This window comes from Pseudopodoces humilis, chromosome 3 (genome assembly GCF_049639895.1).
Source record: "Pseudopodoces humilis isolate 2021_Gansu_Grassland_sample_001 chromosome 3, ASM4963989v1, whole genome shotgun sequence".
Classification (NCBI taxonomy): Eukaryota; Metazoa; Chordata; class Aves; order Passeriformes; family Paridae; genus Pseudopodoces; species Pseudopodoces humilis.
Genome location: NC_142202.1, coordinates 41,393,982 through 41,466,070, shown reverse-complemented (window position 1 = coordinate 41,466,070; position 72,089 = coordinate 41,393,982). Strand labels below are relative to the sequence as shown.

The 72,089-nt window shown below is 38.2% G+C and overlaps 1 protein-coding gene across 1 annotated transcript; it reads left to right on the top strand.

Moving 5' to 3' along the window:
* Positions 1 to 31,460: 31,460 nt before the first annotated feature.
* On the top strand, positions 31,461 to 64,127 carry THBS2 (thrombospondin 2). The gene is made up of 22 exons (XM_005518572.3): positions 31,461 to 31,547; positions 32,630 to 32,704; positions 33,559 to 34,115; positions 35,576 to 35,660; positions 40,046 to 40,239; positions 41,040 to 41,180; positions 41,408 to 41,504; positions 42,220 to 42,390; positions 43,223 to 43,399; positions 44,127 to 44,300; positions 44,740 to 44,867; positions 44,971 to 45,123; positions 46,169 to 46,387; positions 49,416 to 49,523; positions 51,318 to 51,477; positions 52,930 to 53,048; positions 53,477 to 53,711; positions 56,563 to 56,790; positions 57,235 to 57,506; positions 58,479 to 58,576; positions 60,828 to 60,967; positions 61,644 to 64,127. The coding sequence occupies exons 1-22, from the start codon at positions 31,541 to 31,543 to the stop codon at positions 61,649 to 61,651; spliced, it is 3,546 nt and encodes a 1,181-aa protein (XP_005518629.2). The 5' UTR covers positions 31,461 to 31,540; the 3' UTR covers positions 61,652 to 64,127.
* Positions 64,128 to 72,089: the final 7,962 nt, after the last annotated feature.

Genomic DNA, 72,089 nt, shown 5'->3' with positions numbered 1-72,089 from the left:
AGATTTTAATCTACTAAATTCTGTCTAGTTCTTAGAAGAGTGGATGGGAATAAACTGTTACAGAAGCAGGGAGCCAGTCAGACACTCTAACCTCTCCCTCTGGCTCTATGACAGCCTGTGGACACCATGGGGAAACTGCTGGTTATTGGGGCATGCAGATGGTGTGTTATTGTTATTCAGACTGTTTCTTGCTTCCTTGTAACCATACTGTCTCTTAGCTTTGCAGTTTCTTTCAAACTTTCAAAGATACGGCTCTTTTATAAGCTTTCCTCCCCTCAAATTAAAATTTCATTTCCCACCTAAATTAATACAACATATTTTTCTTGTCCATCTAGACAAATGAGTTTTTTCTTATTAATGCTGCTCCAGGAGAACTATTGCAAATTCACATTTTCTTAAACCACTGAAAGTTCTCTCTCTGTTTGAATCCCGTTACTTTGAATCCCTTTATTACTTTTCTGTATTCTAGCAGCTGTAGCTTAAGCATCTTCCCTTTTCAGGCCCTTCATGGCCAATCTCCATTTTGGATGTCATTTTTGCCACTGTCAAAATAACCTCTTGTCATTTTTGATTAGTTGCTGGAAAGTTCTATTCCTGGTTCTGATGAGCCCTGGCCTTGTCACCTGGACCTTATTAACAGCACTATGTTAATTCTTCCTGTTTTTTCATGTTACTGCTTTTCCTAGGAAGGACGTCCCTAAAAGTCAAATCATTGCTTTCCTGTAAGTGTCTCCTTGGGATTCTCCTCTGTGCTAACACATGCAGAAAACCTGACACCACCTCAGCCAACAGGGTGATTAAAGTAATTTTGTTCTCTTAAGGTCTCTTCTATCTAGTTTACCTTTCTTTGCAGTGTTAAATATTGCTTATCTTTCTTTGGCATATCATTTTTCTTGTTCTCTTCCTGGTCAACTGGTTATGATCAAGACTAAAATTTCAAAAGTAGACAGAAATAAGCAAGAAAATTAAAAACCAAAAGGAATTAAATACTGAAACACACAGTGATAGGAATTATCAGCATTTCTACAGGTCTTGGAAGCTTCATTTTCAACAGGTCATGGAAGAATTTCAGTGCCGAGGATATCACCAGAAATACCTGCTCTTCAGATTTGAAGAGGAAGGTTTGCAAAACTGTGATTTAAATGATTTCCACTTACAAGTGCAAACAGTGCCACATCCTATCAAATGGAAGCAGGAGGAATGCAAAAAACTAATAATCAAAGCAAAAGAATAGTTCTATGCAGGTATGAGAATGCCTTCATTTTAATCATAATGTTTTAATTTTTCAATGTCCTTAGCACGAAAGGAGCCAGATAACTCACCATTGTTTTTATTTACTGCTGGCACTGCTGTCATGCCTCATAACCAAAGAGCAGATGAATGTGTGGGCAGATCAAATAATAAGCCAATGCACCTGAGTGCCCTAATATTCCATTTCATAGGCATAATATAGTCCAACTCCCACCATGATGTAATTGACAGCATCATTTGAGAGCCAAAGAAAATAAATTATACACCAGCTGATACTCTTAGGCCAAAATATATTCAGGAAAAATTCTTCAAAGCCGGATCAGTACTGAAAAATGCATTCATCACTATAACATGTCAAGTAAGTATTTGCTTTGCGTCATCACACATATTAAAAGTAGATCCACACACTATCAGCTTCTTCCCATTATTCACTGGCAGTCATGAGATATTACTTTATGATTACATTAATTTTACTTGTTTGTGCTGTTCCTCTTTAAAAATTATCACCTGGACTAAGAGCAGGCATGTTTTTTTTTTGGTCAAAATGTCCATGGCTACAGCCCTTCCCTCCCAGTCCCCCATCTGTTTCTCCAGATCTCTTTTGATCCTTGCATGCTGGGTGCATAAGGTCACTTTGCCAGTGTGCCATACTCCCTGCCATGGGAGAACTCCTTCCATGCTCAGCCCAGGCAAAGAGGGCATCCCTTTTGCATGGGGAAAGCAGCACTAACTGAGGTACTTAAGGATGATCTGTGAAAAAAAATGTAGGCATTTGTGGCCTTTAGGCACCTCAGGAAGCTAGAGAGGGTGTTTGTTTCTTTATCTTGGAGTTAAGAACATCAATGATAATTTGTATGCTTACATACTTTTTTTGGATCTTATCCTTGAACACATTACAAAGACTCAAGATTTGTTTAATCATCTTTTATTCTCTAGTTTCATAATATTTCCAAACAATTTTCCATTACCCTGTTCTGTGAAGCTCATCCCAAAAATATTTATCTTGGCTGACTGCAAAATGAAGCAGTGTAGCTGACATCTGTCAAAGATTAGTGGATTGAAAGATTACAAGAAACAAATTTGGTTATCTGTGCCTAGGACCATTTGAGATGTCTTTTCAGCTCTTTGTGACACCAGCTCACTTGTGCCTAAGGCTTTCCAGCTAAGTAGCAACTACCAGGAGCCTTCATGTGTCTGTAATGTTTTCTAGAATGACCACAAGTCAAATATGAAAATCAAATATATCAACCAGTTATTGTGGAACAAAATTTCTTTCCCTTCTAACTAAAAAATATTTCTGGATGATACATTCAGTGTCTTAATCGCATGGCAATCCTTGAAGAGGTCAGAACAACTTATGCTTAGCATTAATAAAAACACAGTCAAAAACATCCACTCCACAGTATATTTAAATGCAGGGGCATGAATCATTTATTGACCTCAAGGAGGGTTTGTAGGTTCCTAAAAGCATTCAAACTCACACTGATGTCTGAATAAGAGCAGATGTATGTACAATATTGAAGAACCCTGGTTTGTTCCTTTTCCTGTGCTAATCCTAAGATAAAAAATGCATTTCAATTTGCTATTTTATGTCTTTTTATTTGTGTTTGGCTTCTTTTAATTTCTATTTCATAGTTCCTAGGAAAAAAAAAGAATCTTTAAAGAACCCCTTTCATACTCTCTGTTACAGAAACTCCATGGATTGCTACTGAAAAATTAGTTCTCTACTCCTTCGGTAATCTTTGCCCATGTGGTAAAACATGTATTTTTCAGTAAAGTAAGCAAATATAATATGGGACATACATAGATCTCAGAGCTGTTGGGTTAGAAGCAACTGGACTGACTCTAGGTATGACTTAAGATCCTTGAAGAAAGGAAAAGCTGAATAGAGGGAAAACATTCAAACCTGATTCAACAAGAAAGGGCAGCCCATAATGGAACATATGAAATGAAGGTACTCAGAGAGGGTAAAGAAGTTCGGACAAAAAATTACAAGGGGAAAAATTCAGTACAGCATTAAAAGCTGAGGCAACATTTGAATGAAATTGTTCTGAAATCAACAATTTCAGTCGTGATTTCTCACGACTTGTGTTCTTTGACTTTGTCTTGGTAACAATCACAAGAAAAGAGATGTGATTGGAAATACTTAAATTACTTTGAGAAATATGTCACTTCAGTTTTGATTAAAAAAAAAGATGCGTGTGCTAACTATATTGAAACTTCATATAGATCCTGTTTTTACAGACACACTTGCATGGTCTTAATTTGATGCCAAATACAATTGATTGGGATTGATTTGGGATGGGATTAGTTGAATGTAACTTTAGCCATTTGAAGATAAATATCTACCCCGAGCTACTTGTATAGGATGTCCATACTGTCAGTGCAGCAGACAACTCCAGAGTATGATTCATCTTGTCCTGAGTTTGATGCCTAAGATAAGTGAGATCAGTTACCATTTGGAGGTGCCACTCTTTATTTCCTGAATATAAGCAGTGTAAGCATTCACTTTTACAGTTAAATCAGGAGGTAAATGTCACTTTCTCAGTCTACATTAACTGACATTAAAATGCTCATCTTTTCCTAGGAGAAAGGTTCGTGTGGTACCTGTTCAGAATTTGTTATGGTCATAGAGAAAATACAATGTATTTTAACTTTTATTTTGTGAATATTTCATTAGCAGCAACAAAAAGGAATGTTGGGAAATTACTCAGCTTTCCAATGAAGTCACGAGCTTCATTAGAAAGAACTTCCACAGTATCTTCAGACCAATTGATTGAGTAGGATAAGAATTCAATTTTATATTTTTTTTAGTCACATACATTCTATGTATGCAAGAATCTTATACAAAAAAGCCCCATTTTTTCTTGAACTCTAAAATACAACTCCCTGTTATGTGCTTCATGAGACATTACACCTGTTTTTGTGACATGCTCTGTGAGACAGGACATAAAGTTCCCTTGCTTTTTTCTCTCTGCTTTCTGTTATTTAATATTATTTTCAAGCTATTATTTTTTTTTCACAGAAAATAACAGTGCCAAACATTGTTGAAGATGTTGAGTACATAACCTGTGGTAAGAGCATGGATGTGAGCTTTATTCCATTTAGCATTTATAACTGCTCCATTAACATTAGTTGCTCACTCTGTGGAATTTTAATAGTTTCAGCAACAAAAATGGATGAAATGGGCTCACTTTTATCCCAGAATTTCATTACTCACTATCATCCCAATAAAAGTTAGCATGGTGTCCTTTCAGCTCCTAGTGTGTCAATGCTACTCTACCGGAAGATGGTTGAGGTCCCTGGCATTTGTTACATTTATAGAAACTTTGATATTTCTTTGTCTGGAACATTCTGGTAGCTCTTACTTAAAGGGTAGATCTATAAATAGCCTTAAAGAAGGACTCTCACTCAGAATTTAAGTGACCAAATGACACACTGTTCCACAGCGTGACAGATCCACAGCCTCCTTTTATACCCTGACATGCTTTGTCCTGCTCTGCTGAGAGACATTTATTTGTTCATGCCATCTGAGAATTATCTTCTCAAGTGCCTAATAAACAGTTACTGCAGTTAATAACCACACCACAAGACCTTTTTTCACAGACCAGTTCAACACTAACTGAGGTTCAGAACTATCTCTTTTATAAGCTTTGGTTTTCACACGAATATGATTCAGATCCAAATTTTGATTTTTGGGAGAAAGGTTCTGAGTGAAAGAAGAGGGAGGTTATTGGTAGTAGGGGATTCTTCTTCCCTCCACAGCCAGCATATTCCACCTCTTGCACACCTACTGTCCTATAGCAGTGGTTAAGATCCCTGCTGTAGGATTTCCATCCTCATATATACCGGAAGAGAGTAAAACCACACCTTCTACATATTATGTTTGGCTTTTTAATTGTTTTTCATTTGTTTGCCTTTTTTTTTTTTTTTTTTTAATACCCATGGCATTATATGAAAGAGATTTGTTTTAAAAGAAAGTAACAGCTACAGTTGTGGCTATTTCAGGCAGCTTCCAGGTATTTGTGATGTGTGCAATGGAGTTGAGCCTTATGGTTCTTAAGGTTGTTAATAATTTTAGACAAAGACACATCTATTACTTTAATTCTGGTCACAGTGATTTAGGCACTGATGTACCTTGACAATCTTCCACACTTCCTCAGGGGAATGTGACATACCTAGGGAGTTTTAGAGAGTCAGCCCCTGTAGTTTGACTGCCCACAAGTTTGTGTAGCTGCAGGAGCAAAGACTTTCAGGGATACAATCTTGGATTTATATCCCATGTTAGGCCTGCAAAGTCCTTGAACAACATTGAAACTCATGGTACTGATGGTGTTTGCAGAGACCTGGGACATCAATTATGCTTTTCTAAGTCCTTCTTCCGCATTGTTATAGAATTCCAAGACAGCTGACCTGAATCTGTAGCTGCCTTTATATCTAACAATAAATTATAAACACAAACATTGCCTGGAATGTTTTTGAAGAATCATGGGAGGACCACAAGTTTCTCAAAAGCCTGAAATTCAAGTAATCTGCAGATGATGAAAAAATTTTAGTGTAGTTAGTATTCATCATTATGTGCATTTTTTCCAACATGACTAAAAGCTTTTAGGCCAGTCTTGCATTCCTTCTCACCTAATTTAAACGATGAACGAGTGCATCGGTCACAGTGAGCAAAGTGTGCTTTGTAAGCAGCAAACACTCTTTCTGAGCCCAGTCAATATCCACTTGTCATTTATCTGCTGAGAAACATGACATTCCCCTTCCTGATTTCTGCTGTCTGCCTCTGTTTTGCAAATCACATCTCAAAAGTACTCTCTGGCAAGTACTGTGTTATCTGTGGCACTACAAATGTGATCTGTGATCATTTCTGCATTTGTATATCTTTCCTTACAGATATATCCATACAAAGATGAATATGTAATGCTGTTGTTTTCTTTAGAACAATGGCAATGTACTATTTGATACTGCATGGCAGAATTATACTGCCAGGGAAAAGTGGTCTGAAATTGCCAGTAGTGGACTAGGCAAGAGCTGGAGCCAAAGCAGAAGTGCAGCTGAGTAAGAGAGGACAGCTGGGGCCAGGAGCTTCCTGGGCAAGGTGGGGGCTCCCATGGGGGACCCTCTGGGGAAAGGCTTAGCAGCCAGAGCCCATCCTACCCCCCAGCCAGGAGCAGGACAGCCAGCAGCATTGGTGCCTCTCTGGGGATGGTGATGGGCTGAGGATGGGCCAGGACAGGGCCTGTGGATCATGATTGAGATTGGGTTCGGTGAAGGAAATGAGAGCCAGACATGGCTGCAGGAAAACTCAAAACTCAATGTGAGGATGGGAACCACATCTGAGGCAGCCCCAAGGAAAGGGGGCCAAGCCCTGGCTGAGTTGGTTTCCCGCTCTTCCTTTGCAGCAGAACAAAGGGGTAGGGGTGTCCTCAGGGCAAGTTCTGAGAAGGACTCCTTGAACAGCTACTAGTAGTGTCTCTGTCAACAGGAACATGCTGTATTACTGCTTCTACAATGCCTTAGATATGTGAGACATTTTCTTGGCAAAGAGTGAGAAAAATTTTGGTGCAATGTGCAAGGCAGGCCATTTCTTGTAGCTGAGTGCTGCGGCCATGGTTCCTCAAGCAGTGGTCTGGGGCCATGGTCCATCTGCAAGGCCCTGCCAAGTAGCCACCAAGTGGGCATGGAAAGGAAAAGGTACCAGCCATGTAAGGTTCCTGTGCTCATCTAAATCTGATACTGATTTGCTGACTTTGTCTTTCTACTGTTAAGACACCATCTTCAGCCAGGCTATGGGAACATGAAGGAAAACCTGGCATCTCATTCTGAGGGAACCTGGAGGTAACAAAGCCCAAACCTTTCAGTTTTCTTCCTAAGTGCTGCCCAAAGCTTCTGGCCCCTGTGCAGTGCAGGGCCTGCTTCATCCTCAGCTTCCTGCTCCAGCCATTGCTAAAAGCCTTCCAGAATCAGCAACTCACTGGGACAAGGTTTCTGATACTAAGGGGAAGATGAAAACACAGATGAAGAAGAAACAAGGGGAACACATCACCAGTGAAATCATCTGTGTAGAGAGCAAAATTCACTGCCTTGCTGTTGCGTCCGGTGTATAACATGTAAATGGAAAGAAGCAAAGGTATTTTTCTGAGCTCCCTAGGAGCAATCAGAATTCACAGCTCCTGCTCCTATCTAATGTGTGTCAGCCAATGAGGCACATTCTGCCATATACAAAGACAAAATCTGAGTTCCCCCAAGGGAACCTACAATTAGATTACAGGAGTCTGTGACTTGGTCAGAAATCGGAAACAGTAATCCAGCCACTAGGGAAAAGACATTTTCCCTATGAGTAGCACTGACTACCAGTTCTTGCTATGTTCATACCCAAAGGCAGCTGTCATTCAAGGGCTCTTGCCTTCCAATAAAACTTTGCAACTAAGACCAGCAATTGATATACTGAAAAACACTCTTCAACCTAAAAGTGGAGTTACTGCAATCCAGATGTCACTGTAATTTTCACATTACCCAAGTGAAAGCAAAATATCTCTTCCTTCTGCTAAGCAACAGGAACAACACAATTGAGAAAAATAACTTTAACATCCTGTATTTTTTAATTAATTACAGCTGATTGACTCAACTGTATGTTTGGAAATTTAATATTTTGGTCCACATGGAAATATTTACTGCATAATGCAAAGCAATAAATATTTTTTAGTCATATGGAAATACTGTACATTAGTAACTACATAAACATGTATGAAGAGAAATGGCTTCTGAGCAACTATTTTGGAGCTCTGGCTTGGGACCGTGAACCTTTTCGAGAAGCAGCTGTTTTTCAAGCATCCCTTCTCTCCTCCTCCTCCTCCTCCTCCTCCTCCTTATACATAAGTATGTATATTGAAGATACTTGTTTATCAAAATGTAGTTTGTTAGTTTGTTTTAGAAGTTTCACAGAACATAAACCAAAACATTTGAAGATCTAGAGTAAATTGTTCTCCTACTGTAAACACATAAAACTGTTAAGAATGAGGTAGAAACCAATCCTTTTTATGATATTTCATTATGATACATTCTTGATGCTCTTTGCCCAATATCATAATGCACCATTTAAAAGACAAATTAATTAAATAGGAGCACAAAGGGTAGACCAGTGTTGGAATCCTAAGTGGTAAGCAACCACTGCTCCAAAGCTCAGATGTTCCTTGTTCCCTTTAGAATTCATGAGCTTTCTGGACAGCAATAAGCTGCCTCTGGGGTTTCTAATTAATAAGTGCTGAGACCACAGGATACAAATTAATAACCTGGTATGTTTTCATTTTTCTGATTCAAATTAATCAAAAAACTTTCATTCTGTTAATTTTGTCCTTCCAAGTTTAACATTGAATCAACTGTTTCCTGGCTAAATAATTCAAGCTTTATGCCAATACAAATATCATCTGTCTCCCACAGCTGGCACACTGTTGGCTTAAAAACATAAAGCTGGCATGCAATCTGCATCCTGTGTCCTGAATACTTGGGCTGAAATTGTCTATCCAGAATTGATTTTTCATTGGAAATATATGTGTCATGGAAATAGCAGTACACAGATCTGATGTGAGTGACTTGAAAGCCACAGATACTTCTGATCTCTGCCTAGCTTTAAGTTCTATCACTTTAGGTTCAAAAGATAAGCTGTAGTTTAGTTCATGAATTTAGGTTGACTGCATAGGAAGTCTAACATTGACTTCATGGGTTCACTTTCTACTACACAAAGAAGCCCTGTGATTAGTGATAACTCTGTGATTCTGCTTGAACTCTTAGAAACATCTGGCCTTTTACAGTTTCCTGACAGAAAGCAGGCATTTTTGCCTGGTGTACAGTAATATAACGTGTTATTGTAATGAGTTAATTACCCACAAAGCAAAGTGATGGGCTGACACAATAGTCACAAAATATTTCAGTTCCATTTGGGAGAAAAGAAATCTGTCTGGGGAAAGATCAAGCAGGAGCTTGTTTTCCCTTTCTTTCTTTCCCTGAAAACCCCCCTGGTAAATAAGACTGAGAAGACCTTGGAGTATGAAAAATATTATTTTGCTATTTCAATTACTAGGTATATAAAGTGACTATGGGATGAGATTATTATGTCACCAACTCAAATAGAGGAATATATAATAAATTTTTATGCAATCTGTACATAAAAGCACAAGAAAACGTCTAATAACATCATTGCTACAATATAACATAATATATATTATATAATTATAGATTTACTTATGATTATAATATAATATAATATAATATAAAATATTATATAATACTATATATTATTATAATTATTGTTATTACATTATATATTATATAATGTAATAATATAATAATATAATAATATAATAATATAATAATATAATAATAACAACATTGTGCAGAGTATGTGAACTAAAGTTCAGGCAGTGTAAAACACAATATTCAGTATGATCTAAATGAACACACTTGACCCTGTGTCTTGATAAAACATACACATTACAGAAAGCAAATGACAAAAAAGTTCAGCCAGATGCCTTTAATCTTCTTTTTGGTTTTAGCCATTTCTTTTTTTCACACTACTGATTAAAAGCAGCAAAGAACACATGATTTGGCTTATGCCTTTTAACTTGTAACATTAGAAGAGCACTATCAACTTTGGAAGTTATTTTGCATTCACATTTTGAACATTGCTTGCATTCCTAGCTGTACTAAAATGCATGGCAGCTTGGCACTTCTCTTATTAACTTTAGCTGGGCCAGTTTCTCCCCTTTTTATACACATAAGGAAACTTGAGCACCAGCACTCTGAATAGTGTCACAAACAACATGACACATAGAATGAGGGACTTGGAAGTTTAATTTCAAGTAAACAGTAGTGACCTACAGGAGTGTGTGCTCTGGTACCTGCTCAGACCTGGAAGCCCTTGTCAGGGCTTGCCTACCTTATACAGCAGCAATTTGACAGGTTGGAAGCAAGGAAAAACCCACATCACATAATTTTCTCCAATCAAACTATTTTTTTATTGGTGGGCAGACATGAAATGTGTTTAGAGACTACACAGATATTTGTCCTTTTCCCTATAGAATGCTAATCCTCAAGCAAAAGAATCACAGTTAAAACTACACACTTCTAAGTGAAACACAGGGCTTTTGACAGTAATTATGACTTTGCTATTAAGGCAGCTTTACCTAAGTGCTTGGGCACATGTTAAGTTTCATGCACATGAATAAACCTGTTGAAAACAATAAAACTATTAAGTTTTTTATTTATTGGTTTATATGCTTTCCTGAAATGGAATATCAGGTGGGAGAAAAAAAAGGGGCAAAAGATGGAGATGTAGTATAATTAAACTAACAGAAACACATCACTCAAAGTTATTCCAGTCTACTGTGTCACTAATTCTAAGTTTATACCCAAGATCATGAAATATTGTTCATATTGGGACATCTGCACTCCATGTATTGCTAGCATGCAACTCTGGGGTGGAGCATTGCAGTCATATTGGATAGTGGCTCAAGAAGTGGGGAGAACAAAAGAAAAATGTCCATTACAAAAGTGAAGGAGGATGGAGACAGTTGTGCTGTCTGCCCTTGCTTTTAGTAATGAAATTGTGTGTACACAAGAGTACACAAATAGAGATGGTGTGTGTCTCCTTTCTGTAATTAAATAATGAAAACTAAAAAGTACTGGAGAAATGTATGAGCAAATTTTCATGAACAACAAGGAAAAAAAAAAGAGCAAATTCTGCTTCCCAGGCTCTGTATTTGTTTCCATATCTTCCTCTCTGGAAAACATACGGACCGGAAAGGTGTGGGGTCTGAGGCTTATCTGCTGAGTATGGAAGGTGAGAACATTTTTGACATTCTGGCACAACAGCTAGTAACACAACAAAAACCCACCTTTAACCTGCATGCAGACAGATTTTATAGATGGCATAGAGCTATAGGAATGACAAGATTCATCAAACTTATGGGCAGCACAAATATGTTATTGGTGATGGCACTTAAAGGCAAATTCACAGTGAGGAAGTGAGGAGGTTCTTCAATGCAACTTAGAGTAAAAAAACCCAACCAAATCAAACACAAAAATCAACTTGGATTTTAAAGCAATTCCACTACTTAGACCTATATGATTTAGGAAATTGGTTTTCTCTCTGAAGGTTCTCAGAGATTAGGTTTCTCCTGCAAACCAAGTGCTGACTGCAGGGCAGTTTGCAGAGAAGACACATTCCTTCTCTAGGAAAAGCCAGGAGATTTAATAGGCAGCCAGAACCAGACAAAGCAAAAGCAGGTGCCCTGTGCTTGAGAAACAAAGTTGGGGGAGATGATTTATGTTTAGAAAGGTTAAATGTTTTTTTCCACACTTAGGAATGTTCTTTTTTTCCATTATTATTACTTTTAGTAAAAGGTTTCTGAGAGGGAAAAAACCTGTGGTTTCAAGAGAATTTTTTCCCCAAGACATATTAACGTTGTGCAAGAAATCTTTATTTTTTTCTCTCCGAAATTTAGTTTTCAAAACTGGAAATACTTGCTTTTTATTTGCTATTTCTTGGTAGACATGAGGGAAGCCACAGGCATGGTACTTCTGACATTTTAACAATGTGTACTGCCCCTGATCTATGTGAATATTTGATCTGTGTGGCTATTGCTGTGAAAAGCTGCATTAAATTATTTTTTCCTCAAGCACAGGGAATACATTTTTTACTACTATTTTTTTTTAACCAATAACAAATTCCACAAGTAGGTTTTAATTAATTTTTATTTATTTTATTTTTCATTCTATGTACATGCATACATGCACAAAAACACTATCCCTCACCCTCTGCCTCATTTTCAGGATAGGCTAATATTTTTAAGAGAAATATTTTATAAAAGACTAAGTACTTACCCTCTGCATAACTGCTACTCAGTATAATCTAGAGTAGTTGTGGGGAAGAGTCCTGCATCTTTCAAGTATTTGATTTATTCTATTGAGTTGCCTCATTCATTGACCACGTAAAGTGCAGAAATGTTCTCAGAAAGAGCTGCTACTCCCTTCTTCCCACTGATGCTGCTATTATCTATTCCCTCACCACTGAAGAACAGAAGGAAAAGAAGAAACAAGAGTCTCTCTCCCCTTTTCCCCAGAGCCTCAGAAACTGAATCTCTTTTGGCTGGAAAAACTGAACTAGTATGTTACTTTTATCTGTGGGGAAATTTAAGTTGATGTATAATGGCTACTTAATTTGCTTAAAAACCTTTTTTAGTCCTAGTCACATTTGCTCTTATAATAGTAAAGACTGTGTCTGTTGTCATACCTAGAACTGGAAAAATTTCTGTAAGTCCTCCTTTCTAGATCTAAGCAGAAGACTGTTTTGATTTTTTCTGTCTTTCCACTGAAATGTACAGAAAATGCTGCTACCATGTACTTTTTAAAACCAGACAGGTTCTTCAACTGGTAGAATGCATCTTTTGTAGCATAATAACATCCCTAGCACCATGCTGAGAAACTCTGATAATTCTCACAACAGAATACAGTTATTTATTTCACTTTCTTCCACAGAATCTTTTTCTCTATTTTATCACTGTTTGGTATCTGTGGCTTATTTGGATTGCATTGTCAGACAGTACAGCAAATGGCCCATGAGGAGATTGTGTTCTGTTCAGGTCTGTGAAACAACATGATTTCAGCTGAATGTTTATCTGTCTGAGATGATAATATACCATGTATGTAATATTTGTATATATGTGTATACAGGGAGCCTTATTCCACTCAGCAAAAATATGAGTGGAAAGAATGGGGTTTATGATTTCCTTTCCATGTCTACATAAATGAGGCCTTTACTTCCTGACATGTAATTTCTCAAAATACAGGGTTATGGTACATACCAGATTGACTCAGGTTGATCATCACTGCCATCGAAAAATGCATCCAACATTGCTTTTCCAGTAGGCCAGAGATATATTTCTTGAAAAATGCTGAGCAAAAGAAATGTCTTTATAGCACCTCTTTTATTTATGTTGGTTTATTTTTTTTCCCCACTAGTAGTGGCTTACTTTTTTTTTCTTCTCCCTGCAATCTTCTCTCTCCAACTTCTCAACCTTTCCTTTTCTGCCTGTATTTTATTTTATTTCTTCTGTAGATTATCCCTTTAAGGAAACATCACCTGCTCTTTGTGCTGAGTTCAATCTGAAGGGATGACCTGATGGCTTTTGTTCTGCAAATCTTACAATTATATAAAGAGAAGTTTGTAACTCACCTTTCCTTTCAGTCACCATCATCACTATTGAGGAACACTGGTGTCAGCCTTTCCAACTGGCTGCAAAGGATCCTAGGTCACAAGCAGCTGATTCTTAGGACTGCAGTACACAGAACATCTTCTTCAGGGAAAAAAACAGGGAAATTTATGTAGCTAGTGAAGAATGTCCTAGACCCTGTACCTTTCTCACATATTCAGTCTACTCATAACTTTGATCCTTGCACATCTCCAGCATATTCCTCCTCCCTTTGCAAGCTTCTGAAAACTGATACAATTCTCAGCGTGCTTCTTTAATTCCTCCTCAAATAACAGCCCAACCCATAACATTTTCCTCCGTTATGTTTAGAAAAAGTAGGATTTGGGTGTTAATCGTGTGCAGGGCAATGAGGCAACTACAGATAGAAGAACTAAGAGCAAATGAAGGAAGGAAAATGGAGGAAAATATTGCAATGGTCTTTTCATTAGTGCATAGGCAGGGAAGGTACTTAAGGAGTTGCTGCTTTCTTAATGTACTTTCCACAGCTCCATATAGCCTTTAAAATTATTCTGTGCACAAAACTTGGACAAACAGCTGGAAATACAGAGGTAACTGTATCCAGTATCACAGAAAGCACTACAGTTACCCCAGGCCCTGCACCTACAGCATGTTGGTTCATATATCAATCAATAACTGTTGGTTCCTGTTTGTGTCTCTGAGGGGTCTCAAAATTCACTATGCAAGTGCATGCCAGCATTGTGGTTTCGATCTCATTTCAGTATCTGAACCAAAAAGAAAGCAAAATGACTTTTGGACGCATCTAAACCCCCAGTCTTTTCAAAATCCTGGAAGCCTTTTGTTAAGTGACCAAACTACTCCTGAATCTGGGCAGGAAGAAGGGAAAATTTGTCCTCTGAAGACCATGATTGTGGGCTAATTCTCAAAATGGGCTCAGAGGGATGTGCTGAATAAATAGATCATTCTAAGTTGACTATGGAGATCCAGTGGTGTCAATTGAAACTGTGCACTGCTTTGTAAGAAAGAACTCTGTACTTTTTCTGTAATGCACATCAGGTTCATTCCTCAATTGCAGTAAACAGACCCAGCCTTGACACAGCCACTAGAGAAAAGCCAAGTTGTACTGAAGGTTTTAAATGGGAAAATTCTGCAAATTCAGTGAATAGAACAAAAAATGCTGGCTTGTATTTACAGTAATTTTTTTCAGCAAAATATAGCACTTGAATGTGCATTTGCCTCACTTGACATATAAGTTAGTGTAGACAGCTCTAGCTGAGTTTATCCAGAACACAAGTTGTGCTCTTTCTTTACAGCCTTCAGGTCATCTAGTAGATGGCATTCACATATATCTTTTGTTGTTTGTGTCAAGGATATTAAGGAGCATTTGCTCATTTGCTAGATTCAGAGAGCACAGGTGTTTGGGGTTTTTTTCTAATGAATGTTCTCTTCTTGGAAAGGGCATCCAGGGTTTAAATATAATCAGTCCCTCCTCAATTAATTTCAAATGCTGAGATTCTACATAACATGAATTGAACCACTGAACTATACTTCACCCACCACAGATTTTTTTGTAGTCCTATATTATGTCATCCCTTAAGGCTATGGGATACAGAACTGATGCTGTACTGCACTCCTGGCATAGTAGTGTGCACTGAAGAGAAACATATTTTATGGGTCATGTAAAGGGAAGTTCTCATTTCCCTTGGAGACAGTGACATCTGGAAACCCTGCCCCTCATGCAACTGTGAGAACGATCTTGTCTGGGGAGAACTAAGAAGCTGCAAGTGTCATTTCTGCTTATTGTCATTTTCCTAGCAGGGAATTTCTCTTAGCATCAAACAATTCTCTTCTCAGACTCTTCTCAAAGGTGTTTAAAGAGACATAAATGCTATGCAAGTCCAAAATCACTATTTATTTAATTTCAAAAATTTCATTAGATCTACTACCATGACATGTAGAACTGAGAGAAGAAAAGGAATCAGACGTAATCAAAAATATGATAACAATTAAGAGAATAAGGCAAGGAAACAACACGCAGCCTATGAGGACTGGTTGGTTCTGGAAACCACTGAACCAACCTCAGATGATTTCTTTTGGTAGGTTTGAGTGCTAAAGAGATGATCTTCTTTTGACAAATCAGGTGCAAAGCAAATTGGCAACTGCAGGGAGCCATTAAAGGAGAGAACTAAAGAACAGAGGGAATCATTACAGTCATCACTCATGCAGACAGTGAAGAAAAAGTGAAGGGAATTTTACTGTTGTCATGTACAACATCAATCACTGCATGTCAGTGAAGATTTCTTTGTGGAAAATCCAAAAAACTAGTCAATGAAAAAAAATTGCTTGTACTGTTACCAAAGAACACCAATACACAATGGAGGTTTCACACCTTTAATTCCTTCCCCTGTCAATTTTTTTCAGATATGCATCTCTATTTTATTTCTGCAGAGTTGTCAAGATTTTGTCCAAGATTTCTGACACAATCCAATGAACATTTGACTAGATGGGTTTACTCCCTGCTCAACCAATTCTCCATCACTTTCTTGGACTGAGGAAATAGTTCTAATGGAATATGTAAAAAAGTCGTTTCATGTTTTTTGCCTAAAATATTCCAGAAGACTTTTTGCAAACCATGACAGAGAAAGGAAATAGCTGATGGAGATGTTTTTCACAGTTGGCTAACCACAGTGTATAAACATACAGTTATGATAAATATCTATAACATTTTTTCTCAATTAAACTATGCATTACATAACAACCAGGGGACTGATGTACCCATACTATTTACAGACTTTTGACTTTCCATGGTTTGTAATTTTTAAATTTCATGGACTTGAAAGAGCCATGGGACTTCCTCAGTGGCTGTCTGACTGGTTAGAACTCAGAGACAAATGATATGTTTTCTTAGAATATCAAATTTCCTTAAAGGCACTTCTAAAAACACTCGGAACAGATACAGTGTCAAAATTTTATGGTCTTAACTATATTTAAATAAAATTTATCTGAACTTTGTTATTACACAGCTCAGGACACAAAAGCTGCTACAAAATGTAATATAAACTTCAGCTCCTGAAAACAAAGAAATCCAATTAATGTACCTACTCTCTTCTCTTCTGCCTCTTCTTTCACTGTACATCCCAAGAAAACATCTGAGAAGCATCTGGAAGACTTATGCAAAGCTTTATCTACAGGATCTGCATGATGGATCCCTTGACCACACAACCTAGTGACGTGTGCCTTGTTTACATTCAGCTCTGTTTGTCAGGAAGTATGCCAGGATAATCCTAGCTAGTACATCAGTGTTAATTTCCTTGAAAAGCATTTCTAAAACTGGAATATATATATATATATATATCTTCAAACACTTTGAAATAGTCTTTTGTGCCCAGAAATGCAAAACTGATTTTAAATGCATTGGGTTATAGCTACATTATGACATCTTTGTATGCTCCAAGGTTTCAGCTCTGCATGCGCACACCAGATGTATGCATTTTAACAGGGGAAGTGATGGATTCTGCACCTGGAATGGGGCAATCCTGGCTGTACGTGCAGACTGGGGAATGAGGGGCTGGAGAGCAACCCCGCAGGATCCTGCAGGGTACCTGCAGGACCCTGGGGGTCCTGGTCACTGGCAAGCTGAACATGAGCCAGCAGTGCCCTGGCAGCCAGGAGGGGCAGCCGTGTCCTGGGGGGCATCAGGCACAGCATGGCCAGCTGGGCAAGGGAGGGTTTGTCCCGCTCTGCTCTGAGCTGGGGTAGCCTCACCTTGAATATTTTGTGCAGCTTTGGGCACTGTAATGTAAGAAAGACATTTAACTATTGCAGTGTCCAAAAGAGGGCATTGAAGATGGTGAAGGGCCTTGAGGAGCAGCCGTATGAGGAGCTGCTGAGGTCACTTGGTCTGTTCATCCTGGAGAAGGGGAGACTGAAGGGAGACCTTATTGCACAACTTCCCTGTGAGGGGAAGAGCAGGGGCAGACACTGATCTTTTCTCTGTGGTGACCAGTGACAGGACCCAAAGGAATGGCCTGAAGTTGTTTCAAGGAAGGCTTAGGTCAGATATTAGGAAAAGTTTCTTGACCCAGAGGGTAGCTGGGCACTGGAACAGGTTCCCTGGGGAAGTGGTCACAGCACCAGCTTGACAGAGTTCAAGAATTGTTAGGGCAGTGCTCTCAAGGACATGGAGTGATTCTTGGGGCTATCCTGTGCAGGGCCAGGAGTTGAACTTTGATGATCTGAATGATCATTTGAACTCAAAATATGATATTATTCTATATAATTCATGTTTCAAACTGCATCAGTATGAGATCCATGAAGATTCTAGGCCCTTCCTTATGATCTCATGTATACTCATTTTTTGATTTTCTTGGAAAATAAATCCAGATTTCAGGCCAGAAAGTAGGCATAACTCATTTCTGTCATTGCCTAGACTGGACAATCCATGGCTCAGTAGACAGATGTATGCACATTCTGCACAGTTGTACATGACCACGGGAAACTTCCCAGAACACACCCATTGGCAGGTGACAGGATTACTGCAGGCTCTCCAGAGGCACCAAACATGAAGTTTAGGTTATCTGTCCCTTTGAGCCTCACAGACACCAAGTCAGTCCATGTGTGGAGCTCCTTCGCTACTCAACACACACAAAGCCTCAACATTAGCATGTTGCTTCTTTTGGCTCGCTTTCCTGGCTGGCTTTGAGAGTCTAATTTACTTGAGAAAGTTTTTAGGTGAACCCCTTCCTACTACCTCTTTGCTTAAAAGGCAATGGCTATTATGTGCTTGAGACATATCCAAAAGGTCTTGGTTTATTTTTGAGAAAGTTTGAGCCAAGGTTTGAGGCTTAGTTGTACATAGAAAATGAAGGATCAAGTGGCTTTGTGTACTGTTCCATGGGTACAGGATGGGGGCACTTTGGAATCAATTGCTTAAATAACCTTATATCTGGAACACAAACCCTACCTTCAGCCTCAGGAGTCCAACAATTTTCCGAACAGCCAGGGTTATATGCAAATTTTGGAGTACTTGGAATAGTCATCTTTGAAATAGTAAACTACTGTCAATCCCAACTATAACTCAGTCTTTATTCTGGCACTGTTCCTGTTTCATTCTGTGACATTTTTACTAAAGAATGATTAAGAAGGAGTAGGGACATCAGAATTTGTTCCATACACTATAATGCTGAGACACTGCACACTGCTGTGTCAGCTACAGAAATGCATGTTTTCCTGGCACGACTTCCCAGTTTGATGTATAGTTTAGTGACCTCTTCCCACTCCCTGCCAAATGCAGCTGTAATGAGGAGTTACTTATGGCTGTCCATTTAAGTTGACAAGTTCTTTTCATGTTGGTCTCTAGGATACAATTTAGTAGTAACCATCTGAGACTTCCCAAGTCTCATGGGTGAAAGAACCAACAGAGCAAAATCTCCTATGTTTGTGGTGCAAGAAATATCAAACATTTCACCTGTAGATTTTACTTTTAGCTGAGCATCTTTATGTAAATCAAATGCATAGAACTGACAAGAAAAACTGTCAGGCATGCAAAAATCTTCCTGAAAAATATAAAGGATCAGCTTCACTTTGTGAGCAGTTTTTTATGACTTTGTGAGACGTACATGCCACCTTTCTCTAAGATATCTAAGTTTTTCTGCAAGACTCCTTCTACTTCTGGAGGTTTATACAGTGAGGATCACTTTTTCTCTTCATGCTGCCTGCTTGAAATATGAACTGCGGATTTACTGGGGATTTTCTTTCATGCTTTAAGATTTGTATTGATGCCAATTCAGTTTGTGTCTGTTCATAAAATAAGTCCAAATTAATTTTTTAATCAGTACAGGACTCAAGGATGCTTTTGTCAGTTGTTGGGTTGATTTTGTCAGGTTTTTTTTTTCACCCAGACATTCTTAACTTCACCCTTTTGAACTAGGCAAAGATTTAGAGATAAATTTCGTATTAGAATAATCACTCAACAGAGTGGTCTGACTAGGAAAAATTCCTTGATCCTCCCTTCCTAGGAACATTCCTACACAATGAGGGTCAACTTCTATTTCCTACTGACATAAATCTCTCTTGTTTGCTTAATATTTGGTAGTGTAGATAATCTGATACTTGTGGATTATCGCAAGGGATCCAGTAACAACTGCTATATACATGATATAAATGTCAAAGGCAATGTAGAAACCAACATTTCAGTGTTAAGGCTATTTGATTCTCTTTTTGTTAACTTTTAAATTTTTCCTATGCTAATACACTCAATTAAAATTTTCTGTTTTTGAGGCTGTCCTAGAGATATTTGTTTTAGAAAAGTTCAGGAAAAAAATACTTAGGAAGGTTGTTTATAAAGTTGGAATGAGCACATTTTACATCTTATATCCTCAACTCATGCAAAAACCATCATTTAGCTTTGCATCTCCATTATTGGAATAAAATATCAAAATTCAGTTAAAAGAGCAAGTAGTTTTACTTGGAAATGCTGAGAAAGTAGCTTGGGAGTTACTTTGAAGATCAGATCAGGTGAGTCAGGAGTCAGGGAAAGCAGTGTTGGTCAGGAGACAGAAAGATTTGGGTACTAGACAAGAGATAGTCAGGAAGGATATGTGACTGGTGTCACACATGGGGGGCAGATAATAGCACTTCCTTAAGAGAAAGACATTGGAGTATAGTAGCAAGAGAATAAGAAATTACATCCTAGAGAGACACTGACTTGATAAAGAATTTTTATAGATAGGTTTAGCACCCTCACTGCAGAATTGAACTTTTAGGAGTTTGAGTTCATGGCTCCCAAGAGATGTTTGTGTGAAACCTGCAGGAAAGGGTAAGACCATCCTTGTCCAAAGCCTGCATCATTACTCAGCCACCACTTTTCCCACTCTTTAGTATCTGCAATTTTTGTCAGAAATCTCTACTGATGATTCAACCTGTGTGCAAATGTTTGACGTGAAGGAATTTCTGGGTGTTTTTACTGGGTCTTGTATCACTTTCAGAACTTCTAAATAATGATGTGTGGTATAAGAGCTGGAATAATTTGCACTTTTTACCCTTCCAGCCTGACTTTCTTGGTTTATCTTGCTCTTACAGAGCTTAGAAGGTCAATGGGAAGTTAAGTCCCCTTTAGAATCTGAGTTCAGCATTGACTTAAACGTCCAAATCTACACCTGAATTTAGCACATTCTCTGCTTCTGTGTTACAGACTTAGTGTCCTCATTAATTCACTTGGGGATTTTAGACATTCCTTCTTTGTTCTTCACTGTTAGTTTTCATTATCTGCATTTTTCACATTTGTTCTTTTCGCTACATGTTGAATTCTGAGAGGAGGTAGTCAAAGAAAACTTGGCAGTCAAAGAAAAAGTTATTAACTCAGAGATTAAGCAGGAAAGACACAAAGGTCCTTCAAAATGTTGGATACACAGCAACACTAAAGAAAAAATTATGTTCAGGCTTATCAACCTGATGTTTACAGTCATTTACCGTCACTGAAACTTTTAAAGTCATGTTCTGTTAATTTTGGTCTTTGGTAAGCATTTTGAATCTTGCTTGTTTCAGACTAGCTTTTAAGAGGCGGAGAGTCATCCTCTGGAAATGTCTGTGTCTCTCCGTTGACCACAGAAAGACTAGGAGTTGTATAGCTAAAAGTTGTATAACCAGCTTCTGAGTTAACTCAGAAAAAAAGTATTTTTAGAGTTAGGGCAGCTCTCAATACCTCACAATTGGAATTTTACAAAATCTCAGTTTCCTATTTGACATTTTTTCTTTCTCACCAAGCATAGTCCCATTAGTTTTAAAATTCTCCTTCCATGGTGCTGTGCCATGACCTGCTTACCACTTTTACAATGCACAGACGTACACCAAATGTGCTTTTTATCATGAAGACAGATGACTAAATGCAGTTGTGAAAGAGGCTGCCTATAAAGCAATCCAGTAAAGATCAAAGATCTCAGGCTGGCCTTCTGTTATGAAAGTTCTAAAACACATTTCCTTTTGGCTGTGTGTTCAACCTAACACAGACTTCAGTGATGCAGAGGTCTGATGACATTTTAATTATATCTGGGACTGAATTTCTGCAAAAATCAGCATTCTAACCAGCCAAGCCTCAGAAAACAGCTTTCATTGTCTTTTTTCCAACAATATACAGAGATAATTTTCTTTTGCATTCTTCCATACATTTGACTTTTGGAGAACATATATATAAGGCATTTGGAAGCTACTGATTTTGCTGTTAAAACTAATCATTGCAGATTTATAAGACAAAGTCAGACTGTGTCCTACCAGGAGCAGAAATCACTGTTGTATGCTTAAAAGAGAATAGACACCCTGTTAACTGAGATAGTAGCAATGATCAATGAGCAACTTATACACCTATGGCTACACTACTCACATAATCTGCCAGGTGTTTTTCAAGCTTATTTGAACTAAAAACCTCTAAATTTAACTGTTACTATCTCTCTGTGATGTGTTGAAGCTGTCAACGTACTGATGGTATCACAGCAGTCTTTTAAACAACACATAACAACAGAAATGTAATTCACATTTACATCCTATTTACACTGGAGTGCTGAACACCTCTGAGAAAGGAGGGTGGAATGGCAAGTTTACTTCAGCATAAAAAAGCAACCTTATGAAAGCCACTTAGGACATGTTGTGCAAATAACCTCATCCTCTGGTTATGTGTCATCCATCAGCTCCTTTCAGAAGGTGGTTTAAGAGACTGGAAGCAGTATTTGGCTGAATATATACTACTCCATATAAGGAACCCCAGGCTGGATAGAGATTGCACCATTTCCATTTACAGAGTGAAATGCATTCTTTTAGAGGTGGTGTCTAGTTTTACTTTTCAACCCAAGAGGCTAAACTAGTAATTCTAAACAAAGGTCAGGCAGCCAGATTTTTATTAATTACTAACAACTTGATTTCCAATAAACAAAAAACCTGAATCTAATTTTGGATCAAAAACCGTAGACACAACTAATATTCCACTAATTTACTTACACTGAAAATGAATCTGAGAAAATCACAAGAGAGTACTGAGAAATTTAGAAAGGACACAAAATAGGACTTAGTTAACCATCTCCGATGGTGTAAAAAACAACCAACTTTTAAATATCTTATAAACTTCCACTGAAATTGAAATCATAAACTTTATTACATTGAAAATAAGAACATTCTTTACACATAAGAATGTGATCTCAAGGGGACTCACACAGGTATAAATTATTGAAATTTGTAGCTACAGTTCTTAGTGAAAGGTTAATGCAGGGAATATGCCTTAGTGCATACTTTATGTCTGAAGAGAAATGCATAACAGTTGTCCAGGAATGTTTATTCAAGATCAAACCTGAAGAAGATTTTAGACTATCTAGTAACATCTTCTTAAGTAATATTCTGCAAGCCATAAAGTAAACAGAAACATTAAGCAAAGTCTAAAAGTCCTTAAGAGGAGCTACTCCAAACAGCCATGTTGTTTTTAATTTAGAATCCAAAATTCAGTGGTAAGAATATCACTTTCTCTGCAAAGATTTATAAAAAAAAATTGAAAAACAACCCCTCATAAAAGCCTGTTTCTAATGAATTATGGAATTGCATTTCCATAGACTTACACTGTAGAACTAGTCACTCTGAAGATCTGTTGAGTTGCTTAAAAAACAGAGTCTCAGTTACTTGTTTATTAGAATGTGGGAGCCAAAGGCATTTTAGCATGATTTTGAGTGTCTGAAACAATAAATAAAGATATATAACCAGCTTTATGTAAAAAGCACTTCAATACTCCTAGGATGCAGAGGGTGGTAGATGGGTACTTCCCTCTGCCACCCTTGAGTACATTAAGGTGCCATGGTAATTCTGGTGCCCAAAGGAAGGAGAGAGCATTTGCACAATTTTACAAAATAATTGATCAAAATTACATTATTTACTTTGGAAGAAAAATATGGTTTACTTTTTCTATCTCAGTTCTAAGAGAGCACTTATTAAGAAATTTAGTAGGAAAGCTAGTACAAAACTATATTCTCAAAGATAGAAATTTAGTTTTCCTTGAGAGCAGGATCAAGAAAATAATTAGGGCTTCTCTGAGCAAAATTTAAATTATTCTGCTGACATTAAGAGTTTGTCAGTTATTGCCTCAAGAAACTTTTCACCACATGTCCATCATAGACTAAACGCAGTAGTAAATAGAGCACAGTAACTCTTCTGATTGCAGTAATAGTTATAAGTGAAAGATTTTCACTGTGAGTGGCTGAAGAGTGCACTGCAGAGAGGTCCTACAAGGGCCTCTTCTCATTGCAGCCACGTTCAATAGTTGCACATACCTGAAACAAAACACCAAAACTGCTTAGGTCTTCAGATTACATAAATATTTGAGGTGGTGTCCCTTAAGAATACACGATTTAATTCAATGAAATATGAGAACATAGGAAGCAGCGACTCTAATCTTTGTAAAGGGTCACAATGCAATAATTAATTGAACAATCCATCAAGAACTAAAACAGGATTATGAAAAAGCACATCTTGGACACACATACATAGGCAAATACCAAGCAGAACAGGGAATATATTTTTATCACATATTTCACTGGAAAGCTATATCTGTTTCTGGTGTTCATATTTCAGAAATATACATGAATTTTGAACACAGAAAGAAAGAGAAAATGGAAGAAAAAAGGAAAAAAATAAATTAATAAAGGGTATTGAGAAAGAAAATAACATCTGAGGTGGAAGAAAAGGCCAAACTTCCAGAGTCAGATATTCCCAAAATTTACATCACCAAATAATTTCTGCACCAGGACTTTGAAGGAAGAACCCCACACAAACCTCACCAACATGCAGGATTCCACCACCAGCGACATGCACAGGACCACCCCAACATCTGCAAATCATTCATCCAATTGCAAAAGTGCCACAATCATCAACTGTACTTCTCTTTTCCTTATTGCTGTGAACCATGCAAATTGCCATGCAAATTTAAGATGCATTATGTGGTTAGCTGAGAGAAAAATTAGAAGCTTTATGCTCAGCAGAGCTTTTCTTGAAGTAGAGCCAGCTTTTTTCTTGTGGCTTCATAGAAGTGAACATTAAGAAACATAAAATAACTAACTAAATAAACACAAGACAATAATAAATACTAATGTGCCTTTTCATCTGACCAAGTATCATTCCATTGCTGTGCCCCCATTTCCAACACTTCATTATAAGCATTCATGTAAAAGAAAGTGAAACAATGCTAAGAAAGTAGCATCACTTGAAAAAATACAGTTAATTGCTGTAAGATTATTAAAAAAGTAAAAATATTAATATCAGTAAACCATGTATAGGTTGAATTGCATCACTGTTGTTTAGCTTATCGTTTTCTTATTATCAGAGAACAAGTATAGAAATAGCAAGAGAATGTTTCATAGCAAGGGGAGCAAACTAGTTTCCATCTAGTCTATCACCAATGCGAAGCCAATTACTTCTTGAGTAGAACAAAACACAAAAAAATTTACAAATAAATAAAAAAATTAATTAAAGGCTAGTAACTTTCAAGAAGTGGCAAGTCTGCAACAAATGTGTGTGAAAATACATGGCTTTGTTCCTGGTGTATGTAATAAGGAATATTTTTTCAGCATTCCATTATATGACTAAAGCAAATTTAGTAGTCTATGGTTATCATCAGAGCAAATTTCTCCCTGTTCGTTTTTCAAGGGTACCAGAGACAACCACAGTGGAACATGGAATGTAACGGCGAACTGACTTTCTTCACCTTTGAACTCTTTCAGAGGGAGGGGTTGAAATTATTTAATTCTATGTGCATGATGTCTTTCAGAGATATTTCAGAGCAAAATGGATGTTTGTAAGCAAGAGTACTATAAAAAGTCCCACTTTTAACACGTAGAGCCAAGTATTTATTTGGGAAGTGATGGTACAAACTGGGAAGCATGAATGTTGCCATCTGACTCCTCAAACATTTACAGCTAAACAAGATGATTTGGATTTTAAATATTTATCAATAACACAAGTAACAGCTATATGAGCACACTGAGATAATTAATGTCCTGGGGGAAAATGTGGTCAGAGGATGGATGTTCTTACAAGGGGAAAAAGAGGGAAAACACAGAGTAAAAAAAAAAATAAAAAAATATGGGAATTATTTGTTCAGCTTTAATCTTCATAATCATTATCAGGCCATAGCGTAATGACGCTCTTTCTCCCAGTTAGAGACACAGCCAGCAGTAGTAGCTTCATGAATTGCCTTCTTTCATCTCTTCACTTCATCCTGTGGGACTCATGACTCCATCTGTGGGAGTTCTGAACACATGGAGAGATATCAAATCCCCAGACTGTGGTCTTTCAAATTTTTTTGCAATCAATTTAAATTCTTTTCAGTACTTTTTTTTTTCTTGGCCTGTTGGAGCTTTCTTCCATTCAGTTTCTCTACCCAGTTGTGCCTCCCAACCTCTCCAGGCTCTGTGAGTCCCATGTTTCAGGGACACACTGGTGAGGCCATATTTTCCTGTCAGCCAGCCAACCTGCTGTACCTATAAAAAAATGGGGGCCAAGGAAAAGAGTTCAGGCCCTTGCTGGAAGGAGAGAGAAAGCATAGAAGAGGCAGCACTCTTGGTCATGGGACTGCATGTCTGCCAAGAAGAGGGGTCCTCTCCTGTGCTGGCACCTAAAGTCCCCTCAGGATGGGCCCCCTCAATAGTCAACACATGAAGCAGTGGGAATAACTCACATTTCACAGGGCAGTCATGCAGGTAAGACAAGGACCCATCATCATTTTGGTGAAACAAAAGTGTGGGTCTCATTGCAATAAAAGAATCTTTTTAGACTAAGATCGTTCAAGCATTTGTTGTAGCTTATTGAGCTCCTAGTAAGCATTTGGCATTTTGTTTCATCTAACTAAATGAAAAGAAACTAGGCCCAAGCCTTCAAAAGTAGTTTGGTGCTACATCCTCCTGAAGTAAAAGGCATCTGTTCCCCCAAACAACTTTTAAAATCCAGCTGGACCACTTAAGTTATAATTTTAGTTGTATTCACTTACCTCTCAGCTAAAGCTACTGTCAACTTCAGTATGTTTTACTTCTAAATATGGATTTAATCCAAATCATCCAAAAGCTTTGAGATTGGGTTGGTTTTGAACATATGTAGATACAACACACTAAATCCCATTCAACATACAGAAAGCTCGGTATTGGAAATATAATAAAAATTATATTACATCCTGGATAATAAAGATAGTTGTTTAAAAGTGCTTTAGTGATCTTTTCCAGTTGTAAGTGAAAATGTCAATGCTTCTGTGATAGAATGTGAAACTATGTAACAAAGCTGAATAAAAGCAGGTCTTTGGGTAATAACTCTGTTCTGAATCTGGTTTGTGGTTTTTTTAACCCAGAGCAGCAACATGGGATTTACAGGGCATTTTCAGTGCTCATTTGCACGGTACTTTTGTTCCTTTTTGGAGGCTGAAAATACTTGGCTGTCTCAATATGTTCAGCAGCTCACGTGGGGACAGAATACAAAAATTCTGTAAAACGGTTAAGGACACAGTTAACTGTTTGTAGATGGATATTTGTTTTGTCATATGTACTGCAAGAACAGGGAATAAGAAGGGTTTCCAGATCCAAGTTTCAGACCAGGAGTTAAGAATCTTGGGTTCCACTTATGTATTGCTCTTTCCATAACTTACTGTGTGATGCCAGTTAAATCATGTAGGAACCAACATAGCAAAACACTTAGACATGGACTTAGATTTAAACTCAAAGTCTTTCTGCTGAAACCACTGCACAAGTATTTGTGTACAGCCCTTTTTTGACTAAAGATGAAGTCTGCAAATGGGTGGTAGCAGTATTTCCCTCTTTGACAAGTTTACTGTAAAAGCACACCGATTGGTGCTTGTGCAGTCTATGGCCATTTGTTGTAACAGAATGCAATAGTATTTGTATCTGGATGTATTTTATACCTGAAAATTACTTAAGGAAGGTTTAAAAGAAGCCTAAAACACTTCTTCCTCTGAAACAAACAGCAGAAGGTTAAGTACCTGATTATGATACCCATTTTTTTCTGGCACCAGAACTTAAATGAAAGAACACATAAAGCTTTGTCAAAAGTGCCTCTCTCCCCCGTTATATAATTCACTCTCCCTTGTGTATTCTATTCCTGGACTAAAAGTCTGCATTTAACTGGAGTACTTACAACATATTGTCAGAGGAAGCATCAGGTCCTCTCTCCCTGTCCCTACAAGCTCATTCAAAAAACTTAGTCACTAAGTCACAGTCTAATTTGAAGTTACCTGTTTCAGTTTTGGAACCTCAATTACAGTGAATTATGAAAATCAAATTCTACCACAGGAAGAAAAAAAAAGAAAAGTTCTTCATGGCTTTTTGAAAGCTTTTCTGTAAGAATGTTTATCAGCATCAGGAAAAATCCAGGACTGCAGGATAAAACCTGAAGGACATTATCACACTCATGCAACTAGATCTATTTCAACTAGTGAGGATGCACTTGTCAGGAAAGAAAAAAAAATATAAATCAGAATTTTGTCCAGCAAAAGTCACAGAATTTTTCTTTTGGATCATGCCAAAAGAAAAAGTTTCAATTTTACCAGAAAAGCAGTAAAAATAAAAAAAAAAAACAAAATAGCATGTATAGTATATTCTACTTTATTGGGATTTCTTCTAATGTAGAAGAGTTCAAGTCTTCCTCAAAGTCAAGCTAAGTCAGAATGTCAGTGATTAAGTCCTAGGCAAAACCATGGAATATGTGGTGGAGATCCATTAAATCACAGTTCTTTCTGAGATAGTGCCATACTAGAATCCTGACACTGCTCAGCGATTTTCAGTAACATATGTTACCTTGTACAATATTTACATGATCCAAAATGGAAGGTCCCTAGGGCTGGTACAGAAGGAAAACAGCAGATTGAAAAAGGCAAAGGGAGGTGCATTGAGAGACGAGAAGTTAAGGACCTGTGCTCATGTCTGATGTGCTGGTCTGAAGCAAAATGCACTGAAAAGGTAAAACAGTACAGAAAACCATCGGTAGGAGGTCCACTGCTACCTCAGTTGCGTTCCTACATGTTAGCAAATCTGACTTTACAATCTCTAATTACCATTGTTCACTTTCCTTTTGCACTGAAAAATCAGGTACATTGATGTTGGGGGTTAGATGTCCTTCCTTTTGTTCCTTCTCACCTATAGAATTTTCTCCATTATTTGCAGGGAAACCTGACTGCTGGTACTTAGGGCATGCTTGAGAAGACAAAGTTTGGCTGGTCCCAGAGGGAAGAGGGATAGGTAAAAGGGCGGGCTGGGCTGCGGGCTGGCTCGCTTCTTCGGCTTCAGAGCAGGACACACATGGAGCTGTTGTTTCTTGGGAAAAGGAATTCACCGTAAACCAGATGGAGCTTCTTCTTATTATTAATCTGTGGGCCCCGCAGCCCATGTCCTGCCGGGACGTGCCAGTGTCAGCACCACCACAGAGCTGCTGACACACCTCATCCACCTGCCCGGGATTCCTACTCATCCCTGCTGTTCCAGCTGAGCGTTCCTCAGAGCCCTGCAGGAGCACCGGGACTGCCCACCCGAGGGGGTTTGTGAAGCAAAGCCTCTCCTCCATCCTTTCCTTTCCTTTCTCAACCAAGAAAGCTGTCACGGGGCCCCAGATTCTGTTTTATTGCTAATGCTGTAGTTATTGTTGTTTGTTAGACTTGTTATACAAACTAGTAAAGAACTGTTATTCCTATCCCCAGATCTCTGCCTGAGAGCCCCTTGATTTCAAAATTGTAATAATTCAGAGGGAGGGGGTTTACATTTTTCATTCCAAGGGAGGCTCCTGCCTTGCAGACACCTGTCCTGCAAACCAAGACAATTGAGACACATGAATGCTATTTCAATGTTTACATGTATACATTGGCTTGCTGTGGAAAGCAGAGTGTGTACTTGTTTCTTTGAGATTTTCCATCAGGAATCTTGGAAAGAAGATGTTTACCTCTTCCAAGGTGGCCAGGGGAAAGTGAGCAAATAAGCATTTTCACAGTTGTGGAAAGACCACAATCAAAACTCTATTCTCAAAGGTCATCATCCTATATATAAACCATTCAGCTCAAAACAATATGCTATCAATCCTTCATTCCTACAACATTCACAGAGATGGAAAGATTTACTATGAGGCAGCTGGTTAAAAGGTGTCACAAAAAAAATGTCTCTATTGTTATTTATTGACTTAAAAATTTCTGTTGTAATAATGCTTTCCATACAAATGTACAAATAATTCATGAAACTGTCTCAGAGATACCTTCTTGGTCTCTTAAACACTTTGCTGCATTCTCTTCTCCAGCTATAATTCCAGAGCAGCTTCCTGATGAGAGTTATCCCAGCACAGTTCAGTCTAGTGGAAAACACACCATACAGCTACATATATAGATATAAAGACTAAGTCTTAATATAGCAGGGAGAATGAGTAAACCCACTAGAATTTGAGGTTTTGTGAACATCATTAGCTATTTTTTAAAATTCTTGAGGTTTTGCAAAACTGAAAACCAAATGTCTTAGGAAGACAAAAAAGCCCTCTCCCTCCTATCTTGGCTCATTCTCCTGGACCCTGTGAGAAAGGGGAAGGCTCCTTGGCTCCTGCTACCCTGCAAGGCCAAGACCAGCCAAGTTGGAAGGAGCTTCCATGGCAAAAGGAAAGGGAGCAATGCTTGCATTGGCATTTTCTGCTGTAGTGACAGATTGAGCTTTTTGAAGTCTTCAGAGCTCTGAAGTATCAACACCTTTTTCTACTGGAATTTCAAATTGTGATGGGCAAAGTTAAAGACTTCCTGTGCTGGTTTTTTGGGGGCAGGGAACTATTTTTTTTTTTTTTTTTTTTGTTAAGATTTGTGGACTTTGTCCACCTATGCATTTGACAGGGATACATTTCTTGGATTCTGTGGAAAATTGAGCCAAACCCATGCCTCCTCACACCAGCTGCAGGATTTTCACAGATATTCTGCAACCCCAGTTCAGGACTCAGCAGCTAAGATCGTGGTCTTCTCCTTTGACTTCTGAAATATATATGCATGTCACGTCAGGTTCTGTGCGCAGACCTACTACAGGGATCCATCCTCCTGCTCCCTGTGGCGAGTGATGCTGGCTGGCTGCTCCTCAGCGTGTTGACCTTTAAAATTCAGTGGTTGTGACTGGAGTCCTTGCTTGTGGAGATAGTTCCCAGTTCTCCTAACGTGACTCGGATCAGCCTAAGAGAGAGGTTTCTCCTGTGCAGCTTTCGCTAGCCCCGAGCCAAGGCTCCCTGCCCAAGGAGGACGCCTCAGTAAGCCCTCTACGTCTTCCACGGAATGAAAGGGGATGGTCCTTCTTGTGCAGAAGAGCGGGACCGAGGTGCAGCGCTCACTTGAGGAGCTGCTGGCTGACATCCAGTGAGCACTTTGCCAGCTCACCGGGGGACGGGGCAAGTCTCGGCTTTGGGCTGCTCAACAATTTAAAAATTAAGAGGATAAAAACGAGAGAACTGAGCCCTCGAGAAGGTCGGGTTTTGCCGCGGTGGCGGCAGGAGCACCGAGCTCTCAATCAGCAAGTGTCCCCGGGAGAGCCGGGCCGGCCGGAGGGGCCCGCGGGAACCGAGCTCGGCTCGCCCCGACGCCGGGGCCCGACCGCGCTCCTGCCCCGCCGCGGGGCCTGGCGCCGCCTCCCGGGGGCCCTGCCGCCCGCGGCCCCCACACACCGATGGCGGGCTCCCCTCTCCGCCCCTCCGCGCCGCTCCGCTCCCCGGGGGGAGGCCGCAGCCGCCCTGCCCGCCCCCCGCACCGCCCCTGCACCGCCCGCCGGGGGCGGGCCCGGGCCCGCGATGGCCCCGCAGGTAGGCGAGGTGGGGAGGGGGCGGCGGGGGGTATGTCACCGCCGCGGAGGGGCGAGCCGGGGGCGCGCCCCGGCGCCGCTGATTGACAGCGGGGCCCGGCCCGCAGCCCATAAAGGCGTCGGCGCGGGGCGCGCTGCCGTGCAGGGACGTGCGAGGGCCTCGGCAGCGGCGCAGAGCGCTCCACTCCCGACCGGCGTCGCCCCGCAGAGCCCCAGCGCGCCGTCGGCTCCCCGATGCCAGGTGAGACGCGAGGCGAGGAGGCGCCGTGCCCGCCGCGAAGCCCCCTCGGGGGGCGGAGGAGGCTGTCAGCCCGCTCTCTCCCGCCGCCCGCTCGGAGCTCGCAGTGGGCAGTCGCCCCGCTGCCGACCCCGCGGGGACTCGGGGTGCGAGGTGAGGGCAGCAGCCGCGGGGCCGGCGGGCGTGAGGCACCTGCCCGCGGCAGCCCTGCCGCCGCCGCGCCCGCCGCCTCGACTGGCTCTGTCCCGCCGGGAACCGCGGGGTTCGAGAGGTGAGAGAGGCATCTTGGCGGCTGCCGATAGTTGGCTGTAGCGGTGGTACCCTGGGGATGCCAGGTAATGAGAGTTCCGTGTAGAACAAAGAAAATGTAGACGCGAAGCGCTGGCGGCATCCCTGAGTCCTTGCAGTAATGTGTGGAGTTGGCAGTGCTGAAGTTATTTGGCTGTGCCCAGAGAACTGGATTTCTACACATGCCGGAGAATGCTTCTGCTCCATTCATTGTGAGCTGAGACACATACGGAGATGCAATTATGTGGTTTATAACTGCACAGTGCTACAGGGCAAACCCAGCATCACGTTAAGAGTCACTTTATCCCAGCTATGTTTGGGTACAGAGGATTGTATATATATATAGAAGAGAGAGGAGTTTGTATCATGGCACTGAAAATGGGGCTGAAAAGTACCCCATTACTCAGAATCTTCATCTAGTTTAGATCCCATTATCCTGCAAGGATTTTTGACTGAATATTTTGCTCCAAAGTAAAGATGTGGTAGCAATAATCTTTATCTCCTGTAGTGTAATATGGTCTCTATGCCAGCTACTGAAATTTCATTTAGAAAATAATAATAATGTATATTTTCTGTATGTTTTTCTTTCTTTTTATTAAGGACATTTCCTAAAGAAGGAGCTCTAACTTTTATAATTCTCTTCCCTTCACCTGAAGTGTTACAAGGATCAGTTAAAATAAAAATTCTGATTTTATATGTATGGTTGCTGGTTTTGACTTTTCATGAAGAAAATTGCACTATTTATAGTTGATAAATATAATTTCCCTAATACCTACTACTTTTTGGTTTATTCATAGGAGTTATGCTGAAAAGGAGAGGGTTCCTGTGGCTTGCTATCTTGATATCCCTGTGGGTTTCCTCAAATGCTCAGGGTAAGTTCAGACACTTCTTAAAAGTTAGCTTCCCAAAGTTAAAAGTTGTAAGGTGTTGGCTTACCTGACTACAGTGAGCAAAGTAATCATAAAGGATTTTCTTTAGAAGTGCCTGCGGTATTTTTGGTAGATATACCTTGCCAGTGCTAAATGAAGATTTCTCAATATATCCCAAAATTGCTTTCTTTACAAGTTATTGATTAAAATGTATATAATCCCAGAAATAATTGATGTTAAAAGTGTAGGGAAATAGACATGCACAGACCAAATATGACTAGAATATGATTTGGCACAGTGCCAGACCCTCATTTATTTATGATTTTTTGGTTGCAGTCTTTAAAAACCAAATCTCTTTTTTTCTCAGTCATTGTGTAGGCACACGGATTCTCATTTGATTTTCTATTATCTGGTAATCAAAATATAGCAATTGCCTCAAATTCCTTATCCATTCATATATTAATTAATATATTTAATGAAATATTTAATGAATAAATTGCTACATGCATCCATGTGTAAGCATATACATGGCCTACAGCATATATATATGTACAAGTATGTACTATTCAGTGCTATAAAATATGAAGCCATCTGTATAAAAGTATAATCAAAAGTATTTGTATGCCCAGAAGGAGAGAATTGCCATGTAAATGAAAATGTCAGGTAGAACATATGATTCACTTGCCTGCTTGTAGGAACAGCTCCATTTGTGGAAGAGGGGAAAGTATTGGGTTTACCCTGCTGGTCCCTAATGTCTGTCATACAAGTGTTAAATGTGGTTACTAAGTATACTGTACAGAGCTGTTTCTTGCAAGACTTTTGGTAGACACATTGTCACACAGTGTTAACTTTTTCAGATGGTGACAAGGAAGAGGAGACTACCTTTGATTTACTTCAAGTCAGTAACATAAACCGAAAGACAATTGGAGCAAAGGTGTTCCGGGGCCCAGACCCCACTGTGCCAGCATATCGTTTCATTCGGTTTGACCATATACCTCCATGTAAACCGGAGAAACTAAAAAAGATCGTAAAACTAATACGGCAGAATGAGGGCTTTATCCTTTCAGCCACCCTGAGGCAGGACAGGCAGTCTAGAGGCACTGTCCTTGCTTTAGAGGGTCCTGGCATCAGTGAGAGGCAGTTTGAGATCATTTCCAATGGCCGGGCCAACACCCTGGACCTTATCTATTGGGTGGATGGCTTCCAGAATGTGATTTCCCTGGAAGATGTGGACCTTGCTGACTCACAGTGGAAGAACCTCACCGTGCAGATAACAGGGGAGAACTACAACCTCTATGTTGGCTGTGACCTTATTGACAGCTTCATCCTGGAGGAGCCTTTCTATGAGCAGCTGAAAGCAGAGAGCAGCAGGCTGTACGTGGCGAAAGGGTCCACTCGGGAGAATCATTTCAGGGTAGGTGACTTGCAGGAGCTTAGGTCTCCGGTGTGGTAAGAAGGTAACTGCAAGTAGTTTGGGAAGCTGCAGTAGGCGCAGTTTTGTTGTCCCAGTGCCTCTTGGTTTTGATGGATTCATGGGTGTTACCAAGCAGAGTGTGCTTTTATTAATTGCTGATATGTGTGATTTTGGGAGTCTTGAAAGCAAAGGCAAAGTGAAGTCTAAATCCAGAAAAAGTGTGCAAAACCAATTTTTTGCTTTCCTATGCAACCATCCCTTTTCTCTTCCAGATGTAACACTTCTAGAGATGTTGCATTTTTGTGGTGATTTGTAGAATTTTTTCCAAATTTCTTGGAGAACTGTTTTTACATTGAAATATATCTATTCAAATCATGAGATTATTTTTATTTTTTTTGAAAGAAAAAGAAAAAATGAATTTTTAATGGGGCTGAAGCATGTGATATTGGTCCATCCTGTAACAGAACGTCCTGTTTTGCTGTTTCAAATATTTTTTTCAGTTTAAATTTTAAAAGAGGAAAAAATTGAAAAAATAAATGGAATAAAAAGTTTTGATCAGTCCTGTAAATTAGATTGTTTTTCTTTTTGAGGAAAACATTTGAGATGAAGCAATTATAATCTTTCTGTTTTTCTATCAAATGGAAATGACCTTTTGCCTCACATGATCTAGTGATGTGACCTGGCCCAACTGCTTTAAGGATGGCTTCTTTTCAGTCAGAAAAAAGCTGAAGTCAGACTTGAACTCATGGCTCCAAAAAGTTCAAAAAAGCCCTTTCTTTCTCATCATGTTGTGCCATCAAGTTTTCAGCCAGAGCCTGACATGCTGGAGTTTGGCTCCATGGGATGACTAGTTTTGGCAGGGACTTCAGAAGTTCTTGCCCACAGCCTCTCCATTCCTGCCTCCCTGACTAAGTTACTCCATCAGTAGTGCTCATGCAACTGGTTCTGAAGCTGTATCGAAAAGTGGCTCACTGAAAAAATCTGAGTTTTAATTATTTTTTTTTCTTTGAGGGTTTTTGTTGGTTTTTTTCCCCAAGTGAACTAGATACCAGTCTGGTTTCAGAGTGTTATCTCAGAGCAGTGTCAGCACCATTGAGGAGGCAGTGAACTATGGTGCATGGGAATGACTGGCTAAGGATGGAAGTGTGATGGTGCAGGAAGGTTGGCTTTGACCCTATGACAAATCTAAAGTTCACTATGGAAATGGAGATTTGAGCTTGTAGAAGATTAATATCTTTTACTATGACATGTTTCAGAACACAGCTAGCTTTGTGCCTTATAATACTGAAACTGTATATAGCAAAGGTGAAACCACTTTTTTTTCTGTGTGTCAGATTTAATGCCTTGTATTTGCTTATGTCTGAATCCAGTCAGTAGCATGTCATTGAGACAGATCAGTTATTACTTGCTCAAAAATTGATCTTACTGTTTTTAATTGCTTTTTAAAATTATTATTACAGGGACTTTTGCAAAATATTCAGTTAGTCTTTGATACTTCAATAGAGGATGTTCTGCGTAAGAAAGGATGCCAGAGAAGCCAGTCAAGTAAGGCTTTTGTTATCTTATTAATACTGTTCAGTTGAATCTGAAAATTAGTAATGTCAACTGTGAAATATGATCCTAAAACCATGTGACAGATCCCTTTGAAAAGGAGAATGAGTTGCTTTTTGGTGGTAATGGGAACTTATATGTTTATATGATGCAATTTCTACTCTCTAGCCTGTTATTTTAGTTCAGTTACTAAGCTTATAACTCTGAGCTTTTTAGTTTTTAAGTTAGGGAAAAAAGTATTGAGCAATAAATTAGTAGAAATGGAAGGAAAAAAGCATGTGTAGGAAAATATATATTTTGTTATAAGAGTTTTCTGCAATTCTTTGCACACAAGACAGGTAGTGTTGGTTCTGAATTCTGCTGCTGCTGTCAATGGGCCCACGAACTAGTCTGCCATTCTTAAAGACACTGAATTCCTTGGCAGTACCTTCGACTGAAAGAGGCTTTGGGTTTGACTCCCAAAGTGTTGTTAATCAAAACAACCTCAGGAAAATAAGAAATCAAAGGAAGAGATATGGAAGACATGTATGCTATGGGCTGACGTGTTCTTGCTAGTCCAGTTCATGCTTACCCTGCCAGGAGGGGAGCACTCTGTGTAGGACTGTAATGGATTCCCCATAAAAGAAGTAGGATTATTTGTCAAATATGTGCTAAGGTTTTGTACTCAAGCTCATAGGAGGTGCTGACTGTTTTACTTCCCAGTGCTTGTAGCTGACAAGAGCTGAGTCAAGAATCAGAGCCAGCTCAGTCTGTCAGAGGAATGTTGCACCACTTGTGCACAAGTCAGGACTTCAGGGTTTTGTTTGAGACTCCTGCTATTTGAAATGCCATTATTTCTGTTACTTTGCTAAAATGTGTGACAGAGAAAATCAGTTAAGCAGATTGAACTCTTGTTTTTTTCTTCTTGTTAATGCAAAACCCAGAAATTAAACCATAGAAGATCCTGACTTCTTCAAAGGAGTACTAAATGTTTTGAAATATCACCAAGTAAAAAAGCTTGTTACTGTACCTCTACTATGAAGAGGAAACCAATGGGAGCCTGAAGGAATAATTGAATTCTTCATGCTAACACAAACCTTAAGAGGAATTCTTGTACAGCTATAAGCTGCTGATAACCAACAAATAATATTTTCTTAATGTATTTTTATCATATCTGTCAATTGCCAAATTTTAGGTTCTATAAATTATACAGATTTGGAGTTTTTGTTTTATCCTTCCTCAGAATTATTTAGCAAATTATTCAATTCACAGTATTTTTGCTTTTACCTTGCAATACCAAGAAAACACTACAAGATGGAGATTTCTTGTGCAGTAACAGAAAGGAACTAATATCACAGTGATGCCATCAAAATTACTTGAGAGGTTTTCTTATGTTCATGTCAGATTCTGAAATTGCCAGCTTAATCACATACTCATGGAATGGGTTGGGTTGAAAAAGACCACAGGGCATCATCAGTGTAGCCTCCCTGATCAAGTAGGGTCATCCAAGAGCACATGGCACAGGTTTGTGTCCAGATGATTCTTGAATATCTCCAGTGAGGGAGACTCCACAGTCTCTCTGGGCAACTGTTCCAATGCTTGGTCACCCACACAGGAAAGAAGTTCTTCCTCTTACTCAGGTGTAACTTCTTGTGCATCAGTTTCTGCCAATTGCCTCTTGTCCTATTGCTTGGCACCACTGAGCTCCATCCTCTTGAGATATTTATACACCTTGATGAGGTCCCTCCTCATCAAGTTTGTCTCTCTTTGAGGCTGAACATGCCCAGCTCCCTCAGCCTTTCCTCCTAAGAGGAAGAAACCAATCTCTTAACTTTGTAGTCTATGGCTGGACCCAATCCAGGAGCTCCATATCTTTCTTGTACTGAGGAGCCTAGAACTGGACACAGCACTCCAGGTGTGGTTGAGGATAAGGAGAGGGGCAGAATGGTTCTTCTCTGCCCATCTCTCCAGCCTGTTGAGGTCCTTCTGAAGGTCTGCACAGCCCTCTGGGGTATTGGTCACTCCTCCCAGCTTTGTCATCAGTGCACTAGCTGAGGAGGTATCTGCCCCTCCATCCAAGTCACTCATGGATGGTTTAAACACTACTGGGCCCAGTATTGAAACTTGGAGGATGCTCCTAATGACAACTACCACAGTTGAAAAGCCATGAATTATGCTACTGACCACAAGATATTTTCCCATTTTGATGCCTCACTTGTTCAACTGAAGCACAGGCATTTAGATGACATTAATTTTAATGGAATTAATGTCCCATGACAGCAAGGCTGATGTTACTGATGAAGTTCCCTCAGCCCTAAGGACACAAAAGGAGACAGGACTAGGTTTTCCCAATGTATCTTTAAGCCTAATATGGGAATGTGACATAGGTGAAATGCTGGCTTGGGAATGCTGTTTGGTTGAGGGTAGAAAAGTATGTCTGTAGTGTGGTGGCTGCAAATCCTTTGGGCAGGATTTAGGGAAGGAAAGATGACAGAAACACACCTAAATAGACACATCAATAAAATCCCTTCTTGAGTTATCTCAACAGAATGATATTTGCATATTTGAGAGGAGGATGCACATTTTGCTTTTCTGGTTGCTCATTTTAATCATCTGGTCCTTAGGAAATTAGCAGGAAGCCAGCAGCAGAGAACTGATTTCCCAGTGATCCCCAGGCTCTTCTTTCAGTCACTGCCAAGTACCAGTAGGATGTGAGGATTTAGTTCTTCTAACATAGTTTTGGTTTATGTTTCCTGCTGAGATTGCAACTTTATTAATGTCCTCAGAATGTTCCGGTCAAGGCACACTCCATGTTGGCTTGAGAAATATGAAATTAATGATCTGAGAAGTGCTGTGGGGGGATCTGAGAAATCTAGTGTTTCAATGTGGTAGGAAAATTGCATTCTTTCCAGGGAATCAAAAAGTGGCTGAAATAAACTGTTACGACACAGAGAGTTCTGATCTGCTGTGTGGTTTTCTCCCATCCTGTAAATGAAGCTGGACAATTGCTTCAACTTTGGAAGACTGTGAACAATTTTTTATAGACCTTGGCTAGTGTCAGATGTTTCATAGCTAATTTAAAAGCACATCAAGCCAATAATTTTAAGTTTGGTTGAGAAGTAATCACTTAATGTCATATTGTGGATTGGTTCTTTGGTCTTTTACTTTTAGCCTTCCAAATGAAGGAATACTTAGCTCCTGATTCCATTTCCTTTTAAACTTATGTATAACACTTTACATTGTATGGTAAAGCATGGAATTATGCTCTTAACATTTCTGAAGCTTTGCCACCTTCAGTGATTTGTCAACACTGAATGGTATTGGAGTTTTGATGCATATGTTTTATGGCACATGTTCTGTGCTGATTTCTTCTTTTTAAAGTGCTATATCCTTTGCTTGTCTTTTCTCTTCGGCAACCTTGAGCAATTCCAACATCACTAAGTCTGGTAAATAAGTCTTTATTAAGAGATAAAGAAGTATGGCTTGCTGTATAGCTGATACAAACTTTGAGTTTATCATGAAGTCTTTAGAGAAAGCATCCATGGAATCCATGACTTCTACCTGATGGAGATTTAAATGCTTAACAGAACATAGACTGTTTCATTATCTATGTGCTTTATTTATTAATTAAAATCATACTTGCTGTTATGTTATTTTTCAAGAATTTACTGCATACAGGGATGTATTTTAAAATTATATTAGAACATGTTCAGTTCTCCCTGTCTAGTGAATGCAAAATTCTGTTTTAATTCCAGTCTGCCTTTTGGACGAGTGTTTGGAGTGAGAAATCTAATAATTTGTCTGATTTTAGCTTGACCTCCATTTCACTTCAGAATGAAACTATTTTTATAACAGCTCCTCTGAGCTTAACACTGGGCAGTGAAATATAGAGCAGCCCAAAGTCTGGCATACATTGCATAATGGTCCAAATTGATCCAGCTGTGGAATTTATGGACAGAACAAGGACAACAACTTTCTGCAAGGAAACTCTTTGTCCTGCCTTTTTCTCTGCCTTGAGGAAATGTGATAGGTCATGAAAAAATCTGAAACCTTTTATGTCTGAGTGGATGAAATAGGTTTGCTTTTTTGATACTGTGTTCTTTTGTTAGCCTTCTTCATAAATTAATGTGTTGCAGTGCCAACAATTTTAAAGTGAGTGCCATGTGAAACACAGCTTGGCTCTTAATTTTGAAAAGGGAAAATCTGTAATTGGAACCAGCTGACATCTAACCCCTCTTTTATTCATGGGTATAATAAGCATATAATAAGCATGAAGCTGTGCCAAAATAGATGTGTTTAAACTCTACCCATGGGTGCCAATCTGTGATTTCAGCAGGAATCTGTAGTCTGTGGAAGAGCTTTGTATATGCTGCTCTTCTCTTTCATTCTCTTGCTACCAGCTGAAGTGAACACCATCAATGAGAGCACTGAAATCCTTCACTTGAGCCCTGCTGTCGCAACTGAGTATGTGGGTGAGAAACCAGAGAAGGCTGAGTTCTGTGACCGCTCCTGTGAAGAGCTGGGATCAATGTTCACAGAGCTCACTGGCCTGCGCATCGTGGTGAACAACTTGGCTGATAACCTCCAAAAAGTGGTAAGTACCTGCAAGTCTGGAGAGCTGACTGAGGTCTGCTGTGCAGTTCTTTATTCCTTATTTTATGATGGGGCATTTAATAGAGATTTCTGTATTACATATGAGCACCTGCTAGTATGTCTACATAATGTAAAGATTTTTTTTTTTAATGTAAAGATTCTTTTCTTTGAGACTTTAAGAATTTGGTAGTTCTTGAGTGTAACAAGGCTTGCTTAATCAAGGCTTGGATTTCAGACTTGGCTTAAAGGAGCACACACACACATGCCCTTATGCACAGGGAAAATCCTTCTAAAGCTTTGGAAATTGAAAGCTAGCAATCCCAACCTTGCTTGTGTACTGTTAAAGCCTTATTACCATGTCTACACCATTTATGAATACATCAGTAAGTGGCTACATGGGGTACCTAAAAACAAATGTATGGGATTTTCATTGTTGAACTATTATGGTGATATTTTGCTGATGTCTGCCTCGCTTCTTATTCTGAATCAGCTAATTATTTCTGAAGGGATTAGTATATGTGTCAGGACTAAAATCTTCTCACCTAAAGATGAGCTGTGGTAGAGGAAAGCAAAGTGACTAAGAACAAATCTCCCTTAGTATTGTGTGACTGTTTGTATCCCATTGCTAGAAGAATTGCTATGCAGGACTGCAGTACTTAAGACCATCTTCCTTATGTATATAAATATGTAAAAATAAATTTTTTGATGAAAAAATTAAGTCCAGTCATATTTCAGTTTTGTCTATTTACAACAGTTTGCTTATGAAATATACGATTTGTTTTCATTAACTTCATCTTCTAGTCTGAAGAGAACCAAATTATGTGGGAACTGATTGGGCCTAACAAAACACTGAAGAACCAACCAGTTTGCTGGCAGGATGGCCGCGTCTTTGCAGATAATGAAAGCTGGATTGTGGATAGCTGCACGAAGTGCGTTTGCCGGGTAAGGTTTTGGAAATGCTCTTTTCTGCAGAAATGGAATTCCAACTCAACTGTCCACATCAGCAGACTACTTAGAGCTTGGCTGGACTTAATGAAGTTTATAAAAAGTTGTCTCCTGTCCATGATAGAACAAATCAAAACATTTCCATGCAAGAACCTTCCCCAGATGCCCACCTTTATTTACCTCTCTGTGACCATAAATCAGTAAATTGATTTTTTTGCCTTTAGGATTCCAAAATTGTGTGCAATCAGATCACCTGCCCAGCAGTCTCCTGTGCTGATCCAGCTTTTGTTGAAGGTGAATGCTGTCCAGTCTGCTCTCACTGTGAGTATTTAGGAGGAGAAAGATGGTCTTTGGCATTATTTAAAATCACTACTAGTGGTTTTGAAAGCTCAAAAGAAGGAAGATGTCAAGGCAGCTAAGATCAAATATAGAACTTGTATGTATACAAAGATCATACAAAGTAACTTGGGTGCTTGAAGTTACCCTCTGAAGGACTTGGTCTGTCTTCATTGATTATATTGCCTGCTTAGAACTAGGATGATAACCTGCTTAGCTATGGGCATAAAATGTTAAAAGCATGCTTCTCCCCAGTCATGTTTTGCATTTTTTTGCCCATTCAGAGCATAGGGTGTATTCTTACAATGTGCTTTTGTTCATGTTCACCATTATGTAGCTTTCAAAGGTGGGGCCACATCTCATCATATTGACCTATATTCTCAAACCAAAGGCATTTTGGACTCAGGTTTTGGCTCGGTCCATTATACAGATAAGATGTTCTTCCTTCAAAGATCAGTGCATCATGCAAACATGCTGCACACAAGTTCATGAAGATCCAGGATTGTTATCTGAACTAACCTCTCATTATATTACACCACAATTCTGTAACATCAGTGGCAGCTTGGGAAAGCAAAATTAGAAAAGGAGAGATATAAATGTTAAAGTACATATTCTGCAGAAAAAGAGAAGAGAATATCCTCTAAATAGGATAATAGAGCAACTTTCAAAGTTAAGCACTTTCTTATCTTTTCCTCTGCAGCTGATGACAGTGAGGAGGGTTGGTCACCATGGTCAGACTGGACAAAGTGCTCAGTTACCTGTGGCTCTGGGACACAGATGCGAGGAAGGTCGTGTGATGTCACCAGGAGTGCTTGTACAGGCCCACACATCCAAACAAGGATGTGCAGCTTTAAGAAATGCGACCATCGCAGTAAGTAATACATTTCTTCCTTTTTAAAAGCTTCTTTGGACATCTCAAAGCAAAACCAAGTTTAGTCAGGACAGTATGTGCTTGAGAAATCCTATATGAACAATTAAAGTAGCTGTCACTAGATTCTTTGCCAGTTTTCCCCTTTCAGGTATTCCTCCCTTTCCTGACAGTTTAATAGGTATGTACATTCTGGGCTCAGCTACGTTAAAAAAAAGAAAAAGAAAAGATTGTGACTGATCCTTTCATTAACATTATGAGCTGGAGTCTTTTGTTTGAACTCAGTTTGGAGACAACACTTTGTAAACATGATATGCAATGTTCTGTTTACATCTGCCACTCATTGATTGTTGGGCCATTCCATTAACTTAGCTGTGTTTAGGAGCACAGTAATCATGGAAGAATTCTGCAAAATATCAAACTGCTTTTATATTTAAGGCACTTACAAGGATGATATTCCAGAAGAGTAGTTAATGCTACTGCAGGTACCTGTGATATCCAGGCTAACATAGTACCTAAGGCAATATGTAGCAGATGAGACTTGTAGATGTCCAAATGTGCATTTTGAACAAGTGTTTGTTTCATTGGAAAACTTTATTTTTAAGTAAAATGTCTGATGTAATTGTTAGTCATACATTGGTTACCGAAATTCCTAAGAAAGTTGTTCTTGGGCACCTGAGCTGGCATGCTGGGCTTTGTAAGTGAAATGGTGGGAAAGAGATGGGACATTCATCAGATGCGCTGGGGGGCTCATTAGAAGACTAACCACACAAGTGACTTTGTATTACTGCTGCAGGTGGGCTGTTTGCTTGAATTTTGCTCTTTTCTCTGGCAGTACGTCAGGATGGTGGCTGGAGTCATTGGTCTCCCTGGTCTTCCTGTTCAGTTACCTGTGGAGTGGGAAATATCACCCGCATCCGCCTCTGCAATTCTCCTATTCCTCAGATGGGTGGGAAAAACTGTGTGGGGAATGGGCGTGAAACGGAGAAGTGTGAGAAGGTTCCATGTCCAGGTATGTCTGTGGTCTTGAATCAAAAGTGACCCAATAATATTCCAGCTGAATTCCTTCTCTTTGTTCAGATCTAAATGGCAGTGAATTTCTGTGATGAAAAATACAATTTTATTTTATGAGTGGAATAATACACAAGGGTGTTTTGGAAATGAAGAGAACAGTGCAATCAGACGTTTTGTAAACTTTCCAAGTTATAATTTGGCTTTAAATATTAAGAGTTTGAGAAATTTCCATGTTAGTGGTATATCTCTCCTTATCGAAAATAAACACTTCCTTTTTAAAAGGAAGCTGTCTCTTTACTTATTAGGAGTAGACATAGAATCCCCCAGTAGTCAGATTTCTTTGATATTTGTGCATGCATTTTTTACGTATTCGACACAATTAATTGCTATCGCAATTCTTTATTAGTCTACACTTTTAATCTTTTTTAGAGACCTTTCATTCCATACACTTTCACTTTCATTTCATTTTTTTTCTCTTTGCATATTCAGTGGGCATGGCATGCTGTTTTGAATTATTGGCCAAAAAATGCCTATGAAGCAGTTGGGTATTTTTCACTTGTTTGTTTTTGAAATATTGCTATCTCAGTGCAAACATCTGCCGTCATCTTCCTATGTACATAGTGAGAAACTCTCCCTAGTCAAGGATCTGATGAAGGGTTGTTGTCATTGGCGCCAGATGTCCTCACTTCACTGCCTGTGATTCTCTGCTCTTTTGCATATCTTAGTGAATGGCCAGTGGGGTCCTTGGTCTCCGTGGTCTGCCTGCACTGTTACCTGTGGAGGAGGAATTCGTGAGAGGTCTCGCCTCTGTAACAGTCCAGAGCCACAGTATGGAGGAAAGCCGTGTGTGGGAGACACCAAGCAACATGATATGTGCAATAAGAAGGATTGCCCAATTGGTTGGTATTCATTCTTTATTCGGGCTGAGTAATTATCACTGTCACCTCTTTAATGAGTAGTTATGAAGTGACACTACAGGAATCTGCTAATTATACCTTTGGTTCAGTAGATAACATTTAACTATTTTGAGTGCTGTTTAGTGGGATTTTATATATATTTGTGATACTAGCTTTCTTGAACAAGTATGCCTTTCTTAAGTAGGGATTGAATATGCTACAATGTATTCCACTGGATGTAGCCATCTGTAATTTTTTCATATTAAATCAACAGTATTTAGTCTTATATGCACTTAATAAGCCTCACTTTAGGGGTTTTATAAGTGTCTGTTGCATCAAGTGTGATTTAAAGTAATGATCAGAGAATACTTCTTTCTGAAATTAAGTTTTACATGCCTTTTATGCTCCTTACCTAATTTTCAGTTTTGTGTGTCTTTGCCAGATGGGTGTTTGTCAAATCCTTGCTTTCCTGGAGCAGAATGCAACAGTTACCCGGATGGGTCTTGGTCATGTGGGGCATGCCCAGCTGGATACCTTGGCAATGGTACTGTCTGTGAAGATCTTGATGAGGTATTTGCTTTGTTTCCATTAAAATCAGGAAATCACCATGAAAAAATTCATTATTTGGGAATTAGACAGACATCTAATTGGTTTCTCCTTTCTTTTGCTGCAGTGTATAGCTGTGTCAGATGTTTGCTTTAAAGTGAATCAGGTCCATCGCTGTGTGAACACAAATCCAGGTTTCCACTGCTTGCCATGTCCTCCACGCTATAAAGGAAGTCAGCCCTATGGAGTAGGGCTTGAAGTTGCCAAGACAGAGAAGCAAGTAAGTAATATTGAAGGAAATTTGATGGCTTTAAGTGATTCCCATCTGAAATATCTTTGAATGGTGGTGTAAGATAAACTTAGGTACCAAACCAAAATAGCCTGAAATAAATAATTGTAATTTCAGAGTATTTTTGAGTAACAAAACACTGAATTTGGGATTGGCTTTTTTAAGGGTTTGATTTTCTTTAGGCATGTGCACAGTTACACCAAATGAGCCTAAAATTCCAGGAGCAAATATTTCCCTGCTTTGCAGTCCTTTGTCTGAGGTTAACATACCTGTTCTGGAGAGTGGAAATTGAGGAATTAGGATTTTATTTTCTTTTTTAATAAATATGACGCTGTTAATGTCAGTGTTATCAGACATATGTCTGAAGTTCTCACTCCCTAAATTCTATTGGGCCACAGCTTATCAGCGAAGGACAGCAGGAAGTAGAAGTGAGGCTGAAGACAACAGTTTCCTAGAAAATACAAAAATGTTAAAGTGGAAATCATGGTTTGCCTTCTCTGTTGCTGTTGAATCAATCTGTGGTTAGCTCAGCTTGTGAATTCTACACGTGAACCATCTGTGTAGGATTCTCAAATACTGACAGTGAAACAATGGTAAGGAAGGGGCAACAAAAACCTATGTGAGGTGAGCACAAGAATTCCTTAGGGTCTGTTTGATTTAATAAGATAGTCCTTTTATACTGTCAGGTAGAACTCTAATGAAAAGAGGTGAGTACAATCTCCTGTTGCAGGTAATTTCTTGGGTTTAGTGACATCTGGAAGAAGGCAGATACAGTACTACAGTACTGAAATCGTTAACAACTTTAATTGCTTCTTAAATATACTGTCCAATTTTTCCTGTGGTTTGTTTTAAGTATTATCATTGTACATATTTGTTTGAGTTGTGAACTGACAGAGCAGTATGACTTACTAACCACAATCAAAATAAAGTTCCTGTCTTTGAACCTCTGAATAACTGGTCTGATTTTGACGAAGTTGAGGCACACACAGCTGGCTGTGATTATCAGGTTTCAATGAATATGCTCCATCATTTGTAGGTCTGTGAACCTGAGAATCCATGCAAGGACAAGACACACAGCTGCCATAAGTCTGCAGAGTGCATCTATCTGGGCCATTTCAGTGATCCAATGTACAAATGTGAATGTAGGACAGGTTATGCTGGTGATGGACGCATCTGTGGTGAGGATTCAGATTTGGATGGCTGGCCTAATAACAACTTGGTCTGTGCTGCTAATGCAACATACCACTGTGTAAAGGTAGGTGGAAAAGATTAATAAAAATGCCATGTGTTAACAAAATTTTAACTTTTCCTAAATATTTGTTAGTAACCCTTTTAATTCATTAAGTTGGTGATTCAGTAAGCTTTGACTATTACAGCATGCTTGTTTACTAGGAGATGCTGTGAAATGTATTTACTTCATCTGGTAAGATACATTATGTTATTCTGAAAATTAAATCCAGAGCCCTCTACTTTGGATTTCTTCCTGCTCAGAATACATGGACAATTGGGATTGCTGTGAATGGAATTAGCACACTGAGCAGGAGTTGCCTAAAGCATGGGTGTGAAGCACACTGCTAGTGAGAACGAAACAGGGATCTCAGGGCCCAGGCGAGTGTGAAATCCAGCCTGCAGGGCTTGTGAAAAGACACTGACAGCCATGAAAGGGCTAGAGTTCAAAATGCTGTCTTGAACATCCCTTCCTTTTAAAGAGTTAAGCAGACCACACACTGTGAAAACTGGATTCAGAGCCTGAGATAATTTTTAACAATAAGAGCCTGAGAGGAATGAATGTGACTTATTAGAGGAGTTCTCCTTATTGCAAAGGCTCACAGGGATAGGGTGAGAGAGTCAGCCCCTCTAATCCCTCAGAGATGTGAAATCCCAGCTCTCATCCTCCCAAGGGGAATGACCTGACCTGCCTGCCACCATTGGCTCTACACCTGTCCAGTCTTGCTGTGCAGATGTGCTGTTGTAGTGAATGATGAAACATTACTACACTGAGAAAAATTTAGCATCAGGGAGCCTAAAAATGGTTGCATGTAGGTTTAGTAGGGTGTATCCATGTGGTATGTTCCCTGGGGCCTGATTCTGTGCTCATCTGAAGTACACAGTAAGTCCTTCTTGGTTTCATGGCCTGAGGTTCCTTCCAGTAGGAATTTCTCAAAAATGCTGAACCTCCTTGTAGGTCTTATCCTGATACTGTACGAAACCAGGCTGGAAGTTGTTCCACCTGTTTAACAATGGCCCAAATAGCTGAGGGGCAAAGGCACCCCTTGACAGGCAATTCCTTGGGTCATAATTCTGAGTGGTGGCCTTGCTGATGGTTGAATGACGGGCACAATACAGTGGAGCATACACTGTTTGCAGCAGCAAATTAAGCAGCTGGGATGGAGGAGTTTTGTCAGAGTAGAAGGCATATGCAGGTGTTCAGTTTTAAAGATCTACCTGTGGGACCACTGACAACACTGGATTATCTGTGTATGTTCACTAGGCAGACCCTCAAGTATTTTGCTAATCACTCATAGCTGTAAGGGCAAGCTTTCGCTTCTGAGGTTTTTTGAGGATTTATTTTCCCAGACCTGAAACGTTTTTGCTTCTCTTTCTCTGTGTTAAAGTGATCTATAAATCTTCTTGAAGTTCTAGCACAAAACCTGCATAAAAAAATGGAAAGGAATGCAAAAATGACTGAGCTCCAGACTACTATAGTGGTTAAAACAAATACAGACTAAGAGACTAGGAAAGTTTGAAATCAGGCTGTTTGAGAGAATAAGTCATTCATATGAATCTGGGTTCTATCAGCTGAAAAATTTCAGATATAGATGGAAATTTGGGCCTCAAATGTTCTTCACTGTAATTGATGTATTTTCCTCGTGGATTCAGCCAATTCAGCTGTTGCAGTTCATATATAGTTCTTTCAGTTCCTGTCATCAGAATTTGCACGTGTTCACTCATGATGAAGTACAAAACATTAGTTTTGGTTAAACACAACATGCTGAACCTATTCAGAAAAAAACTGTTTCCAAAGATTTTTTCATGTTTTGTGTAATATATGTTGATCTAATAGACACAAGTACTTCATTTAAGGGGACCTCTCCACCCGCCCTTAAAAAACCCCTGAAAAGTACCACAAATTTTCAGGCCCTTATATTCTTTACAAAATATCCTAGTTGAGTAATTTGATTTTCAAAAGCTTCTTTCCTTGAGCTGATAATGATTGAAAATTATCTTACTCATGTGACTAATTTCTCTCATTGTTTCAAAAAAATTTTTGTATCGCTGGTAACCAGTGTTGAGGTGGATAGTCAAGACTCTTCACAGGTATTTGGTAAAAATTTTGGGGATCTGATATTTATCACAATGTTTCCTGTTCTCTTTTTCTTAAATTGCCTGTACTATTAGAACCACTGAGATTGAAAGCATCTTTCTATAATACTCATTTTTTAGTGTATGTGTTACAAAAGAGATATTTCTGCACTCTTTTGACAGATTCAGTTTTGGGTGAGGTAGATCTGGAATGTGAGTAAAAATGAGAATAACAGTGTTTTTTCACAGATATATTTATCCATAGCAAGTGGTAGAATTGTAATCCATTTTAGTATTTTTTAAAAAATGTGTGTTGAAAGTTTGGCAGGGCATTTTAATTCTTATTTTTCAGTGTAACTTAATTGATTATCTAAAATAATCTTCCTTTACAAAGCCGTGATACAAAATAAAGAGATCTTCTTGTCTTTTATTTTTAAAGCCGTGGGAGTGTGAAGGTACTGTTCTGCAGAACAGTATAAGGACAGTTTTTTCAAAATCTTAGTGTTCCCCTTCATTGCTGTGTAGTACTTTCCATTGCTGTGTAGTAGCTTTCCATATGAACAGCTGTTTCTGAAGACCTCCTCTTGGCTTGTTTTTTTTATTTTTCTGGCAATGAAACCTGGCCATTTTTTGTGTAATCTTCAAACATATCTCATGAATTGTCTATAAAGAGTTGATGTAAGAGTGCATGTCTGTGCGTGTGGTGTGTTTGTTTTCTGCTAGTTCCCTCCAAAATTTACTAGAAACGTCACTTTAATAGCAGCTGGGAAATAGAATGATTTGCAGCTGCATTTCACTTACTTTACAATATGAAAGCAGCAAATGAATACTACCTTTGGCAGCAAAAAAAGGCACTTTAAAAAGTACTTTGCTGATTGCTCTTGTTTTATAGTCTCTGGTGTACCATATCTGCTCTTCTGCCCAGGCAAGTTATTCTGACATAATGTAAACATAATGTACTGATTATTTCTGTTTGCCAGGATAACTGCCCACTTCTGCCTAACTCGGGCCAAGAAGATTTTGATAAAGATGGCAAAGGAGATGCCTGTGATGAGGATGATGACAACGATGGTGTTGAAGATGACAAAGTAAGATGTGTATCTCTCTGCAGTACATTTGACCTAAACATCTGATTGTAAGGAAAACCATTACAATAGATGTGAACTTCATTGTTCAGAGCTTCAGCTGAGTTATTCTGCACTTCCTTCCCTGAATGTTGTGCAGTGCAGAATAAAGCTGCACTACAGCTTTACTCTCTGATCTTTACTCAGTCAAAGGAAAGTAGTACTGTGCAGAGCAAAGCAGCTTGGGGAACCTCAGGAGCTATGTTCTTGGTATCAGTTTTGAATTATGTACATGAGAACAGTTTAATGGAAACTTTATATTGTAAAGGGAGAATGACAAATCTACTGTATTTGAAAAGCTGGTAAATATTATATAGATGATGTTACTTTTATTCATTGTTACTTGTTTCTGAAATGACTATAAACACAGCCAGTACCAAAGGAAAATGATGGGAGGAAAATACCTAGCCTGGTTTATACTTTCCTTTAGAGGACAAATTAATTTACCTGCAGAGCCTAAATGATAGCCACTTAGTCTAAAACTGTTGCCTTGTATATTCAGCAAAAAGAGACACTTTGAGAATTTGCTTCACCCTGGCTTTTCAAAACATGTTTAGGGTGGGTGAATTGGTATTAGAATTTTACTGTTCCTCTTTGTTCCCTTCAGAGGGAACCTCTATGATCTAGAGCTTCAGATGGTTAAAGTTGGGTAAGAACTGTGTTCATTTGGTCTCTATTTGGAAAACTTAAAAACCCCCTAAAGAATTGTTTGATAAAGTAATATGATTTAGTATCTGCATTTTTTAAAATTGTAGCTAGAAATTATCTTATGAACAGCATAAGATTTTGACTTGCTTCTATATGTTGCCCTTGATTACATGAAATGTATTTCTGGGGAATTTAAAATATTGTGCTAAAAATTATTTCCTTTTAAGTGTGGGTTTTTTTCTATTTAGCAGAGGAAAAAGTAGTTTAAAGATTTTTTTCTTATGACTTCCCTTCAGATTCCGTGCCACTGATGTAGCCCTCACTCCCACTGTTTTGGTTTTCTTTCTTTCTTTGTTGAATTTCACACTGAGTACTTTCTTGTGCCTGTGCAAAACTCTGTGTGCAATTTGGGAATGTGTGAAATATAAGAATTATTCTTCTGGCAGATTTTAAAATTAAAGTGATAGGAAATTGTAAAAATTCTATTAAGAGGTCTCGGAAAATTATTTTTGGTAAATGAGAGTATTTAATTTTTGGTAAATGAGAGTATTTAATTTTAACATTTTAAAAAACTTTTTACATTTTATTATCTTATTCAGTAGAAGACAGCCAACAAGATGTCAGTATTTGTTTAAATTGAAAAATCAAAAGGTGTGATATAAACTTGAAAATACCGACACTAGTTTGTTCCAAAAAAGTCAGAGTAACAGTTCTAGTTTTTTTTTTGTTTTTCAAAACTTAATAAAATGCAGCTGAAGTTGATCTGACTTTGCAACATGTTCTGATTTTTTTTTTTTAAGTACATGTACCAGTGATACACCTTTATTTAAATGTCTGAGTTCAGATCCTGTTTAAAATGCCTGTTGCTCTCCCTGTGAGATATGGAACAAAATTAATGTGTTTTGTCCAAAACAGACAGTGAGCCAGGCTGTCCACTTGCCATCCTCTTACCTCCAAGACCTTCAGTATAGGTACAGCTTGTCCATTGAAAAAATAATGTATTAATATTTGATTTTTGAGTTCTGTCCAAGACGAACAGGAGTTACCATTTCATAGTATGCTCTCATGAGTTGTGATTTATATTGTGAAATCTATTTTTTTTCTTACTAGGACAATTGCCCTCTTCTGTTCAACCCTCGCCAGTTTGATTATGACAAAGATGAAGTTGGTGACCGCTGTGACAATTGTCCCTATGTGCACAACCCTGCTCAGATTGACACAGACAACAATGGGGAGGGTGACTCATGTGCTGTGGACATTGATGGAGATGGTATGATTTCACTTTTGAGAATTAGGTGCTGTTCCACAAGTGCGCTTTGCTTTATGCCCAGTAAGATGGGCTACTTCCTTTTATACGTGGAATAAAATTGAGTCTAGAAGCTCAAAAATGTGGGAGAAGACAGAAGGCTGAGGTTCATCTGCCCGGTATAGTATAGCTGCCCATACAGTTCCTAAATGACTACAATTAATATTACTAAAGAATAAATCACAGGAAGTCTTTATCAGTGTAATCTTAAAAAATCTTTCCTTCATCTGTGTTCCAAAGTAATCAGGGTCTAATATGACACTTCTGTTGACTTTTCCTTTTAGGGAGGGAAAGGAACATCAGAACATTCACACAGTTAAGACAATATCCATAGTAAAGTAATCTGCTTTTCTATGAATGTATAAATATGCAAAACTTACCGTAATCCAAATACACATTCTTTGGTATGTCTTAAAATATTAAAAGTGCTTATTTCCTCCACCAGTAGCTCCAATGTGTATCCAATTTCCTCCTGTGTAGCTCCAATTTGATCAGAATTAAGATGGTGGAAAAACACTTAAATAATGCTGCAGGGGCATGATTTTTGAACATTTAAAATGTGTGAGGATACAGAAATACTAAAAGTTGAAGAAATCTAGCTTTGGTTTTTCCTCAATAATGTTTTAAACATTTGGATAATTATCTGACTTTAGCTTCTGAATATTTTGAAGCTCTCTCATGCTCCTTCTGATCATCAGGTTTGTACTAGTACTCATGGCAGTTCTGCATTTGGAGAAAATCCCAATCATATGTTATTGGGTGAAAGATTCTGCAAATATACGGGGTCCGTATAATACAGGGAAGGGTTCTTGTATCCCATAAAGATATGCCAATATGTGTTTTTTTTTCTTTTCATCTTACAATTTTGAAGTAGACTGTTGGTTTTATAATAAGTTTCCTGAGGAACAGTTTATTTTGAAAATTTGACATGCTATACAATTAATGATGCACATCTTCTGGTAAAATTAAGTTATTTAATGCTGAGGCAGCTGAATATTAATACAGTTGTTTCTATACAAAAGTTCAGAAGTTTGAACCTGATACAGCTGTGCATTCTATGCAATTTTGTAGAGTGGGGGAAGATAATCCAGAACATATTATTCAAAAAGAAAATTACCCCACCCCTATATCTATTTTTCTATGAAAAAGGACTAAATTATCAGGACATAACCAGCCCTTATTCCAGCAAAATTCCATAGAAAAATACATGTGGAAAACTTCATCATAGCAAGAAAAATAGAATTGATACCATATTTTTTCTTTCTAATATTAGTCTTAACTATTTCATTTTGTAGTAATGATGTTGAAGCAATCAGAAAGCTTATGAACCACTTAAGAGCTTTGTCTCGTTAATGGTGACTCCTACGGTCTATGTTGGATATTTTTTCAATATTTTGTTGGGTTTTTTCCCCCTAGACATTTTTAATGAACGAGATAATTGCCCTTACGTCTACAACACAGACCAGAGTGATACAGATGGTGATGGAGTTGGTGATCAGTGTGATAATTGTCCATTGATGCATAATCCAGACCAGGTAAATGATGAAAACTGTTTCTTTAATGGTAACATCAGAACAAGGGCACAGAAAAGAGCGCAGGAGTTGCTATCAAAGCTGTACTGAACAGCTGAAGAGGTGGATCTATACTGCTTACTTTCACATCTCATATTGAGAGATCCCTTTGTACCAGATGAAAGAGAAGTACAGTGATGATTGCTTTAATCCATCCACAAATAAAGCCCTGCCCTGCAAATATCCTGAGGACCAGATCTTACCCACTGACAGAAGAATAAGTAGCCATACTGGCTTGAAGTTATGCTTGTGCTTTAGGCATGGTTGTCATTGTGGTATTTGTCACTACAGAAGCCCTTGAAGAGAGATGTTGAACAGACAAGTACCAGGCTGTATCTTCGTATTGAGTAAAAATAATAAAATTACTCTGTACAATTCTTTTTTTGGGGTAGACTGATGTGGATAATGACCTTGTTGGCGACCAGTGTGACAATAATGAGGACATAGATGAAGATGGCCACCAGAACAACCAGGATAACTGCCCTTACATCCCCAATGCTAACCAGGCTGACCACGATCAGGATGGTAAAGGAGATGCCTGTGATCCTGATGATGACAATGATGGTGTCCCAGATGACAGGGACAACTGCCGCCTCAGATACAACCCTGGGCAGGAGGACTCAGATGGTAAGAACAAGGTCATATGAATTTCATTTAGTTGTTAGTATCTGATTTTGATCTTGGAGTATTAGCATCTGGTGAAGAGAGACTTTGCATCAAACTGAGCTGCATTTGAGATTTGAGACACCATGGATGATGGAACTGAACTGGTCAGTTTGGTCAAGGGTTAGGGCATTAGGAAACATCTTTGACAGGAGCTCAAACATGCACATACTTAATTTTAGAAGAAAACCTTTAACAAATGTAAAAAAACACCCAAAATAATCTTTTTGTTAATATACTTTCACATTTAATTGAAATATTAAAAGTGTCAGAAAATATTTGAGCTGAATTACAGATGTCTTAAAAAAATTAAGTGAGCTGTTTCACTTTCAAAACAAGTCACCATCTAAAAATTAAAATGGAAAAAAATATGGTTTGCTGCTCTATTTTATTTTGAAAAACAGACTATTTCTTCAGGATTCTTTAAGTCTAAAAGTAATAGTAATTTTTAATTTTTCTTTAAACTGACTCCTGAGCAGCTTTTCTCAAATTTTCTTTACAGACTGCTTTAAATATGTCTTGATATTATAATATGTCACAGTTTAAAAAATGGACATGTAATTTCTCTTTTTTCAGTTTTTTTGGTTAAAATGTTGTTGGTCACCTCAAGCAGTCTTTCTCTGTACTTGGCATTATTTAAATAATGAAATAGATATTTTCACAATTATAATTTTAATTTTGAAAATGTTTATGATCCTTTGAAAACCACCAAATATGTTTAGAGTAATGACCCGTGCAATAAATGCAGGTAAGCAATTTCCATTCCAAGTTAAACAACTTGCTGGAGCTGTTCCATGGCTGTGCTGTAGAAATTGAAAGCAGAATTTACTACCTACACAATATATTTTTATGTACATTTAGAAAGGTAAAATGTTGAGCCTTGTCTGATTTCCTGGTAAGACAACTGCTGTCAGTAGGAAGTTTCTGGTTGGTAGTCAGTAGTAGCTCTTAGTTTATATAACTTTTCAGTCCTATAATGTGTGTCCAGAATATCTTTGTACTTGCTAATCCCTGGAATAGCCCCTTAAATTTCATAAATCCGGAATAATGGTGACCCCAAGCTGAGGTAGTTGAAGTCATACATTACCTGGTTCTTGTAAAGGAAACTACATTGATTTATGGATTAGCGATTCAGAAAAAGCATATAATTAATCATTTTAGCCAGCTCATCACTGTCATTAGCAGCAGGTCCAACAGGAATCTTGGAAAAGGGGTATATAAAGCCAAAAATTGCTACCAGGCTCTTGAAGATGTGAGTTTTAGCATATAAAGACGAGGCCCTGGAGAGAGCTGTTGGATGTGACTGGATAAACAAACACTTTCTAACTTTCCTTGACAGGGAATGAATGTTGTCAGCAGCAACTTACTACCAAATGAACATCAGCTGGACTTTGAGTGAATAATTAGATTCTTCTGTGAATTATCTCTTTGATTTGGCAAAGGAAATAAAATAGGAAATTTATTCTCTTTTCTCCATTGAGTACTAAGACAAACAGGTGGAGGAACACACAGCTGGTCAGGATTTGGAGTCGTCTATGGCAGATATCCAGGGTGGAAAATGAGACCATTTTACCATGTATCTGGGCTGCAGAGAACCTTGAAATACTAGATATTTCAATTTTCTCTAATTCCTCTTTTCTTTTTGGCTGTTGCCTAAAACTCATTCTGCTTTCTGACTTAAAGCTCTATACTTGGGTAATACTGTATTGGCTAGTGATGATAACGTAGCTTTCCATTTTTCTGTGAAACATCTAGTAGTAGGTCAGTATTGAATGAGATAGGGCATTCAATTATGCTATTTCCCACTGTATTAATTCCCATGTTTTTTGGGCAATCATAAACACTGGGGAAAAAAAAAACCAAAAAAGCAGATGCTCTGCTGTGTAAGGATAGAAACAAATTACTTGGCAGCACTGGTTCTGCATGAGTACCTAGTGTAATATCCAGTGGTTTCTGTTGTAAAAGTTGGAGTAATTTGGGAATTTGTTTCTATACTTGTCTGGCCAAGCTTTTCTGCGTTATTTTCAGGTCTTTCTGCTATTGTATGCCTTGGAATAATAGTGATGGGCAATGAGCTTTCCTATAGATGCCTCCTTTCAATTCTTGCTATTTGAGGCAAGTCAAATCTCCTGGTTTCCATTAATATTATGGGTAAACTAAAAAAGGAAATAATTTTTAGTTTTTCTAAAATACTGAGTGTAGTAAAAGTGTTGAGCAGAAGCACAACTACAGATGAGCTGTACTTTTTGTTCTCTAAAAAATTTCCTGTAATTCATATAACAAAAATTTTTCATTCCTCTGAGGCTAGTCCTATTGAATGCAGTGCTGCCTTCTTTTTTCCTGCATTTTTCTGAAGCACTATGTTTTTATAAGTCAAATTGTTCTACCTTCAAGTGAAAGAGTGGCTAAGCGTGTATGCATACTTTACTCCAACACTCTCCCCCCTTTCTTTTGACATAGAGGTGACATATCTGCAGTCTGAAGCATCTTACGTGAATTGTTGCAGAAAAAATCTTAGGACAGAGATAAGAGTCTGAAAAAAGTTTAATATGATCAATGATATATAAAGATTTAGTAATGTGTAGATGATTAAGATTTTAATGCTATTCTTTGAATTTATTTGCACAATACGTATTAAAATGTGGTGGTGTATCCACATCTGGAACAAATCAAACTGAAAATGTAGTGCAAGCATTAGTGAATTACATTGACCTAGCAAACTTCCAGCTTTTCCCACCCTGATTCCAAAGTGGTGTATAGCCTGGGGCTGGATAAATTGCTAACAATTGCCTCTGCTTATTCACATTGCTTACAGGTGATGGCAGAGGTGATATTTGCAAAGATGACTTTGACAATGACAATGTTCCAGATATTTATGATGTGTGCCCTGAAAACAATGCCATCAGTGAAACTGATTTCAGAAAGTTTCAGATGGTCCCTCTGGACCCCAAGGGAACGGCTCAGATTGATCCCAACTGGGTTATACGCCACCAAGGCAAGGAACTGGTACAGACTGCTAACTCTGATCCTGGAATAGCTGTAGGTGAGTATCAGATGTCAGTCATCATCTTCAGAAAATTAACCAGTGGTTCTGTGATAAGGAAAGGGGAAAAAAGGTAATGCACCTTTTTTGTGCTGCAAACTTTGGACTAACCGCAGAGGCAGTGTATATGCTCAAAGTATAAACAGCTCAAAGCTGCCTGCATTTGTTGTCCATTCATCTCATCCCTGACTGTAACATACATAAAATACAAAATTGAAAAAATGTAAGTATAGTGCCTGATGTCTTCAATGCCCCTTGTAAGCAACTTCTCTCCAGAAGTCTCCATGCAGGCAAGTGTAATTACCTCCTCTTCTACAGGTGAGGACACTGAGAAATACCACTTATGTCTCCTACCAAAATTCAGGATGTAGCTGGGACTCTTGGGTGTGTGTAACTGGACCCAGCATTGTAACTCAGTGGTTTGTCTCTTTTGTCCTCTCCCAGGCTATGATGAGTTCAGCTCTGTTGACTTCAGCGGGACGTTCTACGTTAACACAGATCGTGACGATGACTATGCTGGCTTTGTGTTTGGCTACCAGTCCAGCAGTCGGTTTTATGTTCTGATGTGGAAGCAGGTCACTCAGACCTATTGGGAGGACAAACCCACCAGGGCTTATGGCTATTCTGGTGTGTCACTCAAAGTAGTGAACTCAACAACTGGTACTGGTGAACATTTAAGAAATGCTCTCTGGCACACAGGAAACACCCCTGGACAGGTGAGAGATTTAAAACTTCAGGCCAACAGTGCATGACTAATATTTTAAAAGTAATGGACATGTTTCAAAATGAATTTCCTTTCACACCTCAGTTTTTGTGGATGTTTATCAGTTTTTCTTCAGTTCTGTTATTAGTAGTGCCAGTAGTAACACATGCATTGTATTTCAAAGAAAATCACATGTATAAAAGGGAAGATGAGATGTGATCAAAAGGAAAATGAGAGAGATGTCTCATTTATGCACAAATCATTTGCTGTTTCTGTATTGGCACTTGCTCCTTTGCTGTTCCAGTTAGAGTTTTACATGGTTTAGAGTACAGTGACCAGTGACAAAAAAAAGATAAAAGACATTTAAAAAAGAGAAAAAAACTGATGCTGTTACAAATAGGGTCCAAACATGGAAGAAACTTATTCATTTTGGAAATTAGGTTAGTAGGGCTTCACATGTGGATAGGAATTGACAGAACTGTTACTGGGTGGAAGTTTTCAAGGAGCAGCCACAGGCAGTAACATTTATGCAAGCTGCAGTTCCTCTCTGTCACTGGAGGTACTCATGCAGCATCGACTCTGTCAGCCTGGTTGTGTGGATGTGCAAACCCAGAGTTCCAGAAGCATTTGGACGTTACTCTTGGATACATGGTGTGACTCTTGGGGATGGTCCTTTGCATGGCCAGGAGTTGGATTTGGTCATTCTTGTGGATCTCTTCGAATTCAGCTGATTCTCTGACGTCATAAGGGAAGTCAGGGTTCAATGCTGTAATGGTCTTCAGTGACTCAAGTTATGAAACTGCAGATGATAAGACAGAAATTTACATTATCTCACCCCATAAAATAAGTCTTTTGATACAGTCAAATGTTAAACTATTTTCAGTTTCATACTCTGCAGAAAATAAGCTTTGGCAGTTACTCTGGTGGACATAGAGTTACTGGGGCATGTCATGTTTCTAATAAGGCATTTGTATTCCTTCTGTAGGTGCGTACTTTGTGGCATGATCCCAAGAACATTGGCTGGAAAGATTATACTGCTTACAGGTGGCATTTGGTTCACAGGCCTAAAACAGGATTAATAAAGTAAGAAATATTTCTGTACCTCTGCATTTTCTAGTAGCAATGCTTTTGTCTCTGTTGATTTAAAAGCTATGTTATCAGTTTCATTGTTGTTTCTGATAATTGTGTTACTTGTGTGACAGTTTGTCCAGCATTTGGGAACATTTTGTTATCTTCAGAACAAGTTATTTTCCTTTTCAGATGTGTTTAATTTAGTCTGGATGGTTCAATATTTACATCAGCTAAATACCCTTAAATTAAAGAAAAAAAAAATATCTCTTTCTCAATAACTTTTCTGTAAAGAGACCAAAAATTCCTGAGCAAAACTCAAAGCAAGATTAGAACATGAGATTGCTCCCCAGCCTGTGGAATTTCAGTGAATGAAAATAATTATAAACATGAGCATTGCCTCAGGGAAGTAGGCCAAGGGCCTGTCTACTTCAGCATCCTGTCTCCCGTAGTGGCTTACACAAGACACTGCAGAAGTGGCCATATGCACATCTGTAATTCATACAAGGAGCTGTGGCAAATGACTTTCTGTAGAGCCCAGCTGCTTAGCTGATGTTCCAAAGACTGAGCATTAACTGCCCATGTCAGTTTTATCTTCTACTAACTACTAGAAGTGTAAAGGATATTTTTCAGGGGTAGAGTCAGACCTTGCCTCCAAAGGTCTTCCTTGTGCTTATGTGCAAGGGATTTTCATTTGTGAACAACAAAGTATAGACAAATTAGGACAGACTATGTTACCTGTTTCTTTGAAAGAGAGGACTTTATGCTTCAGTGTATTGCTGTGCAAAGCATTGACTGATACAGGTCAAAAAGAAGCTCGATTTTTTTTTTTTTTTTTTTATTCATGTTGCTGTTACCTGTAACTTCCTTTACAGAATCTACATAATGGTATGTGATACCACTGGTATCACATTAGATCAATCTATAGCAAAAACTGTGGTTTGGGGCATTAAATTCCTTCATACTTTGAGGGGTGTTCTGATAGAAAATCAATTATTTTTTTCACTAATGTAGTCACAAAAAAATTTTATTTGTACAGAAATATCAATTCCATATGAACATGATCAGAGATGTAATTTTTTGGTGGGTTGAATGAACTATTAAACTCTTCCCATATATTTTGTGTTCTTGATATTTTGAGAATTATAGTAAATAGGATTTTATGAACCTGAAAATCTGACACTTTTTTTACTGTTCCTTTTACCATCCATTAATTCTGATCTCAGGGAGCAGTTTCATACTTGTATTTGTGCACTTTTCAGGAAACAGAACACTTTATTACAAGTGCTGGGCATGCATTTCTGTCTAAACAGAAATCTGCCTCTGAGTTCTAACTAGTTCTAACCCCTGAGTTCTAGGAAGCTGTTCAAGTGTTTTCATCCTCATGAAGCCATCTTGCTGTGTATAATTAATATATTGTCAATTGAAGCAGGACAATAATCCCTGCCTACAAAGACTAGTCTAATTAACAAACTATAGAGTAATTTTTCATTTGGCCCAGGAGACTGAGAGCCTAAAAATCTAGACTATCTCAAGGTCTCCCAGGAGAAATAGAGGATCCAAGTTTGTGGAAATGCAGTCTCTCTAATAAAGAAAGAAAATGAAGTGCTGTCTTTCAAGGTCTTTTGTCTCCAGGGTGGATGCCTTAAATACTAAAAAAACCCCTCCAAAAACAAAAAAAATACCCACCAAGTTCTCTTTTTCCAATTTATTATTAGTCTAGCTGTTTGTGTCTAAATCCTTCCAGCTTTCATTAAGCTCTTAAAATGTCTGAAATTGAGATTGAACATGTCTCCAATTAATGTTTTGTTTGATTCTAAAGGGATGATTCTTCCAATTTCTGATGTTGGCCCTTGCATCTAAAGATAAATAAATCAGCTGTTCACACAGCTGCAGACAGCTTTGTTCAGTGATGTGACAAGGTCGTGTGCTAACCCCTGGGTTCACTGGGACAGGGGCTTATCAGTGAATGCTAGAACATGACATAGTTCATTCCAGGAGACATGACTGTTCTAAATAAAGAACTGGGAAATCTTTTGCAGATGGTATGCATAAAATTACTTAAGGAGCAGCCCCACTGCTTCTGATTAATGTGTTATGACTGCCAGCCAGGTGGGTGTGAGATAGAGATGAGATCCCTACAATGAGGTTGGGTTTTCTGGTGTCTTGTTAAAATTAATTCTGTTTTAGTTTTTAGAGATAGTTACCAGCTCTTACACTGGACACTCTGTTATCCTCCTTGTTTAATTTATGTTCTTCTTTACAGGGTTTTGGTTTATGAAGGGAAACAAGTCATGGTGGATTCTGGACCAATCTATGATACAACTTTTGCTGGTGGACGATTAGGTCTTTTTGTCTTCTCTCAAGAGATGGTCTATTTCTCTGACCTCAAATATGAATGCAGAGGTTAGTTACAAAAAATGTCTGGAAGATGCTTAAGCCTTTCATAACTTGTGGAACAAGCACAAATTATCTAAATGAATAGTATCCTCTAAATGAAAAGCAATCTGTAATATCATAGCATGGCATAAACCTTCGGCGAAATGCCATGAATGCCCCTTGCCCATAGAGTAATCTTGGTTTGAATAATAAACCCCAGATGTTTAGTACTATCCACCTGGAAAAAATGCGGTAGAAATATCTAAGTGAGACTTGCTTAAAATTCTCTCTGTATATCCTGTCCTCTGTAGGCTACTTCAGTATGTCCTGCAGGCACAGATACTTCTGGATCACCCCTCTTTCAAGAGGCATGCAAAAGAGAGCAGATACCTTTAATGAACGTGCCTGTCTGTAATGCCTTGTCTGAAATGTTTGGAAATACAGAAAATGCTTTTCCAGGTTTTCTTATATATGATTTTGTATATACATTTAGATACATAGCTGCACATACACATGCTTGTCTCTTTCCATATGTAGGCACATGTGTTTTTTATATAAATGTCCTCACATTTGTAGGAAAATGAAGAACAGAAAGCATTGTGCTTCATCTCTTTAGTGTATCATGGTGGAGTTCTTGTGTGATTGACTTCCTAACCAAAAGAACCCCAGCCACAATTAATATATATTTTCCCATTTCTTTCAGATGCTTGAGCAATGGTTGCTGCATTACCAGCAAAGTACTGTAGATGCTATGCAACCCAGACACCTCAGTACAACCTGGTACTCCCAGTTTCTATTTTTGTGTACCTCCTGCCCTCTCTCCTCATGCTCCACTCTCCAGGATGCTTCCAGCCGCCAGGAGTGCATCGGCCACCCTTCCACCCAAGTGCCTTCTCACAGCCAGGACTAATGAAACCTAAACGTGAACGTCGGACCCACCACTGAAGCAAAAGCAGATTGATGTATTAGAACACTTTTGTAGAGTGCAAACTTAGCAAAACTTGTTTGATTGTTTACTTGTCTTTTTTAAAGAATGACGTTTACATATAAAAAATGTAATTACTTAATGTATTTATATATATGGAGAAAAAGAGGGGGGATGATGATTATCAGTTGTTACGTTTAAGTGAGGAAAAATGTGTCTTAATTTTTCGGGTGTATGGTTGACATTTCCTTGTTCTGATCAAGACTGGACTTCAGTAACACAGAGCTTCTGGGTCTAATTTTAGCAAAGTAATAGGGGGCCACACCAATAGTGAAAATTACTTTGGATATTAAAGATCAATTATTAGCATTTCTTGATTCAAAGAGGTGCTTAGTTGATTAGGACAATCTTAGGAATACTTCTTAAAATTATTATTGGTAGAACTGTCAAATTTTCAACCTAAAGCATTTCATTAGGCCAAACAGAATTGAACTAGAAACTCTCATGTGAAAGAGAAGAGTGATTCATTTAAACATCTGAAGCTGTCACTATTGTCTGACTCAAAAAATTATTTCCAGTTGCCTGTTTGCCCTGTTTTCATCATATTCTGCATTGTCTTGTAATAAAGAATATACAATATCCATGTGGAGCCAAATGAACCTGAACCACTTTTCCACCTCTGCTGCAAAAAGCACTTTGACATCCTGAATCCTGATGTGGGTTTTTGAAAAGGTGGCAAAGCCACCATTACTTAATTTGGTAACATATGAATTTAAGGTTCCATTTATAAATATTTTGTTAGTATTTATTGTGATTATCACACCAAGCTACCTTCTCTGATAATTGATTTTAAAGCATATAATCCATCAATAATACATTTAGAATGAATGATATTTTAAAGCTACTTTTGAAAGCATATCACAATATGTAGATATTGTCAAAGCATGGCCTGCACTTAAGTATGGTTCCAAGGGTTATAGTCATGTATACTTTAAAGTTAAATGAATAGTAATAAGTAATTTACAAATGGAACCTTAATATATACCCAGTTACCCTAATTTTAATATTTTTGTGTTGTTACATATGTCTGCTGTATATAGAACTGTTTAAATCATGCTGAAGGGATACCAGTGTTTATTCTAAACAGATACAACAGTTACTCAGATAAACAATAGTATAGACATGTTTAACATTCTTGTTTTGTTTAAGATGTATGAGCTTTGTTCACAAAAAGAACACAGGCTGGTGTAATTTTATTCATAGATGGGATACCTGATGGAAGAATACAGTACCTCTGCCTTCTTCTAGGGCACAGTGAGCTAAATATTGAATCAACTTTTTCTCCCTTGAAATAGATTTTGTGGCTATATTCATTAGAAAGGAATCAGCACTTGCTGGCTTTATTGCACATTTTATAGTATTCATATTACCAATTTTTTAAAAAAAATATTTCTGTCTGTTTTGTTGCTGTTTTTTCTTTTGTTTTGGGTTTTTTTTTGTCTTCACAAATCCCCTTAATGAGGTTTTTAAATATTTCAGTTTCTTTTGGTGTTTCAAATGGCATCCCCAAGTTCCAAGGAGAAGGGAGGATGACTTCATTAAATGTAATGAGTAATGGCTGTGTAGGGTTTTTTGTTTTGTCAGAGAGAGACATCGGTTTAGGGATGAAGATGTTAATATTTGGACTGTATCATAATTTTCCTATTCTATGTAAATTATTTATGATGGGTTTTTTTAAATTTCTTTTTCTTTTTTCCTTGCAAGTGTGTGTGAGAGAGTGAGATTGATGAAATTTCATTTTGTTTTGCCAAAGATTGTAAATAATTATTTATTTGTTTACAAGGACAGACATTTATCAATTGATGTCCTGATTCATTTAGTCAGATCCTCATTTTTATATATATATTTTAAGAAATTAATAATAGGAAATAAAATGTAAAAAGGTTTTATAATCCAAAATCTCTTTACCTTTTTTGTAGTTACAGTTTTTCTTTAAAGAAAATACTCAATTTTGCGAAGTCCTTAGTTAAGCCTCTTGCCTTCCTGTAGACCAGTTCATTTCAAGCAAACCACAAAATCTGTTGCTTTGCTAAAAAAATTACTGAGTGTCTTCTAAGGTTGTAAACAGCAGGTTTCCTAGTATCTCTGACAAGACATCATTCCTCATGAAGTCTTTATCTTGCAAACAATCACAAATTTTATTTACAGTATTGTGAATGAGAAATATTGGTCCTGCTTCTCTGTATTGTGTCTTGGCCCATGTGTTTGAACAAATATATCTTATTTTGCAACTGCTGCTTCTCTGAGTCCCATCTGAGTCATTGGGATTCGTTGGTGTGAGTGGGGATTGCCTTGCTGCTGGAGAATTTCAGGAATCAGTGAATCATCACAAACCAAAGAGAACAAAATATAAGAAAATAATTCTTAGAATGAGGCATCTCTTCCTGTGAGTATAAATTACTCACGGGGCGGGGAATTTGAATTGGATTAGGAAAAATAAGAATGTCCAGCATGTCAAAATGCCAGTTTTGAGGTGTGAACACAAGTTCTAACTTTTCATCCCAGCTATTTGGTTTCCTTGGCATTTGATTCCTGTGAGAGTACTTGAAACATCACCCAAGAAAGCCATGTAGTCTTCAGTACATTTCTTGATGAGTCCTTTAAAACAATACAAATGTTCAGTCTTGTAGACAGTTGCAAGGACATCAATGATTGACATTATTCAGCTAATAGAGTGATCAAGAATTTGTTACCCACTTTCTCAAGAGTTTTTTTAAACCCTGGTATGGATCTTCATGAGAGTTTTGAACATAAGCACTTATTTATGATTCTATGGGGAAAAATCTCTTCATGGCACCAAACAGCCCCCCACAAAATGCAAGACAGGGAAATAAAATGACTGGAAATGTGTAAAAACGTAACAGCATCACTTCAGCACCATTTCAGCATCTCTCAGAAATACAGGAGGGAAGGATCAATAAAAAGCAAAATTGCTGTGAATGAGCAGGTTCACCTAAAGCAGTGGAATCCTCTGGCATGTGTCAATTGTTCTAACTACCTTTTTTAAGCCTTTTGGAGATACTCAGAAGTATTTGCATAATCTGATAAAAATACATATCTAAAAATTTTACAGAACCTGCATATCTGGTTCCCAAAAAGAGATGGGTATGGAAGGAAGTCTGAAATTCCTGTGGAGAGGCTGTTTTTTCTCACAAGGGAAAGCTGAGTAGAGCAGGTAAGGATTCTGCCACTAACACAAGTAATAGCAGGCAGAATTTTTTTCATTTCCCTGGGCACCAGGTTCCCACCTACTAAAATTCAGTGGTAAATTTCCTCACCTTTAAAATACTTGTTATACATTGTATGTATCTAACTGGTTTTGGGTGAGCCATAACACCAGGAAATCTGGAAATCTCAAAACCCTCCTAAAATTAAGTTCTGATGAGAATTTTTGACCAATTCTAAAATGTGGGGGTTTTGGGTAAACTTTGGATAAACCACTGCATTCTGAAAAGTTAAGCTGAACTCACAGTATTTAAGGATTTGTCCATTATAAGAGAAGAAGATTTGCCATGGTTTCTTCCAGAAAGAAAATAAATAATTCCATCCAAGGATTGTACCTGTGATTTTGCACATCAGACAGCCCAAATAATAATATCATGAACACTAACATGTGTGTACTCCTTGCTAGCTGCAGGATGGGGCAGGAGCTGAACAGACTATCACGGTGAGTGGGCCAAACCCTCACCTTGGTCAGCTCAGTGGGAGTTTTGCCATGGACTTGAGTGATAGCTGGATGAGATTCAGTGTTCTGTTTGTGCTGCAGACATCCACAGAGAAAGAGCTCTAATGCTTGCATGGGAACATCTGCTCTCTAAAGCCATTTGAAAATAAAAAAAATAAAAAATAAAAATTAAACTATGTAATAACTTGGCACGACATTGTTTCCATTGTGGAGAAGACCACCCTTGTAGATCAGGAAGGGGGATGTTGAAGGAAAAGAAACCTGATGCTGATTATACCAGAGGTTCTTCTAATCTATTATCCTGCACTTGAAAGCTGCCAGTGTCAAATTCACTGGTGGAAGGTGTCAAGTATTTATCATTAAAAACCATATATTAACACTCCTAAAAAGAAGACATCATTCTTAGCCCAGGCGTTTAATGGGTGGGTCTGCCTTTGTGCCTGTGTGGTTTATTTTGCACTAACATAACTGCAAATATTATTGTTATTCATATAAATATCCCAGATTTTTAATCCAAATTTTCCTTCTATTGAGAACTCTGGAGATTGATTATACACTTTATGCAGTATAAATTTCCTTTTACTAATTTCAGGTCTGTTGCTGTTTAATTTCATTGACAGGCTTGATTTCTCCCAGACTTTGGAAAGGAATGAATAGTATATATTTCATCATAAAACTGTGTGTTAGAAAGACAATATCTTACTTTGCTTTTAGAGGTTGTGTGCATGTGTCTGTAATGGCCTAATGTGGTACATCAAGGTACAAGAATTTCCTCTGCTTGCTGAAAAACTTAGCTGTTGTGTTGTTGATATTTTGTTCTATGTTACATTTTGTTGTGTAGATGCTCCTCATGTTTATGGCCTTCTCCAAATCTCATTTTAAGATATCATTTTAGCTCTTTTGCAGATATGTCATATATGCACATGCACACACAGAGTTAAAAAAAAAACATCAACATATTTTGCAAAGGTTAAGTATCATTCTGTGTTTGGCTTGTTTTAATGCCTTTCCTTGCCAGCTGCTATGGCCACAGTCGGAATCAGGCAAATGAGTTGGACAGATTTTTACGTTTTCTCTTGTTAATTATCATTGATCAATAATCACTGATCATTACCTGTTCTTCTTGATATATTTAGAGCTAGAAGTGTTTGGTGTTTCTCCTTTAGAAGCAAGTGAATTTCTTTTCAATACTTTGTAATGTACCAGTCTGGAAGCTGGAGGGTTGCATTGAAAATCACACTTCAAATCTTAGCAACAGCTGTAATAAGGTAACTTGTAACTTAGAAAATTATTTTAGTCATGGAGATTACATAGTCATTCCATAACTTCTGGCAGATAGTCTTGACACTGCCATTATGAGCTGATTTTTTTCACTTTAAAATAATGTTGATGGAAAAGAAAACAAAGGAGAGGATAGCTACTATCACTGCTCTGCACTGCACTGTTAGCAGCTGAAATAGATAAATATGAATAGCTGAAATAAATAATTTTTGATCAAAGCTTTTTTTTCATGTATATGAAGAAAAAGAAACCTAATGATTTCAGTTTTATGCAAGGCAGTCTTTGACTGATCATTCAATCCAGTTTACTTCCTGGGGTTGCTGTTTCTGCCTTTTTGCAAATAGCAACAACTAAAAGACTTTTTAATTTTTAAGCCACTCCTTGCTGGTGAGACTGGAGTACTTTTGAGCTTACAGGATTTTAGAGCTGGAGCCCAAGCAAATTATTCTGTCCTGGTTTTTAAAGATTCAGTTCAGTGCAGTGTCTAGGTTTTTGCAGCCAGAAGCAAAGGACCACCCATTTGGATGTGGATGTAATCCAGTGGGTTTAACTATGTGCAGTAGCTCACCCTGGATGCTGAAGAAATAGGGACAATGTTTTGAGCTGAAACTACTGACAACTGGATGATCAATTGCTTTCTTAAGTGAGATTAAGTTCCAAAGATATTGTCAATCACTGTTCTAGAGAACAACAGTTCTCCATTTAAAAAGTTCCAATGCTCATAAAGGAGAGGAAATAAAACCAGAACAGTGTTAAATGCTCAGGTTTAGATTTGCACAATTTTCAGGGAAATGGAGCATACACAGGCAGTAAAATGGGAATAGACCAAATTATTTTTTGGTTTATTCTTCTTGTAAATTCTTCCTTTTAAATAAAAGGCAGAAATAAAGTGTCACTTTTCTTTTGAATTTGTTATTAATATATCAATGCAAAGCTCCCACTTATTTGAGAAGGAAGCAAACTCAATTCTACACAGAGGACACTGAGGTGATTATTTTTTTCTACAGTTCCAAATCCCTCCATAGGATTTAATTCATTGTTTTTGGTTGAAGACTTTATAATTTTCTTTGTTTATTTAACAATATTAATTGTCAACAATGATAATTTTTTTTTTTTTTAGGTCAGCTTATTTGATGTCTCCACCAAAGACTGGTGTTCAAACTTGAAATACACCTTAAATCAGTTTTATTATTAAATTGAAAGAAATTAAGCCATTCATGGTTATATATAGGAAGATTTCCCAACTCTGCATAGAAGCTGTATTGTCATCACTGGACAATCAAGAAACCTATAGTTCTTCATGCCTAGCAGCAGCCATCCCTGTGGTGTGAGAAGATAACATCCTCCTGCTCCTAAACATAAGGGAAAGGGAAACTGCAGCTGAACAGAAATGAAGCAGAGAGATTCTGAACACTAGGGCAATGACTTTATCACAAAAACATCCATTTTAAAGCAAGAAGGCACAAGTCATATGACAGCAGTATGAAAAAATCAGCTCCTGCTATTTCCTGTTCAGAATTTCCTCTAAAAATCAATTAACCTCCCTTTGAGAGAAATTAGGCAGTCTTAACTGAATGCTTCCATATTTCCTTGCTCATCTTCTAGTTACTCATTGAACCATGGGGCACTGTGCTGGATTCATAGATCAAAAGAACTCTTTCCTGCTAACTTGATATATTTGGCAGGTTGAGACCAATACACTGTAAGGTCCAGACTTTAAAAAATATCTGCAGTTCTGAGTACAGAAAAAGGTTTTGGAGGTAATGCCTAATTTAACAAATGACCCTGGTATTTAATATATTACCTGAATTTATTATTAAGACTAATAATATTTATGGAATATTTTCAAAGTGGGGGTGAAATATTTACTATATTTGAAGATGTGTGGATAATATCCACTTTTTTTGCAGTGTTTGAAGGGTCTTTAATGTAATCTTTCAGTTCTTATGGTTGTTTTTTCTGTTTCCATCTAGAATCAAAATGAGGAGATGAGTTTTGTTATTAGCAACTATTCTTAATTGCATGGAACAGATGAAGTATGATTTTTACTGAAATCACATGCCCTCGGCAGGAATGCTCTATCCAGAACTAGTTGACTCTTCTGGGGAGGGGGAGAACTATTCTCTTCCAGTTCTCTTCCAGAAGACATTAACAGCCTTCTGAGGAGAGAGATAGTGCAACTGAGTTACTGAAATCTGAACCTGGCATCTTGTGGCACGAATCCACTTGACCTGCCATGACAGCCAAAGAAATAGCTAAGGTAAGAAGTCCTGCTTACAGCTGTCCTGGGTGCAGCCCTCGACAGAGAAGGGGGAATATATGCCAAGGCCATGGACGGTTACTTCAAGCACTGAGGTTTGCAGATCAGCTCTGTGGCTTCTGTGTTGCCTGTACTAAAAATACTTTTCCCTATCCTTATGCCAATGCATCTGTGTACAATCTAGTTCCAGATTTAACACCTGAATACTGCACTTAAGATTTATTTCTTTTCTTAATGATGCATACAGACTAAAATTAAACAGTCTTACTTGCTTATTTCTGGAACATTTGTGCCAGCACTGCTTTTTTTTCCTTCTACAAACTGGGATTTCATAGTGCTCCTGTATGTCCCAGAGCATGGAATGATTTGAAAGAGTTCTTAGAGAAATTCCAGAGCAAACCACTGTAGCGTTATAATCCTGGAAGGATCATTGCTTGTGCATTTTCATTCCTGTCCAGGACAAGTTCATAATGTGGTGGGTCCTATTTCTCAGAAAGAGTGCATTGTTTAGCTACATAATTATATACATACTTTCTTCCCTCTGTTGTTTCTCCTCACAGACCATTACATATTGTGATTTAACAATGCAGTTGGTAAATCACAACCTATTTCATATTAGCTATTACTTCATATCAACTTCTTAGGTCATGCACAATTCTCAAAACAGAGTGGAGCCACTCTAGTTTTTGTAGTACTTTCAGAAATAAGAGATTATTTGTAAAACCATTGCATTAATTTCTATAGTTTCAAAAGAAATTAATGTGTGTGTTTACACATATGGTCTTCTTATAAAGAAGAAGTTCACTTTTCTGTCCAATTTTGATGCTGCATTACCATATGGATATGGAAAAGACATTCTCAATGTACATTTCTGTGCCCCAACCTGCAATATTCTAGTAAAGTTTTAACACTGAGGAATGGCTTGGAAAACCTTTGGGCTAAGACATCTAGCAAATCAAGACACAGAACTGGTATTTCTCAAGAGGAAAAATTAATTTTTGCAAGAAACTGTAAACATTTCACTGTGATTAATAAGTAAGGTAATAAATGGAATATCCTTACCTCTTCTACTGTTCATTCAATAGTCTGTATAGATGTGTCCTTGTGGGATAAGCTAATGTTGGCGATTTGCCTTATCATGACTGCCAGTTTTCCACTGACATGTTCAAAATTTTGAGATATATACATAATTTTTTAGCAAAAAGCTTGACATTTATGTTGCAAATATTTTGCATTTGACATGTAAAATGAAACTGAAATTGTGAAAAAGTTATTAATGCAAATGGAAAAAAAAATCCCAGAGCATTTTAATTTCCTGCCATAACCATAGTTTTCTATCTCATCATTTGGGGCTTTGACACATATTTATATCTCTGACGTCCCTATTGCATGAGCAGTTGTTCCACTTCTCCTAGGGGTAACCTATAGGAAAGATAGAAAATCCTCCCCTTTTTACCTGTCACGAATCTCAGAAGTGCATAGCAATGCCAAGGTGGTGGGAGTCAGTCAGCATTTCAGGCCATCAGGTTCTGAGAAGGAAACAAAAGAAAAATTAAGACAAAAAGGCCGATGGTAGGAGTTAGTACTGCTATTTGCCAGGTCCAAAAGCATCAAATAACAGTTCCTGATGGGGGCTTTTAGGGATTTCTAAATTTTCTTCAGGAAATATATTAAACCGAGGGGATTTTCTTTAAAACTTGTCTAATACAGAACTGTCAATGCAAAAATATTTGTTACCTTATCTATCTAAAGTTTGTTTTCATTCCCATCTGTTGATGATACTTTAGGGAGTAAATTGCAAAAAAAACTAATGCTCCTTATTTTCATACTAAATGAAACACATTTTGTATACTATAAAGAGATTTTTTAGCAGTCAGAGAGAGCTTTTTTGCTTATTTAGAAAGTGCTGTGGAGCTTCATGAGTGCCAGAGATGTTGGCATGGAGGAAGGGAAAAGTCCAGCCCTTGTGAGTAGACAGATAACGCATGGTGAGGAGCAGGGGGAGTGTATCTGAATTTGTGTGGTTCAACTCTGAGGCGCAAAACCTTGGGAAACTCAATTAATAAAGTCTATTAATATAGGTTTTCTGCTAATTACTGAGTTAAGGGTATTAACTTGCTCATTTTACTCACCCTGTGAGTCAGCCACAAAACACTTATGTCTGTACAAATAGACAAACCTGTATTTAGACATATTCAAAGTAAATGCTCACATGCACAGGGTTTTGCATGTAATTCACAATGAAAAATGCATTTATTGTACAATTCCTGCTAACAACAGCACGGCTGCTGACTCAAAATAGTCATAGACAAAAATTATCAGTACTAAACTTTCAGGCTCAGTGGCAGATGGAGACATATTGTGATGATTTGTGCTGCAAAGGGGCCCCCACTTTTTTACAGTATTTATGCCAATATCACTTTACTGAAGCTATTGAAAAGCCAGCAGAAATCTGTCAGATGGAGATGTGTAGCATTCCAGATGTGGCTTAGAGGAATGAGTACAGGAAAAGCCGCAGCAATAAAATTGCACGAAATTTTATAGTGACTGACAAACCACACAAAAGAGATGGGCAGAGGGAGAAAAATACTCTGCTCAGGTCATACTCAGTACTTGCAGAAATGTATGGTCTAATCTGCAGAGACCATTAGCCAGTACCTGAACCACCTAAGATGCCTGGCAGGATAGCCTGGGGAACTGCTGTGCTGTGTGCATCAGAAGCCAGCTGCTAGGCTTTCTTTGTTGCTGTACATTTTTTATTAAATAACTATATAACCAGAAAGCCAAATTCTTGCTTCACTTGTGCAAAGGCATGATGGAGAGTTTGATGTATGCATAAAAGACAGACATTATCTTCCTCAAAGTGAGTTTACAGAGCTGGCAGTCTTCATTTATATTCCTTTTGCTTGGGAGATTTTTCTCATTTTCTGTTTTCTTA

Excerpts from the sequence above, each read along its gene's own strand:
- THBS2 (XM_005518572.3), top strand. Across the intron at positions 46,388-49,415 it reads CAACATACCACTGTGTAAAG|GATAACTGCCCACTTCTGCC; the intron begins GTAGGTGGAAAA and ends TCTGTTTGCCAG. Across the intron at positions 49,524-51,317 it reads ATGGTGTTGAAGATGACAAA|GACAATTGCCCTCTTCTGTT; the intron begins GTAAGATGTGTA and ends TTTTCTTACTAG.